The sequence below is a fragment of the Heterocephalus glaber genome, unplaced genomic scaffold (assembly GCF_053883595.1).
Source record: "Heterocephalus glaber isolate CG9 unplaced genomic scaffold, H.glaber_assembly_v1.0 deba00001452, whole genome shotgun sequence".
NCBI lineage: Eukaryota > Metazoa > Chordata > Mammalia > Rodentia > Bathyergidae > Heterocephalus > Heterocephalus glaber.
Genome location: NW_028258302.1, coordinates 4,150,640 through 4,214,440, shown reverse-complemented (window position 1 = coordinate 4,214,440; position 63,801 = coordinate 4,150,640). Strand labels below are relative to the sequence as shown.

Here is a 63,801-nt window from a genome sequence, read left to right as displayed (position 1 = left end):
GTCTCCCAAAACCTTGGCTACTTCTTTGCTGATAATATATTGCCTTTCACCCTTTGAGGTATAAGTGTGTGGACTGTAGTGTAAGATACTCCTGAGAGGGTGTGTGTGTGTGTGTTTCCAGTACTAGGGAATGAACCCAGGGCCTTTGCACTGAGGTTATAACCACAGCCTCTTTTTTTTTTTTTTTTTTTTTTGAGACAAGACCTTCCTAGGCTTGGCCTGGGCTAGAATTTGGAGTCCTCCTGCCTTAGCCTCCCAGTGTTGGGATTACAAGCATGGGCCACCAGGTCTCTTGTTAACATGGTTTAAATAATACTAATAATTTACTGAGCACTAACATTGCTCACAACCATTCAATGAAGCAGGTGCTATCATTTATACCTATTGTATATAGATGAGGAAATTGGAGCTGGATGAGGTTAATAACTTGCCCAAAGACACATAGCTAGAAAAATGCCGAGCCAAGATTTGGAACTACTAAGATCTGTTGGGTATAAGTAACCACTTAACCATACTATTTCCCTCAAGTTAAAAGGCAATCCAATATTTACTGGCCACCTACTGGACCCTGGGCACTGAGCCTAAACGTTTAATGACACACCTGATTAGAGACTTTAAGGACATATTTCCATTTCCTTGCCAAAATAATGGTAACATTAATACAGCTGATCCTGTCCATGGGAGCAGCTCTAAATAAACAGACATTAACAAAAGCCGCTGGGTATCCAGTGGAAGTCTCCACACAGGAAGGATCTTGAGCTGATACATTTAGACGTCTTCCCCCTCCACCCTCCCCAGTCACCCAGTTATCAGGCATCTCCAGCCGGTTACCTTATCCCTAGAAAGGAACACCTGTCACTCACTCCTATCACCTTCCAGATCAATAAAGGCATCCTCATGCCTTTTCCCTTTTGAAGTGCATATCCTGGAATATCCTGACCTCAGGAGAGCTTTAGACAAATTCACCGCATCTGAGATGGCTCAGCCTGTCTCTGTTTCCTCAGAATAACTGTCATGAGGGGCAGGAGTCAAGCATGTGCCTCAAGCCTTTTATTTTTTTAGCAGAGGCTGACCTTCTCCTACATCAAGTATGGTTTTTTTCTGCCACTCCTTACTGTCCACATGCTGAGTTGGGCGTGTAGTCCCCGGAGGTATACCATTCAGCACAAACCTATTTTGTAGAAATTGTTCTCTGAAATCCAGGAATAAACTCCTGGCTATTTTCAGACAAAGATAGAGGTAGGAGTCTGTAGAAAAGAGCTAGGAAGGAGCTTAAAATACTTCACATTCCAGAAACACCCTCCCTTCCCCCCAGGAGATGGCTTTTCTCAGCAGAGTTGCACTGGAAGGAGTTGTACTAGGCAGCTGGTACCAGCTTTGCGGGCTTGAACAAATGGTTCAATGTCTGGGCTTTAGTTTGTTTATCTGTGAAATGGAGCTGATATCCAGGTCTCCCAAATTATTGTAAGGTTTAGGATATGTAAAACAATTAGCATTAGTGCCTGCACTGATGGGCCCCTACAGATTTATCGATTGCCCATGAATTCTTTTTTTTTTTTTTTTGGTACCGAGGATCGAACTCAGGACCTTAAGCTTGTGAGGCAGGCAGTGGAACCACTGAGCTAAATCCCAGGCCCGATTGCCCATGAATTCTTTCAAGGTCCAGTAAAGGGAGAAAGGTCTTACAGATTTAGTCTCTTGAAAAATGGGCTCAAAGGATAGGAGCCAGTCATGGTGGCATATGCCTATAATCCTAGCACTCTGGGAGGCCAAGTCAAGAGGACTGCAGGTTTAAGCCCAGCCTGGGCAACTTAATGACTTAGTGAGATCTCAAAATTAGAAAAATTATCTCAAAATTAGAAAAATAAATAAATAAGGACTGGGGATGCAGCTCAATGCAAAGTCCTTAGGTTCAACCCTTAGCACACACACACAAAAGGAAAGGTTTAGAAGTCTTTTTTGTTGTTGTTTTGTTTTCGTACCTGGGATCAAACTCGGGAACTTGCGCTTTCGAGGCAGGCCAGCAAGATAGGTTTAGGATGCAGCTCCCCTTAGATCCTTTGCCTAGGATGCCCAAGGCATGCCCTGGGTTCTATCTCCAGCGTCCCACGTGCTCATACACACAAAGGAAGGCAGACAGATTGAGAGTTTAAGAAAAGTGTTCTACTAACCCAAGTCTGTTTTATCAAATACTTACTAGGTTCTGGGTTTCTGACCTAAAAGGTATCAAGTGGTAAGTTTACCTAACAAGAGACTGAGCTTGGGATCCCCATTTTACCATATGATTTTGAGAAAGAGAAAGAGAAAGGGAGAAAAGAAGAGAGAGCACGGGAAACCACTTTTCTGGACCCACAATTACCATATGGCAGATATATGGCTAACTTACCAGTTTGTGGTGCGAGTCACCTTGTAAATGTGGGAAATTTAAGAGTAGCTTCGTGACACTACACTGGCTTCGTAGTTCAGGCAGGCAATACCAACCCAGGTCCCAGCTGTAAGGCAGGATTAGTAGTGGCCAACCGGCTTTCTCTCACAGTGTGCATGGGCTTTCTGAACAGCAACTGTTTTCTTTTCCCAGTCCCAGACAGGGCCTCTGTGGAGCAACTCTCCAGCCTAGCACGAAAATGGCAGTGACTGGCAACATGTGCTGTACTTCATCCCAATAGGTGGCAGGCACCATGGCCCGGAAGAGACAGTTTCAACAAGCAGCTTAAGTGATGGAATTACGTGTTTACTTCTACACATCCTATGCTAACCAAGCGATCTGGTCATTATAATGTACTAGTTAAGATCTCTGGAAATAGGGTTGGTTCCAAATTTCTTTTTTTTTTGTTGGAACCGGGGATCAAACTTGGGTCCTTGCGCTTGCGCAGCAGGCGGCAAAACCACTGAGCTAAATCCCCGGCCCCCAAATTTCTACTTACTCACTAGTTGTGTGACCTTGGGTAGTTCTGTTTACTCATTTTCCTCATCTGTAGCCCTGGCATGTGATTGGTGTGCAGTAATGTGAAGAAGTGAGCAGAATGCTTAGACAGAGAGTGTCTCATGAGGAAGGGCCAGTAGGAAATTCTCCCATTTTGGCCGGGGATTTAGCTCAGTGGTTCCAGTGCCTGCCGTGCATGCGCAAGGTCCAGAGTTTGATCCCTGGTACCAACAAAAAAAGGAAATTCTCCCATTTTGTATTTCAACTAAGTTTATGGGAGAACTACGGGTAGAAAAGAGAAGCTTAATTTTCCTTTCGTTAATGAGGGGAGAAAAGAAAAAAAAGTCCCATCCAAAATTCTCAGAGAATTTTAAAAAGATTCTGCAAAACGTCACCATAACACTAAAATAAGAACAGTTTCATCCTAAAGAGTATGAGACTTCATGGTTTGAAAGCAATTTAAAGTCTACTAGCAGAGTTAATATCTGAAAATTCCTGTGAAAGAGCATTTGTCCCCATTTTACAGATAAAGAAACTAAGAGTCACAAAGCCAAAAGGCCACAGAAGCAGTCAAGCTGGGATTTCAAGCCTTTAAAAGTACAAATTCAGCACTCTTCACAAGAGAATTTCATTTCCATTGAGTACTGAGCCTACATTGTTTAGACATGCCTGAAATGGCATTTCAAGAACCCAGAGTGGAATGACCAGGTTTGCAACATGCTTAGAGAAATGCAGCCGTCTGGATCACTATGCTACCCTAAAATAGTTTTCTTTGGTTCAGGAGGACTCAGATAGCATAAGCTGCCCCCACTCTGACATATTTGAGAAATCTTTTATTAGATGTCCCAGAAGGCAACATTTTAAAATCAGGCAATCAGTAATCACAACTAAATACAAAATTTCAGGTAAACTTGCCTTTCAAAATAAATCAGACCCTTGCAACAGACTTGCCCAAGTTTTTTTTTTTCCTTGTACAAAAACAATTAACACCACTTTGCAAAAGGCATACAAAAATACAGTATAAAAAAAAAAAAAAAAAAAAAAGATTCCTCCCAGCATATTACCCAGCAGCAGCTTATAAAACACAAGCTATTCAGGTGGGACATCAGTAACCTATTTCCCACCTGTCCTTCCAAGACAGTTCCAGAAGTCAGTTTGCTCCTGAAAACCCTGCTCCAGAAGGTAGAGCATCTATACATCCAAAAGTTCCCCTGGGGTTCTATGAGGTTAGGAAACCACCTCAGCAAGAGAACATTACGGACAGTAGGTCGGAAGCAGCACTTGGTTTTTCAGAGCCACAGAGTGTTTACCATCCATTCCCTCCTCCCCCACTTCCAAGCCCAGAGCCAGCAGGCTCCTGCTGTCCTGGGCAGTTTTGGAGGGGCTGATCTTTCTTCCAGGCCAAGCTGAGGGGTTGCTCACATACCACCTACTGGGTTAGCTGGCTTTCCCATATTGGAGGCTACACCTTCATTCTACTTGGAGCTGCAGAGTTCAGCTAGAGCAGAATCCATCATAGTTGGCTAAGCAGAGCTCCTGGAAGTGCCTTTGCAACCCACCAGGAAGCAAGTCCACTTTATGGAGCCCTGTATGAGTCCCAAGGGCTCTCCCCAGAACCTCAGTAAGGCCTAGATTCTGGGAAAGGCATCTGACTCATGTCAAGCTGGCAGAGAACCAGGCTGGTGCTACAGAGCCAGCAAGCTCCCTGGACAGGTTTGTATGGTTCCAGTAGAACTTCAAACGGAATCAAGGACTGAGATGAGAGGCAGGTGGGAAAGAGGAAGTATTACAGTGCTTCCTTGTGGGTGCCTTATACCTGCTTGAGAAGTCCAAGATGAATCCCAAAGGGCCCTTGGAAAACACCTGGGCAAGGGATCAAGTTCATGAGCCAGGACTCCAGGCCTTCCTCAGGCCCCAGGCTAGGACCCATTTCCCTGGGTTTTGAGGAACTATTTCAGACCTGTGGGTAAAGGGTGCTATAGAGCCCATTGCATAACAAAGGCAGAATGAAACAAAAAAAGTCCCTCGTGAGGGCAGAATGCTCTTTCCCTCAGAGAAGAGGGCCCAAAGGGCACTGAGACAAAGATCTAGAGGCCAAGCTCTTTAAATGTTCTCAAAGTCGCAGCATTAAGAGTAGAGGGAGGGCCAGGGATTTAGCTCAGTGGTTCTGCTGCCTTCCTCACCGGCTCAAGGTCCTGAGTTTGATCCCCAGCACCAAAAAAAAAAAAAAAAAAAAAAAGAGCAGAGGGAGGGGTGTGGCCTAACATAATAATATATTAAAGGTTTGCACTCCTCAGCTACTGTAAAGTGTCTGACAGTGAGGTAATGGTCCATGTTGATCAAGTCTACGAGCTTGTCTTCACTCAAGACAGCTCGTGTGTCTCCTGGAAAAAGGAGCCTCAGAGAGAGTGTTCAGGCCCAGCTGTCCTTGCATCACCCCCAGAGACATCAGTGGGAGCATCCTTTCCTAGCCTAAAGCTCCAGCGGAGTGTGAGATTTCATGCAGGCTGGAGCCCCTGACAACGTCCACCACCTGTTGCATAGCATCTGTCAGCCTTTTCTTCGGAGCTAGCTAGTGAGCTAGGCAGACCCCCAGGCTCCTCAGTCAGCTGCCTGCTGAGAAGCCAAAGGCGCCAGAGAGGACGAAGCACTGATAAGTCAGGGAAGAGGGAGAGCTGGGTTTCAAGGTTTCCAAGAATGCAAGCCCTTATTGTGTGTGCACCGGCTGCAATGCATTCTGGGATCTACTGTTCAGACTGTCCCACCCTAACCAAAATGTGCAAATTACTAAAGGGGAAAGGGAGGTTAAAATATAAACATATGTCTTTGTAAGAGAGAAGAGTCAGGCTTTTTGGTCAGTTAGTAGCCACTGAGGTACGCAATTCTTTTCTGCAGTTGCTGCTGCCGGCACCGGAGCTGCCTTTTCTCTGTAGCCATCCTTTTCTCAGCCCCTACAAGGGCTTGCAGATATTCCAAGGCCTTGCTGAGGATCACTACTTTGGGGGCCTTAGAGCAGCTGGCCAAGGTGGGTACCTGGTCCCTCAGGGCCAAGAACCGTGAGCGGAGGTCATTTCGCCTTTTGCGCTCCAAGAAGTTATGGTTCTTCCTCTTGCTCACGTCCTCAGTATCAGAACTGACAGGTCTGGGGTGGCAGGATGGAGGAGCCTCACTTTCTACAGGTGGGGAGCTCACAAGCTCTTCATCCTTCTCATCTTGCTTCTCCTTGTGTACTTCTCTTTCCATAGTCTCTTCCTGGGGACTCCTTTCTGGGGCTTCTTCTTGGGAGCAACTTTCTGGAGGAAAACGGGCAGCATAGTTGTGCTGTTGCTGATGGATTGAGATATGGAAGTGTTTCATGCAGGGATCCAGAGGGTCTGCCCGCACTGTGATCGTGACCGGCTTCCGTATACCTAAAGACTGTCTTTTTTCCACTGTTACGACGTCGATTTCTTCACCCTCTATCCAAGAAGAGAAGAAACACACCACATGAGAAACACATGCATAGACCTTGCAGCTTTAGGTCTCCCTGCCAGGGCTTGGGAAGGTAAGTGACATTTTCTCAATTTAGATATCAACAAATTGAAGTGAGGAGAAAGACAGCTAATTCATTTGTGCTGGGCTAAAGGCAGAGTGAAGGAAGAAGGGAAATAAGTAAGAAGGAAAATATTCTCCAATTTCCTTTTGCACAGCAAGGCTTAGATAAGAACAAAAGGCAGACCCAAGCCAACAGCCCCCAGTCTGCACAGCCTCTCCCCGCCCCCACTGAGGACATGGAGAGAAAGAGCTACTGGCCTGGGACAAAGTTTAGCTATAAAGATCTTCCCCAGTCGGGCTCTTTCATGCCCCATCAGAATTGTAAATGAGGGGTCTGTGGGCAGAGCTGCCCTTTGTTCCTGCCCAGCACAGCCTGCACTTGGGAATTGTTACTTTTCACAAGTTATAAATCCTATTATTCCCCCACCTCTCTATTCTGCCATCCTTTCAGTTGAAGATTCAGAGAAGGGAGGGCTACAACCATCCCTCCTCACCCACAGAAGGGAGGGGAGTTTCCCTTAGGACTATTTTGCTCCTGGGTTCAACGGGTTTCTAAAGTCATCCATCATTTTATAGGTTGCCCACCCCACCCCCTTTCCTGGTCCAGAAGAGGGTTGGATTTATAATCATAGGTCTCTGAAAGCTGCAGGAACTTCATAAAGGTACAAGCAATCATTTCCAAGCTACCTACATCAGAGGCAGAGAATGAGCAGCACAATGACCCAGTTACAAGAGCCAAAATGCAAGGGACCTGGAGACTCCAGGACGCATCCCCGCCATTCCCAAGCTCAAAGGTCTGTTAGATTAACTCAACCAGAGAAGCAACTGGGGGTGGGGGACCCCTCTTGTTCCCCATATTTTGCAGCTCCCACACAGAAGGCCACCTTAATGGATTCTGGTCTGACAACAGAAGAGCTCGGTTCTCAGCCTCTTTTCCATATCAGGAAGCTTGAATCCCTTTGTCAGGAAGGCTTCCATTGTGTGGACAATCGCATTATTTCTCCATTAATAAAACCTGACCATTCAGCCCTCCTGGCTCCAAAGCCTGTGATTGGCTGGCTAAGCTGTGTTTGGAATGCTATTTTACCCAGCCCCTGGCCTCCATTGGTTGAACTGTCCTGTCACTCACACTCCCCACCCCCCCCATTGTTTGCAATCTGTTGCATTTTGTCCTAGACCATGTGGCCTGAGAGTGAACCAGGGGCCCACAAACAGGTTCAGGTTAAAGGGCAGGTCAGAAAATGATTCAGGAGGCTTCCCTACATCCTAGATTTTTAAAATTTTCACTGTTAAACCTCATGATTGGTCTCTAAGAAAAGAAATACTTTAAAACACTATTTTCCTTTTGCACAAAGTAGTGTCTGACTCTACCCAGATAAGGAAATGTCCCCAGCAGGACAATCAAGTTCAACCCCCTCATTTGCAAAGAGGGAAACTGAGGCCCAGATCAGTCAAGCCCACATATCACCTTTGTAAAGTTCTGATTCTCAAACTAAGACCTTCAAACTTCCAAAACAATTCTCTTTCCACCCTATCACTCTACCAGTGTTCTTTATTGGTTTCTTGATCTCAAGACTCCTAAGTCCACCCATTAAATAAACACAAGCTCTTGGTGTAGAGAAAGCAGGTTAAAAATGACAGTCCATCAAAAAAAGTAACTTTTAATTTTTGTTATCCTCATTTTTTTCCCTAAAGTATATGACAACTTCCCCAGTTCCCTCTTTTTTTCTTGATTTTTTTTTTTTTTGAGACAGGGTCTCACTATGTAGTTCTTCAGGCTGGCCTTGAACTTATGGCAACCCTCCTGCCTCAGCCTCCTAAGTGCTAGGATTACAGGTGTGTGCCACCACGACTGGCCCCAGTTCACTCTTGAATGCCCATCTGTTATTCCTAAAAACTTAAGTGAGTTTTCCCTGTCCTGGTTTGTGTGCTGCTAGCTTCAGTCTGCACCCTTCAAGAGGATTCTCTCCAGTCCCTCTCACAGGGACAGAGGTCTAACAGGTTGGAGTAAGAACACAGTAGTCCATTGGCACAGGATGCTCATCTGGCTTAGTGTTGTTTGCTCTTGCATCAAGGATGGGGGAGTAGGGCCTGGCATTCTATGGCAATGACCCTAGTACCTAGCTCACAAGTTGGCACAAAGTAGGGGTTAGTGAACATTTGCCAAATGCAAGACAACAAATGAAGATGTATTGGGAGAGAGCCAAGACACCTTTCAAGCTTAGTTGAAAGCAGGTTAGCCTTTCTCAGACCATGAAGACCCTCAAACACCAAGGAAGAGGTACTTGCCTGGAATGGAGCATTGGGAAAAGAAGCTGGCTAAATGGTAGGATGCTAGGGCTCCCTTTGGGGATTTCCTATGTCTGAGCCTCAGTTGTTCCATCTGTTAGTGGGGAGCATTTATTCCTTCCCTAGCTACCTTGTGAGTGATGATGAGCAGGTCTAAGTGGTAAAAAGTGGGAGGGGCAAGGGGGGGTTTTAAAGTAAAGCAGGCAGGAGATCTAGGTTCTTTTAAAGGATGGAGGCTTTGGCTTTGCACAAAAGGCTCCTCTGCTTCTCTCCCTAGGGGAGTGTGAGTATCCCAGAAAAAAGGCACCAACAAAAAAGTTTCAAGTTTGAAGTGACTTATAAGGGCCCCCTTCCAAGCTACCAATGACAAAAATTCCCTACAGTCCAATGTAAGTATTGTTCTTTCTAAGCACCAACCCTCACCCTGTCTCCCTGGTCCCTGGGGGCTCCAGTCTTCATCAGAGGGACTCTGGGTCCCTCCCCACTTCTCCAAACTGTTTACCAACATACCCACGTGCCAGACAGACACTGCTGGGGGCTACACCGGCAGCTCCAACCAGAAAAAAAGGGGAGGTGACAGAAAGGCTAGAGAAGACGCAGTGCCAGACCTCAGGCAGCAGTAGAGGTCTGGCCACCCATGAGGTGGCCCCCTCCTTAGATGGCCCGAGGTGGTCCTTACCCGAGTCGCTTGGGCTCTCGGACCCCGAACAGGCCTGGGTCTTGGGCTCACCCAGCTGACAGGGGGTGGCGGGCGTCGGGTTGCCGGCTTCGAGGCTGGGAGTGCAGTCCGGGGCTGCAGGCGTCTTGGGCGGGTTCCCCCGGGGCGCGCCAGGGGCCAGCCGGTCGCTCACCGCTCTCTCCAGCCGTTCCCGGGCGGAGAAACCGCTCCACATGCAATCTCGACGGATGATGGAAGCGTAGTTCCTGCCCCAAGCTTTCGAGTGGCCCCGAGATTCCGCCTCGTCCCCGGCGCCCCCACCGGGCCACGGCTCCGGGGGACCAATCCCGGGGGCTAAGTCCCCGGCGCCAGGACCAGAGCCCCAGGGCGGCGACGTGGGGGGCGACGGCACCAGCTCGAATTTCTTCCAGATGTCCTCGCTGGGCGCCGTGGAGCGGTAGAAATCCTCCCCGCAGTCGTAGTCGTAGAAATAGTGCTGGTACGAGTCGAAGTCCATGTCCGCTCCCTGCAGGAGGGAAGGGGGGACGTGCTAACTGGGCTGGGGACAGAGGGAGGAGGGGATCCTGGGTCCCTGGGCACGGTCGGCTGCTGGGCTCTCTTTTCTCCCCACACCCACCGGCTCACCGGCTCACAGCCTGCGCCCTGCCCTCCAGTCCCGGGAAGCCTGGCCGTGGGTCAGAGCTCCCAGGGAAGAGGCTCACCGCGCGCGGACCAGGTTTTGGGGAGCGAGTTCAAAGCAAACTTTGCCAGCGCCGCCCGGAGCGCAGCTCCCAGGGCCCGGCAGGGCCGAGCGGGGGCGCGCTGTGCCCAATAGGCAGCCCGCCGCCTGCAGGCTGCTCGCCCCCCGCGCCCGGGCCACCCGCAGCCTCACCTCGCTCCCGCCGCCCGCCACCTGGAGCAGACAGGCTCCCCGCCGGCTCGCGGCAGCCCGGCAGCCTGCACACACACATGCGCGCGACGAAGCGCGCGGCCCGCACTCACGAGCGCGCCCCCGCGCCTCGCTCGCGCACCGCAGCCAGGACGCTCCCGAGATCCGCGCGGGAGCGCGAGCTGCAGGCGCATTGTTTCCTGGCCGCCTTATATCTCGTCGTGCGCCCAGGGCTCTGGGACCATGGGGGTGGGTCCTATGGGATAAGCCCCGCCCCTCCCCGCCCCTTCCCGGGCAGTCGACAGGTGGGGCCGGCCCCACCTCCTGGCCGAGCTCGCCCTCTATTCTATCCCTGTGGCCCCCCAAATAAATTGCACGCCCGGGAGCGCGGAGCAGGAGGCGAGGTGATGCAGCCGCGCGGTCGCAGGGTGGAGGCGTGACTCTAGCGAGCCACCAGCGGCGCCGGGCGACAGAACTAACGCCGCGCTCCTGGCCCACTCTGGGCGGGAGAGTAGGGCTACTCTCGCCCCACCCAGATCCCACTTCCCGGGGCGCGCCCCGCTGGGTTCAGGTGCGTCCGACCCAGTGGTGCGGAGGAGGGCGGAGGGGGGCGGAGGGGGGCGGAGGGGGGCGGAGGGGGCAACTGCACCTCCAACGCGCCACCTGGCGGCCTTCGGCCCAGAACTGGAACTCGTCCCAACGTCCGCTTAGTCACCTTAGCTCATTTCTTTAATTTAGCCGCCCAAATCTGGACGGTAGTGAAGCGAAATGACCCGGGCTTTGAAGTCAGCAACGTAACCTATCTTAAGCTTCGCTGTCATCTGTAAGATGAGGGCACCGTAACAGTACTCGTCTCATTGGGCTGTTGGGATGATTTAAGGTTAAAAAAGCACTCCGGGAAGGGGACCAGGCCAGTGAGGGAGGCAAGCAACGCTGGCTTAGCCCTGGGGCAGGTGGTGAGGAGGACACCCTTGTCCCCCACCGGTGCTTGCCCACCGTTAAATCATTACTCCCTCCCCACGCAACACTCACTAGGAGGTTTTCTAGTAGAGGAAAGAGAATGGGGTCCAGGAGTCCGGAACTTCGTTCAGACCCTTTTGCTGCTAGCTTTGGGAGTAGTTGGTTAAAACCTTGCCCTGCATCTCTGGCCAAGATGATGGACATATGATTCCTGTGTGTCACCTTTTACGCCGACTGAAGAGAAAGAACTAAACTATACAGCCTGTCTGAAATTTAGACCCAAGGAAAGTAACTTGGGATAGCAGCCAATACATGTAGGATCCACCTGGCATCAAGGTCTGCTGTCTGTCTGCCCCTGCCTGATTGCCTGCTGTCTCTTTCCCTCCCACTCTGTGGTTTAAGAACACCAAACTGCTATCCCGCAGGCAAAAGTGAGAGGTGGAAGCAGTTGGATGTGGTTAGACCAGAAGGTCAGAGGTGTGAGTTGATGTATGGGGCGTGGGAGAGAAGGTGGGGAAGATGATTTCCTCAGTCTTGGATCCATTGGGTCTAAAGCGCATATGGGGGCTGGGGATTTAGCTGTGGTTTCATCGCCTGCTGCGCAAGCGCAAGGACCCAAGTTTGATCCCCCCCAAAAAACAAAAAAAAAACCCCATAAATTTCTTTTAGGGCCGGGGATTTAGCTCAGTGGTTTCGCCGCCTGCTGCGCAAGCACAAGGACCCGAGTTCGATTCCCAGTACCAAAAAAAAAAAAAAAAGAATTCAATAAAGTGCATATGGGACATCCCTGAAGGCAGGAGCCAGCTCCTGCTTTGTAATAATCTCTGCACCTAAAAGACCTTCTGGCAGATAATAGGGTTTTTAATTTTTATTTTTACCAGTATGTGTTTGAAATACATAATGAATACATTCATCACAGGGAGCTGGTACATGTATGTAACACATCTTAATTCTTTTTATATCCCCTTCCCCTGCTCTCCCTCCTCCTCCCTCCATCTCTCGGTTTTTTTGTGAACTCATTTACTGGGTGACCCACTCAACCAGATTTCACAGAGGCAGCCTGTATTGCCCTGCTCTGTACCAAACAGAAGGCCCAGTAAAAATTCCAAGTTTAGTTGCAACCACGAGGCAGAGGGAGGGTTGGACTGCCTTTGGGTGACTTGTTCTCTGCTCCACCGTTGTCTGGGATGGTTTCGGTGCCACTCAGAGTTCTTGGTGACAAATGACAGAAATTGACCTCAGGTAAATTTAAACAGAAAATAACTACTGGGAGAATTTGGGGTATAGAATTCATGGAAGGGAATCTATGCTTTATCTATTATTATTATTTTTTGGTGCTGGGGATGGAACTCGGGTCCTTGTGCTTTCTGGGCAGGCGGCAGAACCACTGAGTGCTCTATGGTTTATCTAGACAGGATCCCCTACTCAGAAGCCCTTCCCCATGGTTTCATTGTTGTAGATGATATCTGGGGACAACCACGAAGTGCCCCCATCTAGAAGTAGGGAAAAAAGCAACTAAGTTGTCTTCTGAGAATTATGCTGCTCTTTGACTTTGGACACTTTTGTTTGATGTCCATCTTCCTCAGCAGATGGGAAGCTCAATGAGAACTCAATGAGGGACAAATGTCAGTCTTGTTCACTGCTGTAACCCCAGGGCTTAGACCAGAGCCTGGCATATCACAGAGTAGCCAGTAACTGTGTTGCCTAAACACCAATCTCTAAAGCGTGAATACAGAAATGTGCCAGTTTGCCTGAGGGAGTGAGGATAACTCTGGCTCAGTCTAGACTACAGCCTGATTAAAGGTACTAATGCAGTGCTGGGTAGGCTGCAAACATTTATAATCCCACCTATTCAGGAGGCTGAGGCAGGAATTTCACTTGATCCTAGCCCAGGATTTGGAGGCCAGCCTGAGGAACATAGTAAGACCCCCCATATTCAAAATAAAAATATTGGTCTGGGGATTTAGCTCAGTGGTTCAGCGCCTTCCGCACAAGCTCAAGGTCCTGAGTTCGATCCCCAGTACCAAAAACAAACAAAAAATAAAAATATTAATGTGCCTAAGAAAAAGTGCCAGTCAGTAGGGTCTGCACAGCTAAAGAAGCCAGAGATCAAGGAGGGTTGCCAAAGTAATCTCCAGCAGTGTCCATCAAAACACTCTCTGAGGACAAAAATGTTGATCTAGGAACAGGGGAGATGAAGGCAACATTCTATGAAGCCACCAAATTCATCCCCCACCTCACCCATGCTCTGTATCACTAAGCAACTCTCTGAAAACCATTCTATCCCCCATATAGTTCTGCCCACAGGGAGAGAATGCACTCAGCAGTGAACAGAAAGATCCAGTCTGCTTCAAAGCCCTGCTTCCCCTTATAAATTAATGAATTGGCATCTGATTTGAAATACCAGTCTCATGAGCCTGGTTAATGCGTGTGTGTTCCGTAGAGAGGCTGCTGCTTTTAGGACTAACAACTGTGGTTTCAAAGCTAATGTCTGGACCCAGAACGGTGATAAATTCACCAAGGTAACAAATGCTACCCTGGGGACATCCAATTTATCTGCAGTTTTGTATTTCCTTTTTCTTCAAACATTTTTTGTCCACGAAGGCATTTATTTATATGTATGTATGTATGTATTACAACCCTAGAAAAAGGACCCCAGGATTTCTCCTTCTGTATGCTTTTATCTTGCTTCTTCGAGGTCCGTGATGCCTGCTGAGCTTGTCAGTATGATGCCATCAAATTGGTGTGAGGGAGCAGACTCTTCTGCCATTTTGGCAGGTCTTTGAGTTGCTTATCAAATCCGGGAATAAGTACTCCGTATTTGTGAGGTTCACAGCCATATCATCAATGTATGATCAACAATGTATCTATGTTTCATCATCACAATAAGAAACCAGACAGGGCCAGGGATTTAGTTCAGTGGTTCTGGCACCTGCCTTGTTGCAAGCGCAAGGTCCCAAGTTCGATCCCCAGTACCAAAAAAAAAAAAAAAAAAAAAAAAAAAAGGAAGCCAGACAATGACTTTGGAGCACAGCCCAATAAGAACCTGGTGGTCCCCACCTGCCTCGCAAGCACAAGGACCAGAGTTTGATCCCTGGTACAAAAAAAAAAAAAAAAAAGAACCTGGTGCTCCATCTCAGAGTTACATCTCCAGCCTTTTTGATTTATTTTGAGACATGGTCTTGCTAAATTCCCCAAACTAGCCTAGGACGTGGGATCTCTGTCTCAGCTTCCCAATTAGGTGGGATTACAGGCATGTGGCACCATGCCAGGTCTTCTTGATTCTGTTTGTTTAATTGTTTGTTTAGAGGTAGGATCTCACAATGCAGTCCAGGCATAACTTGAACTTGCTATGTAGCCCAGGCTGGCTTTGAACACATGGTCTTTCTACCTTAGCCTCCCAAGCCTGGTGCTGATTGCAGATGTGAGCTATCACTCCTGGCTCTTAAAGCACTTTGAATGCTCTTGAGAACATCAACCAGGGCATTCATGTGCACAATTGTAACAGCATGGAAAGGTGGCAGAAAGAACTAAAACATATTTTCATTTCAATCTAATCTTTTTCTTTTTTTCAGTGTCGGGGCTTGAATCCAGGGCCTTGTGCCTAATAGGCAAGCACTCTACCATGGAGCTACTCCCAGCCCCAAAACATTTTTAATTACAATAAAACACATACAAAGGTTTTTAAGCATATGACAGGGTTAAAAAGATGTCCTCTGCTGGGTGTGGTGGTACATACCTGTAATCTTAGCACTCTGGAGGCTGAGGCAGGAGGATGGAAGCTAGTTTGAGGCCAGCCTGGGCTACACAGTGAGTTCAAGGCCAGTATCTATCTCAAAAAAAAAAACAACAAAGTTGTCCTCTACCCTGATTTTTTCACCTGATTCCCCCTTCTGAAAGGCAAGCATTCTTTTTTTTTTTGGTACCGGGGATCGAACTCAGGTCCTTGCAGTTGCACAGCAGGCACAAAACCACTGAGCTAAATCCCTGGCCCCGGCAACCATTCTTTTAGTTTTTTAAAAGTTTATTTATTTTTTTCACTTTTATTAGTACATGTTTGGTGTACATAGTGATTACATTCATCAAAGGGAGTTGGTACACATATATAATATCGATACCTCAATCTTTTTACTTCCATTTTGACTGTGTCTTGACCCTAATCTTTCTTTCCATATTTTGAGCAATACAGATTATCTATTTTTTCTTGACTTTTAAATTTCTGTTGACATAAGAAGGTAGCTTTTGTATTTCCCTTCCTTTTCCTTGTACTTGCTCTTTATTTATTCTCCCAGTTGAATTATAGTTCAATTTTAATTTATTATATTTATTTATTTAGGTAGGGTTTTGCTATGTGGTTCAGGCTGGCCTTAAAGTTGCTATGTCACCCAAACTGGCCTTGAACTCACAATCCTATTGCCTTAGCTTCCCAATTCTATAGTTTAGTTTTTTGCGTGCATGTGTATGTTATGGAGGACTGAACTCAAGGCCTTTGCACTGAATTCCATCCCCAGCACTCCCAACCCTCTTTTTTATCTGGTACCAGGGATGGAACTCAGGACCTTGTGTGGTGCCACTGAGCTAAATCCCTGGCCCATCCCCAGACCTCTTTTTTTTTTTGGTACCAGGGATTGAACTTGGGAACTTGCGCTTTTGAGTCAGGAGCCAGAACCACTGAGCTAAATCCCCAGCCCCTTTTTTTTTTTTTTTTGGTTCCAGGGATCAAACTCGGGTCCTTGCGCTTGCAAGGCAAGTGACGGAACCACTGAGCTAAATCCCTGGCCCTCCCCGGCCCTTTTTAAAATTTATTTTTAAATTTTTGAGACAGGTTCTTGCTAAGTTGTTCAGGCTGCTCTCAAACTTGGAATTCTCTTGCTTCAGCCTTCTAGAATGCTGGATTGCAGGCATGTACCACCTGCACAGTTTATAGTTCAATGTTTAAATAGCGATATTTAATATCCAAAATATTTTGGCTATGGAAGTATAGTATGACTACATTTTTCCTTCTTTTCTTTTTTTTTTTTTTTTGAGACAAAGTTTCACTTTATAGTTCAGGCTGGCCTTGAACTCACTGTGTAACCCATGCTGATCTTGAACTCGAATGATCCTCTCCTGAGTGCTGGGATTACAGGCATGTACCACCACATCTGACAACATTTTCTTTCTTTTATAGTTTTCAGACTTAAATTGTCTCATTTTAGTTTTACTTCGATTTCTATTTATCTATTATGAATTTAGTCCTACCCTATCCCATCAGAGCTACAATATTCATTCCATATGGCCAAACACACCAGCTAATCAGTCTCTCAGTTATTTTTTTCCCCCCTTAGAATCATTCCTTTTGGAACGCTTTGTTTTCCTCTTCAGATCTAAACTTATTGGGCCAGGTTTTAGCTCAGTAGTTCCGCCGCCTGCCTTGAAAGCATTATATAGGACCCGAGTTTGATCCCCGGTACCAAAAAAAAAAAAAAAAATCTAAATGTATTGGTGTCTTGACTCCTTCACAATTGTCACCTTGCAACTTCCCTTCTCATGGTCCTAGAAATTCCCTCTGCTTTTCTCCTGTGTTAGTGCCCCTGCTTTCTGAAGCTCATTTTTTCCCCTTCCTTGATTTACTTCCTCACTTTGGTGGAACACATTCTCCAGTATCTGCCTGAAAAGGAGTACTTAAAAAGTAAAGTTTTTGTGACCTTACATGTTTGAAATTGTCTTTATTATAGCCTCACTTTGGTTGATAGTTTGGCTAGGTATAGAATACTAGATCAGAAATAATTTCCCTTCACTGTGCCTGCCTCCCAAGCGCAAGGTCCTGAGTTTCATCCCCAGTACTGGAAAAAAAAAGAAAGAATGAAAGAAAGAAAAAGAAATAATTTCCCTTCAGAATTTTAAAGGTATTGTTTTCTTGTTTCCTAGCAATCAGTGTTGTTTGAAAAGACTGATATCATGTGATCTACAAACCTTTTTTGTGTGTGGCCTGTTTCTCTTTCTGAAAGCTTTTTAATTTTTTGATTTTTATCTTGTTTTGAGATAGGATCTTGCCATGTAGTTCAGGCTGGCCTTGAAGTCACTATGTAGCCCAGGCTGACCTCAGACTCACAGCAATCCTCCTGCTTCAGCCTCTTGAGTACTGGGACAGTTTGCCACCACTCTGGAAGGTTTTAAAATGTACTTGTCTCCCTGGCATTCTGAATTTTTTCAATGATGTGCTTTTCCAGAGTCTGTTGTAATAAAGAATGTGACTGTTCTCTGTCCCCACTTCCTGGGAGATAACCTCTAAATACTTGGAATTCCCCAAGCATTACCTGTCTTTGTTATTTATAATTTATGCTAATAAAGTCACTCCTCCTAGTAGGTCCTACATAGTTTAAGATAACTCAGGATAGGGGAGGCCCTGCCAGGGAGATTGATATGTGATTAGGAGATTGAAGCTTTGAGCCACATGATGTTGGTAGGCTCTCTGGGTGGGGGGGGGGGGCTAGAGACTGAGTTCAATGGTGTGGACAGTGATTGATCAATCATGCCTATGCAATGAGCTCCTAATAAAAATTGCACACTGAGCTGGGTGAGGTGGTGTACACCTATAATCCCAGCACTGAGGAGGCTGAGGCAGGGGGATCACCATGAGTTCAAGGCCAGCCTGGGCTACATAGTGAGTTCAAGACCAGCCTGAACTACATAGTGAGACCCTGTCTCAAAAAACCAAAAACCAAAACCAAACGACCCAACCAAACAAAAAACTGCACACTGAAGCTCAGGTGAGTGTTCCTGGTTGATGATGTGTTATTACACATTCATGTACCAGGAGGATGATGCATCCTGACTTCACAGGCACTGGGAGCTTTGCAGTGGGGACCCTCCAAGACGTTGCCCTGTGTGTCTCTTCCTTTGGTTGGTCCTGATTTGTACTAGTATTGCTGTAATAAAACAGTAACCATAAATCTAGCACTTTCCTTACTTTGTGAAGTGTTCTAGTGAATTATTGAAACTGAGAGTGTAGTGAGAATATTACCAGGTTCTGGGGTTCTGTAGATTCTTTCCAGGCCCTGCATGTCCTAAACAAAGCATTGTATAAGACACATGAAAAATGTAGTGAGGTTTTACATTTATTAAAAGAAGGAAAAGAAGTATACCCTGCAGAGTGAGAGAGGGCCACTGAGAGAGTTCAAAGTGGCCAGAAGGTTAATGGTGTCATTTGTAACCCTCATTCTTCAGGCTGACATCAGATAGAGGCCATTTTATCAAAAACTTGTTTGATTTTGTGCCAGCACTTTCTGATTGGTCCCAGGTGCAGGGCCTGGGAACTGAATCTTCATAATTGACAGGTCATGCCCACTTACCCAGCCAGTTTGCCATACCCTAATCTCCTGCCTCAAGAACCCCAAATTGGTCAGAAGTGTGTGTGGCCTGGGGAACTCTGAGTTTGTAGCTAGTATGTGAAATGAGAGGTCAGTCTTGTGAAGAACTATGATATTAACCTATGAAGTTTGGCCTAACTCCAGATAGAATTGTCAGAACTGCGTTGCTGTATCCTTTTGCATTCTTTACCCTACACCTTGTAATCTACAAACCCATTCACTATATAACTATTTCTTTGAAAAATCCCCTTTCCTTGCCTCCCCCGCTTTCTCTCTTGCTGAAACTCTTGCTAGTTTTTTCTTCATTTTCATCTCCACCTCTGTGTCTTCTGTTTAATTTTCTGGAAGGGTTTATCAACTTCCAATCACTCTATTGACTTAAATTTTTTTTTGACTATTTTCTTTTCTTTTTTTTTTTTTAATATTGAGAGAAGTTCTCCCTAAATTACCCAGGCTGGCCTTGAACTTGCAGTGCTTCTGCCTCAGCTTCCTTAATGGGGATTACAAGCATGAACCACCACTCCTGACTTATTCTTTTAATTTCTAAGACCTTTTTGTTTTTTCTTGTTCCCTAAATGTTCCACCTTTGTAGCTTTCTGTTCTTTTTCCATGGACAGAAATTATTTCCCTCTTTTTGCTCTGAGGCTTTAATAGTTTTTGAATTAATTATAAATTTTGGAAAGTTTTTCTTGCTCCTTGTTTTCTCTATTTCTTCTGAATTCTTTCCCTTTAACCTTGCACTGTTTTTTTGTTGAAGGCTTCCATCAAACATATGATGATCCTTGCTGCTTTTGTTTACATTAGAAAGTGAGACAGTAATCATTGTATTTGAGGAGGAGGATGTTGATTACTGAGCTTCATTAAGGGGCTCCCTGGCAGGTACCTGGCAGTTTTACTAGGGGAGTCCTTGGCTGTAGGTACCAATGCATCTTTCATTTTCCTGTAGACAATTCCTCCGCTCTTCCAGGACAAGGTTAAAGTCTGCATGCCAGTCTCCAGGGATCTAGAGCCAAAGCAGATGGGGGTGTGTGTGTTACAGTTCAGCAAATCCCATCTGATTTCAGTGCAGAGGGTTGCTCCTATTCTCAGCTGTGCCTCGTATTCCTGAATTCAGAGCCTCTCAACTCAGCCTATCTCCTGCCTGGTGGGAAGAGGGCAGGGACTTGGCCGTGAAGGTGGAGGGAGGAGATTTAGGGCTCTAATTCCTTACACTGTCACCCAGTTCTGTTCTTTACAGCCCCATCCTACAGCGCTACCTTCAGAGATATCTAGTGTTTCCAATTTAGAGCTGTTCTTGTGTTCAGGTGCACTAATGGACTTTCTTGTCCTTCCCCTCCTCCTCCTTCTTCCTCTTCTCTTTCTCTTCCACTTCCTCTTCCTTCATCTCTCCTCTTCCTCCTTTTTCTCCTCCCTCTCCTCCCTTCTTCCCCCTCTGCCTTCTTTTCTTCAGCACTGGGGGTTGAACCTAGGATCTTCATATTGAGCTTACATTCTCAGCCCTTTAAAAATATATATTTTTTGGAGTCAGGCTCTTGCTATGTAGTTCAGGCTGGCCTTGATCTCACTATGTAGCCCAGGCTGGCCTTGAACTCATGGCAGTTCTCTTGCCTCAGCCTCCCAAGTGATGAGATTACAGAAGTGTGCCACCGCACCCAGCTAAACTTTAAAAAAACTTTTTAATTTTTTTTTTTTAAACAGGGTCTCACTAACTCACTAAATTACTCAGGCTGGGCTTGAACTCTGATCCACCTCCCTCACCCTTCCTGAGGGCTGGGATTATAGGCATATACCTCCACACTTGGCTCACACACTCTTTTTTTTAGTTCTTTCTTTCTTTCTTTCTTTCTGAGTTTAATTTTTTTTCTAATCTATTTGTTGTCATTTTAGTGGAATTTCAGAAGTGAATGGAGATAAACACATGTGATCAACCCTCATCTTTAACCAGAAATCTGCTCTTCCTTTCCAACTACAGTTCTTACTTTCATTAGGCAGATTCCTGAGAGGGGTTTCTGGAGGAGAGAGATTTGATCTAAGCCTTAAAAATGTCTAGGATTCCAGTAGCAGTAAAGGGATGAAGGCGGGAGAGGCTGACAACGGGTGGGGGAGGGAGAAAGGGAAGGAGAGGAAAGGCTCTGGGGCCAGCACCAGGAGAATTTAACCAGATTAAAGTCTGGTTTCTCATCCCATATCAGTTGCCCAGTTATCCCTGCTTGGGTTTCACTGCAAAGCATTTCTTTCCTTAGAACCCTAAGGAATGTGGCCTTGCCTTAAGTGCTGTGAGAAAGGGCTTCTGCAGCCAACCTGGGGAAGGGGCCAGACTCAAAGAGACAAGAGCAGCTTCCAACAACAAAGAAGTGGGTTGAACAGTGGGTGTCACACTCAGCTGGCTTGCACTGACCCTCTGTTTCTCTCATCTGTAAAACGGTTATCCTTATTTAGCAGTATTATTGGGCAGTTAAATCAAACTGTTTGCAGCATGTTTAGCACACTGCCCAACCCAGAGAATAGTTCCCAAAATGTAAGTTTTGTTCTCTTTCTTTCTTTGGAGCTTTAAGGTACACAATCTGGTAGAGTCCCAGCCGAGGCTTGGATGCCTGGTGGAGCACCTAGGACTGATCCTGGAAGTACGGAAGCTCATGGGAGAGACACAAATGCATCTGTCCTTTGGAAAGATCACTTCCAGAAGAAGAGAGTCCAGTGTAAAGCAGAAGGTGTCCTGCACCCCTGCTCTGTATCTGAATGACTCTATTTTCTCCTCTGTGCCCAACACATGAATGGTGTTCATCAAGGTTTCCATGGTGGCTTATGAGTTGTGTGAGGGCTTAATTCCTAACACAAACTGGGTCTTCTTAGAGAAAGACCTAACTGCAGGGTGGTTTGGAGAGGGTGTTCCCCAAATGTGAAGGTCTGATACAGCTGCATGGGGGATGAGTTGTTTTTTTTTTTTTAATGTCTTTGAGACAGAGTCTTGCTATGTATTCCAGGCTGACCTTGAACTCACTATGTAGCCCATGCTGGTAATCCTTCTGCCTCAGCTTCTGAAATGCTGGGATTATAGGCATGCACCACCACACCTGACAAGATGATTTTATTTATTTAATACCGGGAATTGAACTCAGGGCCTCAAGCTTGCCAGGCAGGCACTGTGCCACTGAGCTACATCCCCATCCCCAAGATGGGTTTTTTTTTTGAGATGCTCTAGAGCAGTGGTGTTGAACCTGTGGTACGTATGCTGCAGCAGGCTGTTTGTATCATTGAAAGCTCTAAAAGCTTCACCATCACTGCTCTAGAGATTGTGCTAATGACTGACACCCAGGGGCCCCTCCTGACACTGCCTGTCACAAGGATATAATACAGTGGACCCTTAACTTAGGAAATCAATTTCTTCCCAAGGGCTGGTTGTAACTGAAGTTGGTCAGTTGCCTTCAAAGTCTCTCTCCGGTATAATTTTAGGCCACTCTTTCTTCCAGGCAGGTCTCAGGGTCTGTAGAGAGACACTGCCCTAGGATTTCTCAATTAACCACACACAAGAAAGGATGTTGTAACATTCCTTCCAAAACTCTTTAAGGGTTAAGTCTGTATCTGAGACCATCTGGAAACACAAGCAGCTGCCATTTGGGTCGTAACTCAAGACTTTGGTTGTAAGCTAAAACTAAAATTTTGGTTGTAACCCAAGTTGTTCATATGTAAGGCCAGTTGCAACACGAGGGTCCATTGTACCAGGTACCTGAGGACAATTGTGAAACAGTAAGGGTCTTCCTTAAGAAACTTGCCATGAAGGCCTGGGGATTTAGCTCAGTGGTTCTGCTGCCTACCTCGCAAGAGCAAGCACAAGGTTCTGAGTTTGATCCCCTGTACCAAAAAAAAAAACTTGCCATGAATGCTGACAAAGGTAATCTCCACTGCTCTGGGCACAGGTGGAGCAAGAAAATCACCTGGAAATGACTCTTGTGTCCACTAGAGGGAAACCCAGGCTAGAGAGACGAGGAATCCTGTGCAGGAGAAGCCGGAGGTTGGCGGCCAGAGTGACCCCGGCTCAGTTCTGCCCTGGAGCTGGTCTGTATCAGGAATTGTGGGAGGTGGTTGTTAAACATGGTTGTTATACTTGAGTTATATAAGCTTACATTTAAAATCAACTATATTAAGGGCTGGGGATTTAGCTCAGTGGTGTCACTGCCTGCTTTGGAAGCGCAAGTTCCCGAGTTCAATCCCCAGTACGGAAAAAAAAAAAAAATCAACTATACTAAAAACAAAGACTCCAATCTCATTGTTCCCTGGTTGTTTAATTGTATTTCAGTATTATCTATCTATCTATCTATCTATCTATCTATTGCATGTGTTAAGGTAGAAGTACTATTTAGTGGTGTGCTACTGTCCTTCCTCAATTTGGGTAGCTTGAAATGGACCATGGTAGAATTTTTACTCTATAGAAACCACAAATTCCACAAGTCAGAGTTCCCCACCTCCCACCCCTAGGTTGTGAAACATTTACAAGGACATCACTGACTCGTCCTTTCCTATAGCAGGTGTTGTAAGAGGGCATGGATTTTTCCCCAGAGGTCTGGCTGGAAATATGCAGAGCTGTCCCCGTGGGGGAAGCGCCTTGTTTCAGCAGGCAGAGGCTGTTGAGGGTCCTTGGCAGAGCAGAGCATTGCAGTGTTCATTGCAGGAGTTTGGCCTGGAGATGCTGGCCTCATCTCAAGCTACCAGAATGGAATCTGGGCTGAAGTGCTCAGGCATGCCTTTCTGCTTGCCTGGCAATGAGGTGAGTTTCTAGATATTCCAGCACTAGATCAGTTCCTATTTCAGAAAAGGAGCTTCCTGAGGGCCAGGGAATCTCCCACCTGAGTCTGTATCTCCAGGCCTGGCTCAAGTCCCTGGGATTAAATACTGGAGCAGCTTCACAGATCATTGCAAAAAAGAAGACACAAATTGAATCTGGGCTGTGCCATCCCCTAGCTCTGTGACCTGATAAAGGTACTTAACCAATCTGATCATCAGTCCCCTAACTTGGAAAATGATGAGGATCCTGCTCATCACACCTGGCTGCTGTGAGGATTAAAGGGAAGGTCTATGCAAAGATCTCAGCTGGCTGTTTCCATCACCTAGAAGGTGTTCTATGATGTAGAAGCTATCCTTGGTATTGTGTTGGTGGGGGAAGAGCAGGTGCTGAATTAAATCGCCTCCAAGTGCCTGATTACCCTGACGCTGCGTCAAGGAGGGAGACAGGGAATCTGTTGGGGTGGGGGAGGACAAGGAGGTAACAAATCCATGATGGCACATATGGAAGATGTGCCCCCATCAACAGCCAGGAAGTGGACTCTGGAACTGGACACCAGCCTTCCAGATAGGATTCTGCCAAATGCTCCTGTCTCCCTTCAGTCCCAGGCTCCACCTTGGAAGGTGGAAGGGCGAGCAGCCAGGCATTTCGGTTCAGGGACAGCTCACAGGAAGCAGGCAGTGGGGGCTGTCCTGGAGCCTCAAAGCAGCGGAAGGGAGGGAGCACCCGGCACCTGCATTGTGAGAGCCTGACTCCCTGCTGAGCTGCCAAGGACACCCCCCACCCCCAAGCATGTTCTTGGCACCCAGTGCTTGGGCGATGCTCAGGTGGGGCGGTGGCTCTCAGGCAGGTATGAACAGGACAAGAGAAGATCTGTGCTTTCTTTCAATGATTTATAAATTCACTCGTTCATCCACCCGCCACTCACTAAACTGTAGGATGAAAACGTAGTCCCTAACCCCATGGCTCTTTACAATTCATGGCTGAGTCTGGCAGGACTAGAATTGTGGCCCCTCCACTGCCTTGCTATGTAACTTGGGCAAATTCCTTAACCTTTCTCAGATGGTGAATGTTGGATTAAATGAGTAAAGGCAACTCCACTATTTTGTGGAGTGCTGAATCAAATCAATTTTATAGAAAGCACTTGGAACCATGGCAACAACTAGTGAGTATTTATTAAAGGCAGGCTTTAAAAAAATTATTACTTGTAGTACTGGGGATTGACACCAAGGCTTTTGTGCTAAACTACATTCCCAGCCCTGTTATATTTTGAGATGGGGGTCTTGCTAAGTCACTAAATTGTTCAGGCTGGGCTCAAATTTGCCTTCTCCTGCCTCAGCCTCCTAGAGTTCTGTGATTATAGGCACACATCACCACATGTAGCTATTATCTCTATTTTAATTATTACAAAAGACCATGTCAGGAGTGGAAGGTGGACTATATGGCCGGAGATGCAAACTGGAGGCCTGAACAAGTGGGTTAACAGATTTTTCAAACTGACTCTCAACATTTAAAAGTTGTGAAATTTCATCTAAAACTCAGATTATAGCTTCTTTTGAAAAGACTGAAAATCTGGAAGGTTTGTGTTTTATAAGCTGCTACTAGGTATTATGGTGGTGGCGGTCTCTCTCTCTTTTTTTTTTTTTTTGGTACCAGGGATTGAACTCAGGTCCTTGCACTTGCGGAGCAGGAGGCGAAGCCACTGAGCTAAATCCCTAGCCCAAAAGTTAGATTTCTTTTTATTTTTTTGGTACTGGGGATTGAATTTGGGTCCTTCCACTTGGGCAGCAGGCGGCAAAACCACTGAGCTAAATCCCTGGCCCTGCATTCTCTTTTTTTAATAGTGCATTTTTATATGCCTTTTGCAAAGTGCTGTTAATTGTTGTACAAGAAAAAACCTTTTGGGCAATTCTGCTGTTGCAAGGGTCTAAAAGGCAAATTTATTTTGAAAGGCAGATTTTAAAAAATTTGGTTGGGGGTTCTTGATTGGCTGACTTAAAAAATGTTGCCTTCTGGGACATCTTCTACTAACAGATTTCTTAAACATGTCAGAACAGAGCTGCATAAGCCATTGGAGTCCCTTGAACCACGGAAAAGAGCTGCAGGCCTTTGAGTTAACATAGCTGGGCTATAAGCCAGAGGAGTTAGTGACTTCGTGAACAAGTAGCAGTCTCTTACAGAAGTGGAGAGGAGCAGTTGGTGATAGGTGTTTAGAAAGTAGGATGGACAAGACATGAGGCTGAGAGAAGGGCCAAGACTGATTTGGGGGTTTCTGGCCTGGGAGAACAGGTGGGAGGCCGGCCCAATGGCCCATTCTGTGGGTTCAGAGGAGGGTCTGCTTTTTGCCATGTAGGGTCTGAGAGTCTGGGTCAGCCAAGAGGAGATGGGTAGGATATTGGGTCTCTGGTGCTCAGGAGAGGCAGCAGGGCTTTAGATTTGTCACTGGTAAGATAGGGAAGGTTGATGTGTGAACCAGTATGTGCAAAGAGCAGCTCTTAGGACACACTGCAAGGATCTGTTTATGCTTAAGGGATTATGTTTAAAGAAGTTAGAAGGGTGTTGAAAGAGGAGAGGGGCCTGAAAGACTGCTGTGGGTTTAGCCCGTTCTGCTGGGCTGAGCCCTTCTCTCCTTGCTGCAGAGGTAGACTGAGGGACAAGGGGGAAGGAAGGATTCTGGCTGGTCCCTGCTGCAGCCAGAAAAAGTGTGGAGTGAGCCGAGAGCTCAGACAAGTTGAAGACCTGTGAGTGCCCCTCGGGGGCTCCTTCTTACCCTCCAGGGCCACTTTGTGGGGTCCTTGGGATGCTGCTGGGAAGGACACCTCAGAGGAAGGGCACCTCAGAGGAAGGGCCCACTGGTCCCACCGCCAGATACCCAATATATTCGCAGTTGTGGGGAAGCCGGGAGGCCAGAGGTGCTCAGGGCTGTCACACCAGCTTCTCCTTAGAGCGCTGCAGGGGCACACCAGGATGCTGCAGGCCAGGCTAGAGGGCCCCTCCCCGTGTGTCAAGAGATATTCAGACCATCATTGAGGGAGGCCAGCACCTTATTTGGGATCTACAGATTTGGTGCATTGACTCTCACCATGAGCCAGACACTGGTACATGTTTTGTCTAATCTTGATGAAAATCTTATGGAGGAAATACAATTTCCTCTGTGTAACAGAAAAGGAAACTGAAACTCAGAGACCAGAAGGTATGGACCAAGGCACATAGCTGGCAAGAACCAGAGTTGGGGGGACAGGCCTGGAGCTCAGGCTCTGAGCCTCTGGTTTCTCCTGAGACAACACCACTTCTGCAATGGGCTCCCAGCCTCCTTGACCCTGGGGCTCTACACTTGGTGTCTTGCTAGCCTTTACCCTCTCCCTTGCACCCTACATCCAAACAGTCATAAAATCTTGTCTGTCCTAGCCTCTGCAGAGCTTGTATCTGTCCCCTTTCTGCTGCTCCTGGGTCACTTTCCCTTTGGGCTTCCTGCCCTGCCTGTGATATCAGCCTCCTTTCTGGTTTCCCTGCCTTCCAGTTCTCCATCCCCACCCCCTGTCTGTCCTCCACATCAGCAGCCAGAGGGTTCTACAATACAAGTCTGACCACGTCACTGTCCTTAGCTCCTGTCATTAATCTTGTGTTGCCCTCTGGATAAAGTTCAAATTCCTGGGCAAGTTACCACATCCTATGGGATCTTGTTGCCAACCTCAGCAGCTCATGCCAACTTCCCACTGTCCTGTTGTACATTCTAGCCTGAAAAAATCTTGTCCACCCTCCTTTGAACAGGCTCTGGCCTGGACTTTCTTGCCTCTGAGCCTTTGTTCCCACCACCAACTCTGCCTACCATAATCTCCTACCCTTCTCTGCCAACTGACACTTGGCCATCCTTCAAGCCTACCCCCATGAAGGGCCCTCTGGCCAGAGCCACGTGTGCCTCTGTCTCCCTTGCTGAACCGTATGAGCCCTTGTGTCCCTCCCTCCATGGCCGGCATTGCACCTGACATAGTGGGGAGGTTCTGCATGCATGGTAGGAGGTCTTAGCCTTCCTCCCTCCCTCCCTCCTGGCTCAGGCTCCAGGTTCAGCCCCCTGGCCTGGCCTGGATATGCTCTAGCAGAGTGGGCTGCTGGAGCTCTGGCTCCTAGCTCCTGGGTCTCTGATTCTAGCTCTGATCCACCTCAAGCTTTTGCTCTGATTCCTGGCTTGCTGCAGGCTTTGACTCAATATCCCAGTAACATCAATAACAATATCCCAGTTATCCCAATAACATGGATTTAGCCTATGCCGTTGAGACCAAATTAACAGCCCACCAAAGTTTCCTTCTCTCTGGATCCATAGCTCCACTTTTTTTTTTTTTTTTTGGTACTGGGGATTGAACTCAGGACCTTGCATTTGCCAGGCAGGCACGGTGCCACTACTCCACTTTTCTTGACAAAAGTCTCCTCCCTCAGTGCTCCCAGTCAGAGGCAGGAAAGGAGAGAGAAGTCCAAGACAGAGCCTCATGAAGCCTGGAATCATCGTCCCTGTCTGGGGTCAGTTTGCTGCAGCATTTCAGCCCAGTCTCAGGGTGCCAGTCAGTGCTACAGAAACAAATAGCTGAGTTCAAAGCAAGACCATATTGTTTACTGGCTGTGGGGCTCTGAGCACCTTTAGGCTCCAGTTCTCTCTCTCTCTTTTTTTAACTTTATATATCCTTTTATTGGTACATTTTAGGTATACAATATAATGACATTCATCATTGGAAATTTGCACCTTTACATAATCTCTTGGTTCTTATTTTTTCTCCCTTCCCCTGCCCTCCCTTCAACCCCTTCATCCCTTCCTATTTACAGAGACTTTGTTTCCTTTTTTTCATTTTCTCATATTAATTCCATTCCCTTCTTTCCTTTTCCCTACGCCTCCCACTTCCCCTTCCCCTTTGCCCCTTTTCTTCCTATTTTTTTTTTCTTTTTTTTGGTACTGGGGATTGAACTTGGGGCCTTGTGCTTGCGCAGCAGGTGGCAAAAACACTGAGCTAAATCCCTGGCCCATCTTCCTATTTCACATTGTCCCTTATACCTTTTAGTCCTTATTTACACTTTCAGTTTCTCACACTAGAGAAACTATTCGGTATTTACACATGTGTGTCCTGTTTATTTCACTTAAGAGTATCGCCTTAATGTGCACCCATTTAGCAATAAGTGTCTCTAATTTCTCGTTTTTTATGGCTGAGTAGTACCCCATTTTATAAAAAAAACACACATTTTCTTTATCCAGTCTCCAGCTGATGGGCATCTGGGCTGCTTCCAAGCTTTAGCTATTACAAACTGTGCCGCTATAAACATGGGTGCACATATCACTGTGGTATGTTTTTTTAATTCTTTGGGGAGGATACCCAGCAAGGGAATAGCTGGGTCAAATGGGACCTCTACTCCTAGCTCTTTGAGGTATCTCCATACTGGTTTCCACAGTGGTTGCAAGGCTCCAGTTCTCTTAATGAGACCCTGTCTCAAAATAAAAAAATAAAAAGGAGCCGGGGATTTAGGTCAGTGGTTCTGCTACCTGCCTCAAAAGTATATGGTCCTGAGTTTGATCCCCAATACCAAAAAATAAAAAAAATAAAAAAGTACAAAGAGCAGGGGATGTAGCTCAGCATGAAGGCCATGGGGTTGAGCCCCGGTACCACAAAAATAAACACAAAAAATGGGGATAATAGTTGATGTGAGGATGACAGGAAAGCCAGGCTGTGGAGCTCCAGGTACAGGGCCTGGCACAGAGTAGATGTCAACAAGCTGGAGGACCTTTCCCTTTTGCTCTTTCTCAGGTCTACTGGGTCAGCTCCTGTGTGTGCCCTGCACACTCCACAGTGTCTGTTGCATCATGGCTTCTCCTGACACCAGGACATCAGTTGGGCTGGCACCACTTTGCTTCCAGTCTGCTAGCTGGGGCTGCTGTTCCCAGGGCATTGGGGCAGTGGGGACAGAGCCGAGGTGCTACACTGGATCCCCTGCCCAGAACTTCATGTCCTTGATGTCAGAACAAACATTGGTTCATAGGGTAGTGGGGGAAAGGCCAGCCTCCCTTCTTACCTGTGAATTGAGGAAATGTGTTGGGTGGAGCCAGGCACGGTAGCCATGCCTGTAATACCAGCAGTTGGGAGGCTGAAGCAGGAGGATCACCACAAGTTAGAGACCAGCCTGGGCTACATAGTGAGTTCAAGGCCAGCCTGGATTACGTAGTGAGACCCTGTCATAAAAAAAAAGAAAAGAAAAGTGTTGGATGGGGGAGGTAGGATGTGGTCTTCTCCCCTCCAGCTGCCTCCATGAGCCTCTCTGTCCCACCACAGCCCAGAAGGCAAGGATTCTTATGGATACAAGGACTCGGGGGCTTTGCCTCCCAAACAGGAGTCAACAACGATGGGGATCTGGATGATGTGTGGGTGAGCGGGTGAGTGGGTGGCTATGGATGCAAGTATGGGATGTGTACATATGGTATGGTGTAAGTACAGGCATGTTAGAATACCATGTGTATACCAGGAAGCCACTGCCTCTAAGTAACATGTGTGTGATATTTATAGCTCTGTGTGAGAATAACTGTCTATGTGGTGACAGATGAAGACCTGGGTATGTGTGTGCTGTGAGTCTGTGTGTTATATGTGTGTCTCCTGGAAGGGGTCACCGTGAGCTGCAGAATTCTGTTAGGCAGTGGACAGGTGTTGGGACATTTGGGATTCCCTGCTGACCTGAGGTGACCTGGGCCAAGGTCCATTTGCTGTGGGGACAAAGAAGGGCAGGCAGTGTAGGGGGATAGCTGAGAGAACCAAGTTCATTCCTCCAGAGAGCCAGATGCCCCACGCCCAGCTGGCTGCCCTACCCTAATGTCTGTGACCACGTCATAGAAGTAAACACAACCTTTGGAAGTCCTGTAATGTGTCTGGGGAGGAAGCCCCAGGTGGCAGCTCATATGGGCCCAGCAACCTCCAGACTGCCTGGCATTGAGTAGTGCTGCTGAGGCTGATGGCCTTGCTGCCATCGACACGTCCTGGGTTCTGACTTTAGCGCTTTTGTCCCACGTCAGAGCTCCTGGAGCCTCCTTGCCAAGCCTACTTGGCTCAGTTACAATTGCTTGGATCTCCAGGTCTGTGAGCAGCAGAGAGAGCTTGGGGACTTCCAGGCCCAAGCCGCACCCAGACTACTGATCTCTGGAGGAACCTGATTTGAACAGGGGTGGCCCCTCCCTGCTCCACTTCTAGGTGTGCCTCTTTCCCCGGGAGGCAATGCCTTCCCCCTCAGAGCTACTCCTTAAAACAGTGCCATCTGTCCCTGTCTCAGGTCACACCCCAATTTGCACTGTATTCCAGAGAAACTGAACCACTTGCATTTCCAAGAGAGCCCTCTGTAGCCCCACAGCCCCAAACACTCTTCTCTACCTGGCTAACTTGGATTCCTCTCTCCAAATTCAGATTGTCAGCCCATTAGGATGCTTTCTGAGGCTGCAACTACTAGTATCCATTATGTAGCTTGTTCTTCATTACAGACACCTATTTTTATCTACTCCTATGATTGGCCTGGGATAAAAGTCATATTTTACAGAAAACTTTGCAGTTAGGTGTGGTTATATGACTACATACTGGCCAACAAATTGTAGGCAGAAGCGTTTGGTGTAATTTCCAGGAAGTGTTTTTAAAGGGAAAGTGTGCCATTTTTTACCCCAACCTTCTGTAAACTGGCTAGAAAGCAGACATGATGACGAGCTCTTGAGCAACCATACTGATCAATTGCATTACTAGGTAAAAATATTGTATTATGGAGGGCAGAGAATGGGAGAACAACAGTGATAACATGGAAAGCATGGAGGCTCTTTTTTGTTTGTTTATTTTGTTTGTTTTATTTTGTTTTACCAGAGATTGAACTTGGGACCTTGCACTTGTGAAGCAGGTGGCAGAACCACTGAGCTAAATCCCTGGCCCCTGGAGGCTCTTTTTCTTTCCTACTGATGCTGGGGATTGAACCCAGGGCCTTCACACTGAGCTACATCCCTAGCCCTTTTTATTTATTTTTTGTGGTACTGGGAATCGAACTCAGGACCTTGCACTTGCAAGGCAGGCATGGTGCCACTGAGCTCAAGCCCTTTTTATTTTTAATTTTATTTATTTGTTGTTTGTTTGTTTATTACAACACTGGTGATTGAGCCAGGGCCTTCACATTAAGCTATGTCCCCAGCCCATTTAATTTTTTATTTTGAGACAGTGCCTCACTAAATTGCTAAGTTGCCCAGGCTGGGCTGGAACTTTCCATCCTCCTGCCTCAGCCTCCTAGAGTATTGGGATTGCAGGCAAGTGCCGACAGGGGAGCTGTTATAGTCGGGGTTTTGGCAAGGGAATATGTTTAATACAGAACACATAGTTTATGGGATTATTTTATGATATTTACCCAAAAAGTCAAATACAGAGGAGTACAAGAGATTAACCGCATATTAGAGGCCCAAAGAATCCAGCCAAGGCCTGGATCCTACAACAATGTCCCACACAAATCTAGCTAAAGACTTAGAGTCCAAGGCAGTGTCCTCCACGAGTCCAGCCAGTGGCCTAGAGCTCATGGCAATGTCTCATGCTTGTCCATATTGAGGATCTGCACCCGGAAGGGCCAAAGGCCAGTGGTGGAAGCCAGAAAACCTGCACCAGTGGGATGAAGGATTTGTGCCACCAGGCTGAGGGATCTACTTTGGAGCCTGGAAGTGATCCTCATGGTGAAGGTCAGAGCTCCCCTGATGAGAACAGCAGCCATTTCCAGCAACAGGGAGGCCCTGAGCTCCTCCTCCGACCAGAACAGCCAAGTTCACTTCAGGAAAACCATCCGAGGCAAGCTTCTCCTAGAAAATCAATAGCCCACGATCTTCTCTTCCAGCTCTCTTTTTATGGCTATTGGCAACAATCCTCAAGCGGATCTTCCAGACCACACTGATTCAGTTCAGCTGGGTGGTACCAGTTGACCATTAGTTAATCCACCACAGGAGATCAGCAGGGAGCTCTGACAATCATCATACAAGCTATGGACTAATTATTTCCAGACTTCTAGCTGGTTGTAATGACTGTGATTTAGGATTTTCTGCCAGCCATGGCCAAATCTGAGTCTAATGCATAGACTTTACTTGGATTAGCTGTCAATTTACTCTGTGAATAGACTCTACTCTGATTGCTTGATGTATCTGCTCCCTAGACCATGAGCTCACAAAGGCAGGGTCCATATCTTCTTCCATAAGCAGTGTGTAATGAATCGAAGGATGTTACTTTTATTTTATTTTTTTTTGGTACTGGGGATTGAACTCGGGTCCTTGTGCTTGCAAGGCAGGCAGTGGAACCACTGAGCTAAATCCCCAGCCCTGGATGTTACTTTTATAAATGAAGCACCCAGATATGGATGGAATACAGATTTGGAGTTATTGGTATAAGGGTGGTCATTGAAGTGGTGGGAAAGGGTGAGGTGAAGAGGGGATTAAAGGAGGAGGTTCCCTTTGTGCTATCATTTAAGCTCATACAGAGGAGAAAAAGCTCTAGAACGACACTGAAGAAAGGCCAGGGCGCTGCAGAGACCCTTCCTGCAGCTCTTGTGGCTTGGAACAGGAGCAGAGTAGGAATCATTCAGGTCTGACCCAGGAGGAGCGCTGGGGAAGGTGTTGGCAAGAGACGCGCCAGCCCTGGAGCAAGAAGTGCTGCTGCGCTGGGAGAAGATAGGGGGCGGAAGTCCTGATGGGGTTGGAAAACAGGTGACAGAGAGGGACTGTAGATGTGAGAGAACTGAAGAGAATGTGACATTTTTAGAGTACAAAAAGGCCACACCATACATAGGATGAGAAGTTCACCAAACAGTGTCTTTGTGGCTCAGATTCCTCCTAGAGAGCTCTGTAAGTCCCAGAGGTTTCTCACGGATGCTCTGAGAATGAGTTCTCAAGGCTCCCTCCCCATTTCCCTCTCCAGCTCAGAATCTCAGTGAAGGACCCTTGTGGATGCCAATGCCCCCTGAGGGTACAGCCGCTGACAAAGCTCAAAGGGGGCCTGGTGTGAATGTTGATGTCCCTCAGGGCCTGCCCTGAGGCCACCGTTTCCCAAAGTTAAGGGCACTGTTGTTGAGGGAAGCAGCAGTCCAGGGCTCAGGATTCTAGAGTCAGGAATTCTGGGTTTTCATCCTGGGTAGCTCTAAGACCTTAAGCAATTTGATGAACTTCTCTGAGCCTGAGTTGCCAGGTCTGCAGAGAGGAGGATAATAAAGAACTTAACCTCCCTGGGCATGCTGAAATGCACCTGTAATCCCAGCTCCTTGGGAGGTCAAGGCAGGAGAATTGCAAGTTTGAAGCCAGCCTGGGCAACTTAACAAGACCCTGTTTCAAAATAAAAAATGTTTAGGGGCTGGGGATTTGGCTCAGTGGTGCTGCATCTGCCTCACAAGCGCAAGGTCCTGAGTTCAATCCCTGGTACCGCAAAATAAATAAATTAAAAAAACTTTTAAAAGGCTAGGGATGTAGCTTCGTGAGAAACCCTGGGTTCAATCTCCAGTACTGCAAAAGCAAAACAAAACAAAACAGCAACAAAAAATCTACCTCCTTGTGGGGCTGGAGTTATTCTGAAGTTAAAAATGAGAAGATGCATGTAAGCTACTTAGTACAAACCTGGCCAGAGTCACTGGTTAACAAGTGTTAGTCGTTATGACTTGTTATTATAGCCTTTCCATCCATTAACTCACTTAACATATAAGCTCTAGGCACTCACCTTGGGGGATGCAGTGTGTCAAACAAAATGTATTTTCTGGCATTTCCCAATACTTTACATGTTTCCTCACCCCCCTGGGGCTTTGCATAGGCAGTTGCTCTGCCTGGATCGTCCTTCACTCCTTGGCTCCCTGATGAACTTGCCTTGGAGCTTCAGGTAACATCTGACCTCCTCAAGACACTTGCCTGGACTTTCCAGGCTGGGTCAGATGCCTCCCCTGGATCCCGTGTGCCTAGCATTGTCTGATTGCACAATTTGCTAGGGGTGGGGAGCAGTCATATGGACCCTCAGCATTGTGCAACATGACAACTTTGCCCATATCTCTCCTGTTCCCTTGTATCACAATTTTTTATCACACTCTTACTGTAATGATTTATTTACCTGTTTACCCTCCCGCAGACTCTGAACTCCTCAAGGACTCTGGCTTATACACAGTCAGGGCTCAGTGAATGTGCCCTGAAGAGATCCTGGCCTAGTTCCTGTATCCTGAGTCTCCCAGGCTTGCTGAGGAGACAGAGTAATCCAATACGAACAGGTCAAAAAGTGAGCATGATCAGGGGTTCCCAGCCCTGAGACTTTTCAAGGACAGATAAGCTGAGCTATCAGAACAATCCAGTGGTCAGTGGGAGACTGGTTTTCATCTAGTCTAACGTGAAGGAAGCAATGGGTTCAAAGCTCTTACAGGGACGTTATGTGATCAAGGAGGACCGTCATGGGCTGATGCTCTTCGCCAGGCCTGTTTTTCGTACATAGTAGGTAGAAAGAGGCCCAACCTGGAAGAAGGAGGATATCCAGAGGCTCTGACTTTGCTCTAAAAAATAATTTGGGGCCCAGAGTGGAGGTGCGCACATACAATCTTAGCACTCTGGGAGGCTAAGGCAGGATTACAAATTTAAGCCCAGCTGGGGCAACTTAGCAATTTAGAGAGACCCTGTCTCAAAATAAAAAAGGGCTAGGATGCAGCTCAATAGTAGAGCACCCCTGGGTTTCGTCCCCAGTGCCTATAATTAATTAATAAGTGTAGCTCAGTGGCAGAGCACTTGCCTAGCATGTGCAAGGCCCTGAGTAATACCTTTAGCCCTGAAAACACCAAAAACAGTGTGTTTGTTCAATATGCATTTAACCATCTCACTGTCATTCCTCTTGCTCCAAAAGGCCACGTCTGAACAAGGAGGAGATATAGCTTGAAGCTTCTCACCAGTAGACTTAAAAGGGGCAGGACACTAAAGATCAAAATTGCCACTCCTACCCCAGGCTGTTGGCCCAAGCTTATTTCCTGCACCTCTCCATCCTCCCGCTGTGATACTATACTAGACGGACAACTGAGACTTTGGGAAGTATTCTACTGTTTCTTATCCTGTTGATCTTGTCTCATGTAGCTTGAGGGGTGAGGTTTCCTGCAAGGAGCAGCATGGAGGTTTTGCGGGTGGGGAAATGTAATAGTGGTCTTTTTCTGAGTGTAGGGAAGGAGGATCTGAGCCAGGAGAATAAAGTTCGGAACTGAATGTACCCGAGGGGACATCCTGTGAAAGAGTTTAATAGCTTTTGATTGTTTTTCCCCTTGGGTAGTTAGGCGACATGTGGACTCCGAGATTCTTTTTTTTTTGTACCGGGGATTGAACTCGGGTCCTTGCGCTGGCGCAGCAGGCGGCGAAACCACCGAGCTAAATCCCCGGCCCAACTCTGAGATTCTTTTACTTGCACACCCGCCTCCCCAGCCCCCCCATCCGGGAATCGCTTCTCTTAGGTGAGGTCCGCGGCACTGGTGGGATCCTGGCGCTGGAGGGGCCGTTGTGTGTGTGTGTGGGGGGGGGGTCTCAAGAAATCGTTCGTGGTCTCGAAGCGTCGGTGACCAGCAGCGAAGCTGCCAAGCATTCTGGGCAGGAGCAGATGTGGGAGGCAGGAAGGGGACCTTGAAGGGACGGAACTGTGGAGCGGCCCTTAGAAGGGAAGAGGTGGTCAGGGTCAGCAGCGTGGCTCCAGTAGAGGTGCGCGTGAGCCCCGGCATCCTGGAGACTGAGCTTCAAGCTCCACTCGCTGTGGAAACGCAGAGCCCCCGGCACGGAGGAGGACAGGAGGAGTGGGCGCTCCCTGGGACAGACACAGTCCTGCACCCTGCCTCCTTCCCAGGCCACTCCCCCCCGGAAGCCGGACTGCAGGCTGTGCCTGGGCTTCCTAGCTCCCCTCTGCGTAGTGGAAAGGCCCTGATAACAAACAGGATGGCTTCCGGCCACCTGAGGACACTTCTGCAGGCCAGCTGCCCACCACCTCCAGTCCTGGGGATTGAATCCAGGGCCTTCACACTGAGTTACATCTCCAGCCCTTTTTTATTTTGACACAGCGTTTTACTAAGTGGCTAAGTTTCCCAGGTTGAGGGTGAACTTGCAATCTCCTTGCCTCAGCCCCCCAGAATGCGGGAATTACAAGGTGTGCACTACCACACTGGGCTCACTTTTCTCTTCTTCGGGGTAGCCAGGGAAGTCCTCAGCAGCTCAGGCAACCCACTGCCACCTTCCCTTGGGCCCCACTCTCCTAGCAGGGAGCAATGCTGAGTCTCTAGAAAGAAGGGGGGCTGCAGGAGCTGAGACACCCTCACATACTCCCATTCTACCTAGCCCGGAGTCCTGAATTTAGAGGACAGAGATCATGGTTCACACCTAATATTTAGAATCCAGCCCAACCCAAAAGTACATCCCAGAGCCTAGAGCTCAAAGCCACTCCCAGGCTTATAACACACCCTGGTGCCTAGAACCCAGAGCCTAAGGTAGCCCAACCCTAATCTGAAGTCCAGAGTCCAGAGCCCAGAACCCAGAGTCCAGACCACAGAACTCAGTCCTGGCCCAAAGTCCAGCTTGAACCAAAGACCAGGGCTCAGAACACAGAGACAAGCCCAGGACCTATAACTCAGTTCACAGACCCGTCTGAGCTCAGAGCCCAAAGGGCTCAAAGCTCAGGACCCAGAATTCAAATCCAGACTAAACTGAAAGTCTGGAGCTTAGGTCAGCCCAGAGTCCAGCTCAAAGAACACCTGAAAACCTAGAACCAAACCAAGTGTTTTGGTACATGCCTGTAATCCTAGCACTCTGGAGGCTGAGGCAGGAAGAGTGCAAGTTTGAGCCCAGGCTGGGCAATTTAGTGGCTTGGAAGAGCCTGTATGAAAATAAGGTGGGTGGAGGCACAGCTGGGGAGCTTAATGTGAAGGCCTTAGGTTTCAGTTCCAGTTCTGGGGGGAAGAAAGCCTAGAATTTAGCACAGATCCCACCTTAGCTTGAGAACTCAAGAGTTCTGATTAATCAGTGTGGCCGACAACTCTACGCCCAGCCCAAAGCCTAGCAGTCCCTTGATGCTCTTGCTACAGATAGTCCCAAAGAGGCCAAGGCTGCAAGTGGAAGAGGGAATTTTAGATTCCAGCCCTACTCCTGGCAGGAGACAAAGAGCTGGTGTCTGGAGTGGGGAGAGGAAAAGGGGTAAGGTTCTGTGGTCCTCTTAGTCCTAGTCTGGAGCATCTATTGTAGGGTTCAGAGACCAGGGAAAGCAGCCTAGGGCTTTCTTTGCTCAGAACCTGAAAAGGATGCAGAGAAAGCAAAGTCCTGCTGCTGCTGACTTGCTTCGTGGCCTCAGGCAAGTCCCTTCTCCTCTCTCTTTTCATTGCCCCCAGAAGAAAATCAGGATGTGTTTTACTTAGATCCACAGAGTCAGAAACATTCTTTTATCCATGGAACATTTATTTTTTTATTTTTTATTTTTTTTTGGTACCGGGGATCGAACTCCGGTCCTTGCTCTTGCGAGGCAGGCGGCAGAACCACTGAGCTAAATCCCCGGCCCCATGGAACATTTATTAAATGCATGTATTAGGTGATTTTAATCAGGGGGTAAAATGGCCAGGTTTTTTTCTTCTTTTTTAATTCATCTGATTGTTGATGGAGATTGGATCAGAGGGGACTAGTGAGGCATGGCTGCCACAGTCCAGGAGGATGGTGTGAGGGTCTGAAGGTGACAATAACTGTGCCCATGTTTAATTCTTTTTCTTTTTGAGACAAGGTTTCACTATTTTTTTTTGGTACCGGGGATTGAACTCGGGTCCTTGCTCTTGTGCACCAGGTGGTGAAACCACTGAGCTAAATCCCCGGCCCTCCCTGTTTTTATTGTTGTTGTTTTTGAGACAGTGTCTCGCCATATAGTCTAGGCTGGCCTCAAACTCACTATGTAGCCCAGGCTGGCCTCTAACTTGCAATGATCCTCCTGCCTCAGCCTCCTGATTGCTGGGATTATAGATGTATACCACCACACCTGACAGCAGTGTCTTCTTCATTTTTTTTTTTTTTTTTTTTTAGCAGTATCTTCTTTTCAAAACAGACAGGGTTATTTCACCCCTTTTCAGGCTCCCCGCTATCTTCAGGATGAGGGTATCACTGCTTGGCCTTTTGGCTAAGATCAAGTGTAGGACAAGGGTGTAAGGCCTTGCATCTCAGGCTCATAGCCTATTGATTTTTCATCCAGCAAAAGCCCAGCCAGCCCATGCTCCTCACTGATTCTGCACTGTGCCCCATCCCACCTTCCTGTCGGGATGTTCCCTTTGCTTCACTAGTCCCTCGTCTCAGGAACACCTACTCATCCTAAAGGGGTTGGCGCCGTCTTCACCTCTGTGAAACCCTCAGTCAGAATCTAGGTACTCAAACCTCCTCTAGGCCTTCCCTGCATCATATTTCGTTTTGTTTTTTGGTGGTACTGGGGATCGAACTCAGGATCTTGTGCTTTTGAGGCAGGCGCAGTGCCACTGAGCTAAGTCCCTGGCCTGATGGATCATTTTGTAACATTCTGCCAAGATCATTAATGCCTTCTCATCTCTGTGCTGCTAGGTAAGCCCACAGCAGGCTCAATGAATGCACCGGGGTGCAAGGGCCACCTTGACACCTCCAAATATCTTCTATTGTTTATCTGTCTTTTTTTTGGTACAAGGTCTTGCTATGTAGTTTAGATTGGCCTTGAACTATGTATGTAGCCCAGGTTGGCCTCAGATTCCTGGTTATCCTCCTGCCTCAGCCTCCTGAGTGCTGAGATTACAGGCATGTGCCCCACCACACCGGGGTTCCAAATATCTTTTGAGTCCTCTAACACTTCATCATCCCAGGTAAAGCCCCTGTAATTTAAGTTTTAAACTTCAGAGCATGACAAAAAAACTTGTTTTCCCAGGATATATTAATTAAAGACTTGCATCCTACCAATCAAGGAAAAGATAAAGGAAAGAATCATTTGGTGAGAGTCACCTGTAAGGTTTGTTTCATCCTTGTAGTCTCACTAGATCCTCAGGATAACACTCTGAGGCATTACTACAGATTAGATAAATGAGGTTCAGAAGAGTTGAGACCTGCCCAAGTCACACAGGTAGCTAGAGCCAGAATTGGATTCAAACCTGAGGAATCTGACTTAAGTTCCCAGCTATGCTGTTATTGCTTGTTCCTAATCATTATGAGATCACAGGATGATCCTGAGGAATCTGGAGCTGGTCTCAGCCATCACAGAGCACTGGGTTCCCAAAGATGCTTTTTGTACAGCTGCATACAAAGGAAGCCTAAGGAAGGAGCAGGCCTCCAGCGGGTACCCAGGGCAGGTTCTCTTCCTGTTCAGCTGACCCAGATTCTTTCCACTCAGAGACGGTCAAGATAGGAATTCTTGCAGGAATGTGGCGTGAGTATGAAGAGGGCAGAGTTCTGGCCAGCCAGAAAGGAAGAGGGCATCAGTCCCCACCCTCTCCTCTGAGGCCAGACTCCGGGTTCTTGCCCAAGGAACACTCACCTGATCTGGAAGCCCCAAGGCTACCAGTAGCCTGCTCGAACCACTAGGGCTTCCTTGGTGCTTCGCTATGGCCTCAAACAGCTCTTTGCGCCAAGGCTGACGTCATCTGGCCTCTCCACTCTGTCATTCTCACAACTCCTCTGCAGTCAGAGTAGTGCTCTGTCTCTTCTGGGAAAAGAGACCTTGAGCTTGGGAGAGTCTAGGATGAGAAGTCTCTGGGCCATTGGTTGGTCGTGGACTGGCAGGGGCAGGACCAGCTGCCCCAAGGACAGTGCACTCTGTATGCCACCCAGTGCCTTGGGAACTGAGGCTCAGAAGTCAGATGCATCCTTCAGCCCCGCAGTGGAGGCCTCCCTTTGGAGTGGTCCACAGCCTCGTGAGATCAGATGGGTTAGTCTTTGGGCCTCTCCTGCCCAACAGTTGCCCAACCAATATCCAGATAGGAACTGGCAGCCTCAAGTGACTTCAAGCACCCTCAGGTACTTCCTCCACAAAGAGCCTCTCTTGGGAAGCTCAAGGGTCCTTCCTTCATATTTTCTCCTCTTCTCTGCCCCACAGGGCAAACAAAGGAACAAAATTGGGAACAGGCATCCCCATCACATCAGCTCTTCCAAGAAACCCTTTCTCCAGGGCCTCCCCAACCCTTACTTCTTCAGCCCGCCCATTCAATATGGTCCTCACCCAGGATGTAAACTTGCCAGTGGTTGTTGGCTCAAGGCCTGGGCTCAGCCCCTTTTTTTCCAGAAGTCAGGCTGATAGGTGGTAAAACAGGAGATCTGGATGACCAACTGCAAGCAACCTCACCTGGCAACAATAGCATCCCACAACATTCACTCAGCAACAACATCCTAGCACCATCTCCCCAACAGTGACACCTGGTAACTGCCCCGTGGCAGCAGCTCATTGTGCTAGAAATAACATGTTGAGTCACCAAACATTAATCTGGCTCCTAACTACTTACAAGCAAATCTCCCTTCTGGCTCCAGGGGGCTCACTACCTGAGGTTTTGCCCAGGGCACAAATAAATGATAATAATGAAGAAACTTTTTTTTTTTTGATTTGAGACAGGGTCTACAGGGTCTCCCCATGTAGTCCAGGCTGGCCTTGAACTTGAGGTGATCTTCCTGCCTCTGCCTCCTGAGTGCTGGGATTACAGGTGTGCACCACCGCTCCTGGGTAAACAACCTCTTAAAATGCTCATGATGTGCCAAGTATCCTGTCCTGAGTGCCTCACTGAATCCTCATGCCAACTTTGTGAGATAGGCTCAGTTACCATTCCCATTTGTCAGGTGGGGAAACAGGCTCAAGGAGAGATTCAGTATTTTCCCAAGAGAGGATTGGTAGAGATGGGTAATCCATTTCAGGGATCTTGAACGTAACTCCTCTGCCTTCCAGAAAGCTCAAGGACCTTCCCCAGCCCCTGGAGTCCTCTGGGGAGGATGTGAGGGCAGATAAGGGAGCCCACTGGGCTGGAATTGGTGCCTTGTGGGGCCAGAAGGTGAAGGACACCAAGAGGACCTCTCAGCACATTTGTCCCCAGCAACGAGGCTGGGCCAGACCCAGAAAGGATAAGGAAGGCTGGGAGGGCAGTTCAACCACAGGCTGGGGTGCTGCCAGCCCCCCAGGGAGAAGCCCTTGTTCTCACTGCTGTCCTAGATGGAAAGAATGTTGTGAAGAGTGGGCCCAGATTTCTGAGGCTAGCAGAGCGGGTGCTGGTGGTATGGGGGTAAGGAGGTGGGAAAGAGAATGTCCAGAGGGACATGTGCAGTCACATGGGCAGGACTGTAGACACCTAGAGGACAACAACCAAGGACATCTTAGAAAATAGAGCCTTAGCCGGCCTGGTGGTGAATACCTGTAATTCCAGCACTTGGGAGGCTGAGGCAGAAAGATCACAAATGTGAGCCCACTCAGGGCAAACCTGGGAGGCTGAAGCAGGAGGATCAAAAAGTTGAGTCCTACTTGGGCAAAGACTTTGTCTTCACATTAAAAAAAGGCTGAGGATGTAGATTAATCCCCAGTACCACCTCTCAAAAAAGAAAAAAGAGCCTGACTTTTTTGGGGTTTTTTTCAGTACTGGGATTGAACCCAGGGCCTTTACACTGATCTGCATCCCTAGCACAAGGATGTCATGTTTGTATTTTTATTTATTTATTTATTTAGAGACAGGGTCTCTCTATGTAATTCAAGCTGGTCTTGAACTCACTGTGTAGCCCAGGCTGTCTTTGAACTCAGGCACTCCTCCTGCTTCAGCCTCCTGAGTGCTGGGATTACAGGTGTGTGACACCCTGCCTGGCTTCATGTTTTTATTTTGAGGCAAGGTTTCCATAAGTCACTAAATTTCCCAGGCTGGGCTCAAGTCTGTGACCCTTCTGCTTTAGCCTCTCAAAGTGCTGGGATTATGAGCACGTGCCCCACCACAGCCTGACCCTAGGTTTATAAACTCTTAATTGGCTGAGTGTGGCAGTGGACACCTATAATCCCAGCACTCTGGGAGACTGAACCAGGAGGACTAAAAGTTCAAGCCCAGCCTGGGCAACTTGGTGATTTAGTGAGAACTTGTCTCAAAATAAAAAGTAAGACAAGGGCTAGGGATATACTTCAGGCCCTAGGCACAGTCCGTAGCACTTCAAAAAAGAAAAAAGAAAATCTGGGCATGGTGGCAAATGTCTATAATCCCAGCATTTGGGAGGCTGAGGCAGGAGGATTGCTGAGAGTTCGAGGCCAGCCTGGGCTACATAGTGAGTTCAAGGCCAGCCTGAACTACATAGGAAGACCCTGTATCAAAAAAAAAAAAAAAGTAATCCCTTCTCCTGTTTTAGTCTCAGGTTTACGACAATAATAATACCCCCTCCCCCCTTTTTGTAAGACTAGGGATTTAGCACAAGGCTTTCACACTTACCTGTACCCCGAGTCCTGTTTTTAAATTATTATTTTTTAAGAAAGGGTCTTGCTAAGTCTCTGAACTGTCCAGGATGGGCTTGAGCTTGTGATCCTCCTGCCTCAGCCTGCCAGACTGCTGGAATTACAGGTGAGGACTGAACATTCACCAGCCCAGCTCCCCAGTGGTGTTGAAAGGGGTAAATGAGATAGTATACAGAAAGCAAAAGCAGGGCCAGGGATTTAGCTCAGTGGATCCGCTGCTTGCCTCGCAAGCCCAAAGACCCAAGTTCGATCCCCATACCAACCAACCAACCAACCAACCAACAAACAGAAAGCAAAAGCAGCTGGCATAGCATGGTGCCCATCTAGCATACAGTGAGTGCTTGATAACTGGGAGCTGTTGTATCGTCAGTGCCCTGAGTCACTTAGTGATGAGTGAATGTCTCTAGTGGTCTGTTACAGGCTCTGTCTTAACAAGCAATGTAGATGGTGGAGCTGAAGTTGCAAGGGGCAAGACTGGATCTAAATTAGAGAGAAAACACTGGGCAATACAGCCAGGATTCTAAACAATTTCAACGGGATGGAATAAGCAAAATGACATTGTTCTGCTGTGAGGATGAAGACATTACACAAACCAGAGGATGGGGGCGAGACCTGACTTGACCTCAGCTCCGGTGAAAAGGCTCTGAATGATTTAGTTGACCACAACCTGATGGGAACTAATCATGAGAGAGAAAGGCTCTGAAGCCCAGCAGTCTTAGGCTGCATTAACAATGTGTCGTGTCCAGACTGGGGGAAATAATGGGCCTATTGTGCTGGCTTGATCAGGCCATATCTGGAATCTTGCATTGCTACACTGACAGACTGGAATCAGGCCAGGATGGGGACCAGCTCAGTCTCTGCTCCTGGGCACTTGTGCTAAATGCTTCCTGTCCGTAGTCTCATTTCACCCCCAAACAACTCTTTAAGGTAGATCCTGTGAATGTCCCCACCTTAAACTTGGAGAGGGTAACTGAGTTGTCCATGATCAACCACTGGGGCTTTGTTGAGTGGGGTCCTCTTGTGATTGTACTTGAGGAGGACTGAACATTCATTTGCTGCACACATGTTTATTAAGTGCCTACAACGCGTCAGGCCCCAAGCTGGTTAGTGAGGAAGATGTAGTTCCTAACCTCAAGGAGCTCATCATGGTGAGGGGGATCCATGTCACTTGTGAAACTGTGATTCTATAAAGGAGATTTTAGGGCTGTGAGGGGCCATAGAGTCTTCCTTAGCCAACTCGAGCCTGCAGAAGGGAAGCAACAGAGAACAGTATCACAGTGGAGACATAGAGGCCATCTGTGTCCTTTTCACAGTATTCAGCTGCTTCACTTTGGCCCATTTCTGCTCACCAGTGGCCAAGAGCCCTGTGCTGAGACAGGGTCTACTAGAACACAGAAAAGAGCCAGACCTCAACTCTCCTCCCTGAATCAGCCATTTTTATTTATTTACTTATTGGGTTTGTTTTTCTTGGAGACAGGGTCTTGCTATGCAGTTCACTTTGGCCTTGAACCCATTATGTAGCCCAGGGTTGCCTCAAACTTCTGGCCATCTCCTGCCTCAGCCTCTGGAGTGCTGGGATCACAGGTGGGCATCACCATGCCCGGCAAATCAGCAATTTTAAAGAAAGAGAAAAAGAAGCCTGACACCGAGAACCACAGTGGCCTCTGAGAGTCCCAGTAGCTCCTTCTTTAACTAGTCAGACAGAATCGGCCTCCACTCTGTCTTCTCCTGAGTCTCTGCAAAGACTGCTGTAAGGCTGGCAGAGGTGGAAGAAAAGATTCTTCTTTCCTGGCATCTTCTCCTGCCCTCTACTCTAGATTACTGTCCTCCCATTTTCTTTCAAGCACCTCATTCCTCTGTACATTTTCTCAGACCTTGCTTTGATTGTTTCAACCCAGAGAGCCTCCTTGCTTTGTGTCTCCCAGAACTTCCTGTTGGGGAGGCACATGGACACCCCTCAGCCTTCTGTAATTTATGCTAAGTGGGACAGAGCAGAGCTGCTAAGAGCAAAACTTAAAAATGGGAAAACAAACAAAGACAAAAGACTTTGGAATCGGACAAAACTTTCGAAGCCTCGCTGTGAGCCACGTAACAGCTGCTCCACTTCACAGAGTTGCCTTTTCCGGGCTGTAAAATGGGGATGGTAATAGTAGTACAATCCTCATATGGTGATTGCGAGCGCCGTTGCCGAGCGAGGTCAGGGTGAGCATGGAGGGAACTATTTATAAAAGGCCGCTGTTACCCTACGAGGACCTGTGGTCTTGGCTTCACTGGGTCAGCCACTGCGCTTCTCATTTTTCTGTTCATCGCGAAGAGCCTCATAGACGCCGATAACAGGAAGAGGGAATGGTTGGTCTCCAGGGGAAAGAGGGGGACATCGGTACGTAAAGTGCCACCCTGCATCTCCTGGTTAAGGGGAGAAGGTGACTGGACTCCAGATTTTGAAGGGGACAGTGAGTCTCCGAGTCCCCACCTTTCCTAGGTCTGGGGTCAGAAGTCCTGAGCTGCAGCTCAACTCACGGAGAACTCACTCAGAGACCTCAGGAGGGTTACTTTCAGCCTCCGGCCTCAGTTTCCTCGGGCGTATCAGGTAGATCTCGCTGCCTTCCCTAAGTAGCGTGGAGCGAGCGCAGCCAGAAGCCGGTTCCGGGGCTTTTGAGAACGTGGCTCAGCGGCGAGGCGCTGCAGGGAGGGCGGGGCCCGCGGGAGGGCCGGCGGGCGCGGGGATTGGCTCAAAGCGGGACAGCAAGGCTCGGGGATTGGTCCGACCCGAGAGGGCGGGCCGAACCTTTAAGAGGCTCGGAGGGGGCGTGCAGGAGAGTGAGTGCCTTGCCGGCCTCCGGATTTTGCTAGTGCTCTGCGACAGTGGCGGTGGTGGCTACGACCGGAGCCCAGGGAGAGTAGGAGCCCTCAGAGCAGAGGAGCATCCCGGCGTCCTGCCCCAGACGGCGTGGCCCCGGGTTATGGCCAAAGGAGAGGGTTCCGAGAGCGGCTCTGCGGCGGGGCTGCTGTCCCCCAGCATCCTCCAAGCCGGCGAACGCCCGGCCCAGGTGAAGGTGAGGGCCCAGTACACCGAGAGGAGGGAAGGGGCGGCGAGTGGGCCAAGATGGGGGTATGCGGGTCTTGGACGTGGAGCCTGGCCGTGGGGCACTTGGGATGGCCGGGGACCCGGAGGCCTAGGAGCTGGGGTGCCCGGGGACCAGGGAGGGATGAGAAGGTCTGGGGTGTGCACACACACCCCATTTCTCTTCCCGCACTCCATCTCGGCAGAGGGCCCAGCTCGTAGCTCCACTTGGTGCCCCGCTCTGGTTACGGTTCTTCTGGGGTGAGCAGCCCGGATTAGCCACCCTAGAAGCTGGAGAGACCCCAGAGATCTGGGAACCCCCTTTGTCCCCATGCCTGACCCCCTACTCCCCACCCTCACCCTCCTACTCTCGTCTCAACTCCTCTGTGAGGGTTGCTCAAGTTCATTCATAAGAACAAGGGCTCTGCTCTTAAAGGAGCCGCATTCCGCAGACGCTTGAGTGTGAGCGTTCGAGTGCTGTATGTCTCCACCATCCCTTGAGCCCCAGCCAAAGCCCTATGAACCTATTTAACGACCAAATGAAACCAGGCAGGCCTAGGAAGGGATCTCAAGCAATAAATATCTCCTTGGGAGGTAACTATCGTTTCCTTTTAGTTTTATTAACTGATCCTTGGAAGGAGATCGACAAGTAATTGTGCTGTTACCATGTATGAGTAATCTCTACTTTCCCTGGGCAACCTCAGCCTCCCTAGTGCCCCACCCAGACAGAGCCCAATCCTGCACCTGGAGCCCTTTCCTCCCCTCTCCAAGGTCCCCTAGGAACTGGAGGTGGAGTGTAGGACAGCTCCTGAGTTTGCTTGAAGCTCCGGCTGCCTATGGGGACCAGGGACGCTATGGGACAGATGGGAGGAAGAGCTGTGCCTCAGCCAGCTGGGCTGGGCTGCTACAGCTCTCTAGAGTTCTCACCAGTAGGCAGGTGGGTTCTGGCCTCGTAGCCAGGGCTAGAGTCCAGGCTGAGCTCAGGCTGAGCTCAGGCAGCTCTCGGCAGCAAGAGGATTTTCAGGTTGTGGCAGCTGGTGCCGGGTGGGGACAGGTCTGCTGCTGGAGCATGCTCCCCTCTGTAACTTGGAAAGGAACAGTGGCTGAAGCCTTGGGGAGAGTTCTTTAGAGATGGTAGCAGGTAACTTTCCTCAGAATCTAGCAAGGGGGCTGGGTGGTTTAGGAGCAACTTCATTAGGAGTATGGGTTTCCTTTTTTCCAGGATCCCAAGAATAAGGAATTATCTTTTGTTGTGGGAAGTGGAATCTCCCTGGGCAGAGTTGGCTAGAGGGATGGTCCTGCCTTTGGACCTTCTAGGATGGAAGCCATGATCTTGGGCCTGTATTCATCCTTTCTTCTTTTTCCCAGAAGGAACCAAAGAAGAAACAGCAGTTGTCCATTTGCAACAAGCTTTGCTATGCAGTTGGAGGGGCCCCCTACCAGGTGACAGGCTGTGCCCTGGGCTTCTTCCTACAGATCTACCTGTTGGATGTAGCTCTGGTGAGTGACCTGAGCCTTCCAGGGATCCTCTGGTATCCCAAAGTGGGAAAGACTAGGTATCCTCGGTTATGTTCACCCACTTTTTCCTATTTTTAAAATGGGACAGAAAAATCTATTTTGCTGCCTCTCAGAGTCATAGTAGAGGAGGAATAAGACTTTAGGAAATATCCAATCTTAGATGGCAACTCCTCCGTGCCTGGCAGGAGCAACAGAGCCAGGAGGGGTAGGCAGTAGTGTGAAGGAAAATGGGACCTATTGGTGACGCTGTTCTTGGAAGAGACTGGCACAGCATGTCCCTGGGTGGAAGACAGCTGGCTTGGCTCAGGGGTTAGCAGACATTGTCAGGCTTGTGGAGGAAGTGTACCCTACCTTCATGTGAGGAGCAGAGGCATGTGGGGAGGGAGAGGGGCCTTCAAATGTTAGGCATAGTTAGAGCACCCCAGGATGTATGATCTTGAACTGGGAGGAACACTTAGGGTGAAGCAGTGCTACACTGCGCTTTAAGAAACCTTGGCCAGCAGCCTGGCATCCAGAGAATTTGCCCTGTCCGGATAGGCGAGTAGGAGGCTGAATAGCCATGGCTACTGGGTCTCCTGCACTGGCTGACTTTTCTGTGTAGCATCTGACTTGGCAAACAGGGCTCATTGGTTGTATCCATTTACAGGTGGGAAACACTGAGCCCCAAAAAGGACAAATGACCTCATTCAGCAGCTGGATTTTGAGTAATTCCCATGGGTTAGTCCCTGAGCAGCAAATACGAGAAACCTATGGTTGAAGTATAAAGCTACTGTATGTAATGAGTGTTAGAGCTGGGGTGCAGGGAGGTCAGCATGGGGAGATGATGGCATAGGAAAGGCTGTGAGTTTCCCAGAGCAACAGCAATAGCAGGCCTTTGCTGGATGAGGAGGCACCCAGAGCATCTGGATTTAGAGCCTAGAGTATTTGAGAGGAGAGGGATAGTTTGAGCAGGTAGTCACAGGCCATTTCTACAGTTGGGCTGGTGGTTCATACCTGTAATTCCAGCATTTGGGAGGCCAAGTCAGGAGAATTGAAAGTTCAAGCCCTGCCTGAGCTACATAATAAGACTTTGTCTAAAAAAAAAACAAAACTGTAGATTCCCACATCTAAGAATCCAAGATAGAGCTAAACCCTGTAAGATAGCCATCACAACTCCCATTATACAAATGAGGAAACTGAGGCCCACTGTGGCTACTCAGTTCTAATGTCAGATGGCCAGGGGCTCAGGGCTGTGAGAGGGAGGAAATAATTTTATATATATATATATATTTTTTTTTTGAGACCACGGCCCGCAGTTCAGGCTGGCCTTGAGCTCACTATGTGGCCCAGGCTGGCCTTGAACTTGCAGTGATCCTCTTGCCTCAGCCTCCTGAGTGCTGGGATTACAGGTGTGCACCGCCACACCCAGCTGGGAAGGGAATGATTCTAGATTCATTCTATCTCATGGAGAGTTTTCAAAGGTAGAAAAGAGGGTAGGAAACAGATCTGGGAAAGCCCATAAGGAGGCACACAGTGCTGGTATTATCAAAGAAACACCACTGTCAAGCCAGGTGTGGTGGCCCATGTCTGTAATCCTAGCACTTTGGGAAGCTAAGGCAGGAGGATTACAAGTTTTGAGCCCAGCCTGGGCAACTTAGCAAGACCCTGTCAAAATAAAAATTAAATATAAAGGGGCTGGAGATGTAGCTCAGTATGAAGGCCCTGGGTTCAATCCCCAGTATACATACACACAAAACCTATTGTCTTATTGTGGTCCTAGGCATTGACCTCAGGGCCTCACACATATTAGGCCAGCATTGAGCTACATCCCCAGCCCTGCTGTTATCACTATCAACAAGGCAAGTGAGGATGTGCAGGGCCCAGGTAGGAGCAGCACTGGGTCTCAGGGGCCTGGCTGAACCCCTGCTCTTGCCTACCAGTGAGGACTGAGGTCGAGGGATGAAGAAACTGTCTTCTGTCTCCTCCCCATTCCAGGTGGACCCTTTCTCTGCCTCTATCATCCTGTTTGTGGGCCGAGCCTGGGATGCCTTCACGGACCCTCTGGTGGGCTTCTGCATAAGCAAATCCTCCTGGACCCGCCTGGGTCGCCTCATGCCCTGGTGAGTAGAAGACTCCTTCCAGGTGGCAGAAGCTTCTAGCACATTTGCCCCGTCCATCTCTTGTCCCAGGCCGGGGGGTGAGAAGAAGGAATAATGTCAAAGCCCAAGGATGTTGAGACTTCATCTGAAGCCTCAGCTGCTGGCTTGCACCCACACTGGGACACCTAGCCAAGTCATTACCAAGCTGGTTGAAGTGCTAGGCTGGTCAGCAGGTTCCCTCAGCCCAGGTCCACTGCTCCCCAACCAGTTGTGTCTTCTCCCACTCTGTCACTTGCATAGTGGCAGAGGAGCAGTTCAAAGCAATTGAGTAGCTGCACTCTGCAGCCAGCCTGCCTGGGTTTGAATCCCAGCCTCACTGTCTACAGCTGTGCAACCTTGAGCAAGTTACTTAACATCTCTGAGCCTCAAGTTTCTCCCTCTGTAAATTGAAAATAAGGAACTTCTCACAGGGTTGTGTTGAGGATTAAATGGTTGTGAGTATATATAGTATTCAGGACTGTGCCTGGCATCTTTTTTTTGAGACAGAATCTTCCTATATAGCCCAGAGTGGCCTTGAACTCACTATGTAGCCCAGGCTGGCCTTGAACTCATGGTGATCTCCTGCTTCAGCCTTCCAAGTGCTGGGATTATGGGCATGTGCCACTATGCCTGGCAGTGCCTGGCACATTATTATTATTATTGTTATTATTATTCAAACAGTGTCTCACTGTATATTTCAGGCTGGTGTTGAACTCATTATGTAGTTCAGGCTGGCCTTAAACTTGTGGCGATCCTCTTGCCATAGCCTCCTGAGTGCTGGGATTATAAACATGCCCTACCATGCCTGGCATGGTACCTATTAAGTGATACATAATTACACTCCTTCTGTGTGGCTCCTGGTGGGGCAGGGGTTGGAGACAATACCAGGAATGGTATAGCAGACCTGTAAGCTCTGGGCCTTGGATGATGTGAACTTTTTCCCTCCGTACAAAGCCTCCCCCATTCAGCTTCAGGCTGCAGGGCCAGATGGGGGCAGGCAGTTCCCGTAGATCAGACAGCAAGGGAGACACAGACCAGCCAGGCCGGGCTTGGTTCCCTCCAGGACATCCTGCTTCAAGGGTGGGGGGGATGCCCCTTTCATCTCCAGCCCATCCAAGCTCAAGTGGGCGCCTTCCTGCCCCAGGGGCGCCCATACCTGGTCTCCGGCCTTCAAAGCTCTTCCAGCAGCCCCCACGCCCCCACAGCTTCCTTTCCCACGAGGCCCCCCACCCACTACAATTCTGCCAGGCCCTGGCAAAAGCCCAGGTTGGAGCCTTTGATCCCGGCTTCAGGGCCAAGGGTAGGATAGCCTACCTCACCTGGGCAGGCTGCTCAGGGCTCCCAGTGTGCCAGCTCGTGAGCCTTGGCCCTGTGCCCGCATCCCTGGCAGCCGGTGGAAGGCGGGGCCCTGCTGCCACATCTCCTCATGAGGCCCAGCCAATGGGAGCTGCTGCTGTGCCAGCCCGATGCAGCAGTCACATTGGGCTCCTGGGCAGCACTGCTCAGCTGCCTAGAGCAGAGGATGGAGTGTTTGAGAAAGGCTGACGAGCCCTTGTCTCTGAGGAGACACGTGGTTTTGGGAGGGTGGAGGAGCCAGAAAGGCCAACAGGAAGGATCTGGGGCCTCCTGGGCAGGTGTGGTAGCCAGTTTGGGGAAGGTGCTGGGGGCCTCCGGGCTGCTTTCCGGCCTAGCAGGTATCTTTGTACATGTCTGAGCGCACTCCCAATGCTCACAGGCTGTGAGATGCTGTGCACATGGCTTCCCTCTCTGCACCATAGCGAGGACCTGGGCCGCTCTTCACATACCTCTTCCTTTCAGTATAGGAAGAGCCTGGGGCCTCTTCTTCAGGTTTCAGGACAGCCCCTTCAGCACAAAGACTTTGACATCATGTGCTTTCCCCAGTGTCCCCAAGTCCACCCTGCGAGGCAGGTGATCAGCAAGGTCACATGGGGAGGCTGAGAAGCAGGCTGGACCTGAGGTCTGATTCCGAGTCCCAGGCCCTCTGCAGCCCCAGGCCACGGCCTGTACTACTCTCTGCAGGCTGGCTCTCCCGCCAAACTTTCTTGATAGAGTCACAGCAAACAGGGTCCCAAGCACTGGTCTACATTTTCACATCGACTTATTTAAGTCTTAAGACTACTTCAGCCCTATGAGTAGAGCCAAGGTCCTCGTGGGAGCCTGTGAGGTACCCTACTTCCTCTCCAAGCTCATCTCCTAATTCCAATTCCTTTGCACAGGACACTGCAGCTCCACGGGCCTTCTTGCTGATCTTCAGCCCTACCAGGCTGAGGTCCTTTGCCCTAGGTGCTCCCCTTCCTGCCCACACTTGCCTCAGGTATCTATGAGGCTGCCTTCCTCCTGCCTCTCAGGTCTTCCCAGCCAGGCCTTTTCAGGCTCCGCTTTTCACTTCTTTTTTTACGGTATGGGAGCTGAACTCAGGACCTTGAGCTTGCCAGGCAGGAGTGGTGCCACTGAACTACATCCCTGGCCCACTGCTTCTCACTTCTAATTCTCTGGAACCTGCTTTATTTCTTTTCTCCACAGCACTTATTACTTTCTAACATGTATATAACCTTTTTAAAACTGGCACAAAAGGTGTGCTGTTCCCATTTAAGATTTAGAGCCATTTTAAGAGTATTGTTCACTGACATTAAATACAGTCCCATCTTTATGTGACCAGTACTGCTTCTACCTTCAGTACTTTTTCATCTTCCCAAATTGCAACGGTGTATCCATTTACAGTAATCCTCATTTCCCCTCCTCCAGCCCCTCATAGCTACCTTCCTACCTTCCATCTCTCTGAAGTCAACTACTCAGATTCACTCACTTAATCCAAGTCCAATTGTACGATATTTGTTATTTTGTGACTGACTTATCCCTCTTAGCATAATGTCTTCAAGGTTCATCCCTGTTGTAGCATGTGTCAGAAGTTCATTCCTTCTTAAGGCTGAATATATATCATCTTGAACTATGTTTATTTTTTCTATTCACCAAGTAGAATGTAAATTCTGCAAGGACAGTGTTTTTGTTCTTTTTTTCCGCTCTTGCTTTTGTCTTTGTGTTCACTGATATATCCTAAGTAATTAGAATAGCACCTAGCACACAATGGGGATGTAATAAATATTTGAGCAAATGTTGAATGTAAGGCATGTGCTATTTTTTATTTGTATTTTATGCAGGAGGAAATGAGTCAGAGAAGTTAAATAACTTGTCCAAGCCTAAGTTTTTATATAGTTAGTTGGGAGAATCGGACTTGGATCTCTTAACCTTCACCCTCTGCTGCTTTCTCTGCTGATCCTGAGGAGTCGGTCCAGTCTGAGATCTGGCCCATGTGACGAGCAGGACTCAGGTGCATGTGGCAGACCTTTGCCCCCTCAGATACATCACTAGGCCCAGTCCTCCCACCTGACACCTCTATCTCCCTTTGCTTCGAGTTGGCCTTCCCCACTCCTCCCCACTGTGCGTGTGCATGTGTGGAAACACACAGGTGCCAGGTTGCCCCTCCTCCCTGCCTGCCTGCCCTGAAGTCTTGTCCTCAACTCTCAGGTCCCCTAGCCCAGAAGAAGCCCCCGCTCGTGGGGACATGTGGATGAGACTCCAGGTCTGACCTTCTCACACTCCACACTCAACATTTTAGTCCAGGGTCTGGTCCCAGTGTGTCCTTCCGGGCTTGGAATCATCCTCTTCCCAGAGGCTCTGGGGTGGGTGAATTTGGCAGGAGGAACTGCCTTCCTGTGGGAACCCCAGAGAGCAGAGCTGGATCTCTGGCTTGGCTGGGCTCTGGGGGTTCTGGCCTCCACTCAGACCTCCCCTTCCTCAGGATCATCTTCTCCACACCCCTGGCCGTTGTCGCCTACTTCCTCATCTGGTTCGTGCCCGACTTCTCATGGGGCCAGGCCCTTTGGTACCTGATTTTCTATTGCCTCTTTGAGACACTGGTCACGGTGAGTGTGGGACCCTCTTCTTGGTATCCTTGGGCCAGGGTAGGGGCAGGGGCGGTCCCTGGGGTTTGCCTGTCCACTGTCTAACTGGCCAAGGGCCTCTCTTCCATGCCAGTGCTTCCACGTTCCCTACTCAGCTCTCACCATGTTCATCAGCACTGAGCAGAGTGAGCGAGACTCCGCCACTGCCTATCGTAAGTCTCCCCACCCACTGCTCCCACACCCGCCTGCCACATTCCATCCCTTGCTGGCCCAGCTCTTTGCTCTGCTCTTAGCTGTGGGTGGGTATAAAACCTTTGTGTGTGTTTGTGGGTTTGAACCCAAGGCCTCATGTGTACTAAGCAGGTGCTCTTTCACTGAGCTCTAGTTCATGAAACTCTCTTAAAAATAACCGGGTCCTGGGGCCAGGGATTTAGCTCAGTGGCAAGTGCAAGGTCCTGAGTTTGATTCCTGGTACAAAAAACTCCCCCCCAAAAACCTGGTCCCCTTGTTGCTCAGGTGAGACCTAGGGTGATGCAAGGACTAACCTGAGGTCACATAGAGAGAGGCCATGAGTATTGGGCAAGGTGACACCTGCCTCTTCCACCCACCAAACCTGGAGCTAGAGTGCTATCTGGACTTCCTCCTGGGCCCATAAGCCATGGGCTCCCCTAAAAGGCCTCCTATTCACGACCCAGGGATGACCGTGGAGGTGCTGGGCACAGTGCTGGGCACAGCAATCCAGGGACAAATCGTAGGCCAAGCAAATTCACCCTGTGTCCAGGAACCCAGTGACTCCACAATGGCCTCAGAAAGCGGCAATCACACGCACAGCATCTCTTCACTCAGACAAACGGTGAGGTCCCTCCCTGGCAGGGGATGGGTTTGGGGAGACAAGGGCAGTGGAGTGCTTTAGAGTCATCCTGAAAACGGTAACGAGAGCTCATGTTTCTTAATTGCTGGGCATTTGATATACATAGCTACTAATATGCCTGCTGTGCCCACTTTGCTGACAAGGAAGCTGAAGCCTAGAGAAACTGAGTGATTGGCCAGGGCCACATACCTGGTAAATTGCAACGATTTGGGGAGATTTGAACTATGGAGTCTCAGGCTCCTGATTTTTAACATTTTGTACATCTGAACTTCACCCAGCCTTGGGAAGCAACAGCAGGGCCAGGATGATTCTCAGTTTCCCAGGTGGAGACAGTGAGTCCTCCAGAGGAGAGATTGGCTGGAGAGGGTTGAGTAGGGCTGCTGGGACGAGGCCAGACTGACTCTCTGTCACCTTCACCTGCTTTATAGCAAAACGCATACCTGCTGGCAGCGGGGGTCATCTCCTCCATCTACGTCATCTGTGCCGTCATCCTGACCCTGGGTGTGCGGGAGCAGAGAGGTGAGAGGGCCCCAGCACAAAGTGGCTGTGTCGGGGCTGGGGATTTAGCTCAGTGGTTCTGCCGCCTGCCTCGCAAGCGCAAGGACCCGAGTTTGATCCCTGGTACCGAAAAAACCCCACAAAAACAAAATATGGTGATCACAAAGTGGCTGTGTCTCTATGCCTACCCTTCCACTCCCTCCTTCTCACTGTCACCTCCTTTTCCCAGAGCCCTATGAGTCCCAGCAGGCTGAGTCAGTGCCCTTCTTCCGGGGCCTTCGGCTGGTCATGAGCCACGGCCCGTACATCAAGCTCATCGCTGCCTTCCTCTTTACCTCCCTGGCGTTCATGGTGAGTGGGGCCTGGTGTGCCCAGCCCAAGAGGGATGGGGCTGGAGAGGACTCGGGGTGAAACGGAGCCGAGGGACAGGTGGCCTGGTGTGGGTGGGCGGAAGTCTCTGGAGCATGGCGGGGAGTGTCTTGGGGAGGCACTGCCTCAATGTCACCTCCTTCCTTCCCCTACCTGCTACATCCCCCAGCTGGTGGAAGGGAACTTTGCCCTGTTTTGCACCTACACCTTGGGCTTCCGCAACGAGTTCCAGAATCTACTCCTGGCCATCATGGTGAGTGTGGGTAGGCTGATGTGGCATAGGCTGTGAGATGGATCTTTGGACACTTAGAGGATGTTCCCAGAGTAGATGTGGAGGGATGGAGGAGGCTTCCCAGAACATTTGGTTGGACCCAACCTATAGTTGATAAGTAGGATTGTAAAAAAAGGAGTTTGGAAGCTGGGTATGGCACCACACACCCAGCACTCTGAGAGGCTGAGGCAGGAGGATCACAAGTTTAAGCCCACCATGGGCAACTTAGCAACTTAGTGAGAACTTGTCTCAAAATTAAAAATAACAAAGGGCTGGGGATGTAGCCAGTGCAAAGGCCCTTGATCCAATCCCTGGTACTACACATACTCAAAAGGAAAGAAGATGAAGAAGGAGGAGTTTGGGTGTGGATGTTAGCACAGCAAAAGCAAAGGTGTGGATGCCAAGTACTTTGTGGCCTTGTGCTCAGAGTTATGAGAAGGTAGAGGGGCCACAAATGTGCCTGCTAACTTCTCCCTGCCAGATGATGCCAATTGGCTGCCCTCAGGAAGGGCTGGGAACACCCTTGGGGTCCTGGGAAGGTCAGGAAGAGTTCGGTGGCTCCAGCTCACTTCTCGTGCCTTTCTCCATCCACAGCTCTCAGCCACATTCACCATTCCCATATGGCAGTGGTTCCTGACCCGCTTTGGCAAGAAGACAGCTGTGTACATTGGGATCTCAGTGAGTAGGCTCAGGCTGGCTCCTGGGTTGAGGTGGGGGTTTCTAGTGGGAACCTCCCAGCTGATTCATGCTTCCACACCCTCTTCTCTAGTCAGCAGTGCCGTTTCTCATGTTGGTGGCCCTCATGGAGAGTAACCTAATCGTCACATACATGGTGGCCATAGCAGCTGGCATCAGTGTGGCAGCAGCTTTCTTACTACCCTGGTAGGTACATCCAGGCTCACCTGAACATAGTTCCCAGCCTTCTGCCTTCCAGCTCCAAAGCTCACTGGGAGAGTTCTTTGGGGACTTCTGTGGACCATTCTATGGGCCCAGGTTGAGGGCAGAGGGGATCTGCCTGGAGAGTTGTACAGATTGTGAACTGAGCAAGAATACCTTGTCCTCGCTGTGAGAAGTGGGGCTAAAATCTGGCCTATGTGATGCTTGCTGAGCTGAGCTGAGCACCTGGACTGGGACCCCTTCGTCTTACAGGAATGGGCCTTCTTTTTTAATTTACTGTATGGTGCTGCTGACTCCCGGAGAGCTGCCCCTTCTCACTGGCACCAAGGTGCCCAGTGGCCTGGGGGTGCTGGGGAGTCCTCATGACACCACCACCCACTCTGCACAGGTCCATGCTGCCCGACGTCATCGATGACTTCCACCTGAAGCAGCCCCACTCCCATGGCACTGAGCCCATCTTCTTCTCCTTCTACGTCTTCTTCACCAAGTTTGCTTCAGGAGTCTCGCTGGGTATCTCCACCCTCAGTCTTGAGTGAGTGGGGGAGGGTCTGGGGCAGCGCAGTACAGGGCAGGGCTAGGCCCTCGGTGCCCTGTCCTCACCTCTTCCTTCCTGGCTGGGTCCCCACAGCTTTGCCGGGTACCGGTCACGGGGCTGCTCCCAGCCAACACGTGTCAAGTTTACACTGAAGATGCTGGTGACCATGACTCCCATTGTCCTCATCCTGCTGGGCCTGCTGCTCTTCAAGCTGTACCCTATTGACGAGGTGAAGCGGCGGCAGAACAAGAAGGCCCTGCAGGCTCTGCGGTGAGCTCGGGAGGGCTGGTGCCCAGGCTCAGCAGCCCTTGGTGCCTCCCAGGGCCAAGTCTGGTCTTTTACCTCCTGCACACCTTCCCGGCTGCACCCTGAGCTTGGTGCTGGGTCTGGCTCCAAAGAGCTCTCCATTCATTCACCTAACAGATGCTTCCTGGTCCCCACTACTGCCTCCCTTGCACTAGTGAACAAAACAATTCCTGCCCTCAAGGTGCTTGTATCTTGGGAGTAGGTGTTTATGATTTCCCACATGTGGCCCTTCAGCAACCCAGCATTTCTCAGATTCTTATGATTCCCATTCTGCTAGTGAAGAAACGGGGGGTTTATCTCAGAACAGTGACCAGCCCTGTGGATAAGGGGCAGAACTGGGCTTTGAGCCCTGCCTGGTACTCTGACTGCAGCCTGTGCCCTTCACCACAGCCCTGCTGGCTTTGGGGAGCTTGGGTGTGGCCCACGACCTTAGGGCAGGGTGGGGTGAGCCAGGCCAACCTATCAGTCAGCTTGTGCCAGAGTGTAGCTGTAGGGTTTGTGGTGTCCTGTGTGTAGCATGAACAACCAACAGAAACTGGCAGATTCTGAACCAAAAATGGAAGTGAGCCAGTGGTCCTGGGAATTTAGCTCAGTGGAGCTGAGCCTGCCTTGCCAAGCGCAAGGTCCTGAGAGTTCAATCCCTGGTACCAGAAAAAAAAAACACCCAATGATCCTGTAGTTCAGCAGAGTCCGACAGGGCCCAGATCCCCAAGGAAGGAGGTGGGTGGCAGGGGAGCTGGGATAAATGTGCTTCCTCTGGCCTTTTTTCCAACTCATTCTTTCTGGCTCTTGCAGGGATGAAGCCAGCAGCTCAGGCTGCTCTGACACAGACTCCACAGAGCTGGCCAGTATCCTCTAGGGGCCCCTGCGTCTCCTGCAGCCACATGGAAGGCCCGTGTCACCAGCCCACACAGGGACCAGCACCTCTTTGCCCACTTGCAGAACAGCTGCTCTCTAGGTGCCAAGACAGGGACCAAAGACTGGAGAGTGGGTGGCCCAGGACACTCCTGTGCTCATGGGGGGCTGCCCGTCCTGCAGCCCCCCTCCGCCTCCCCTCTGCCCACCCACAGGGCCAAGCCCTGGACTGCTACTGTGAATATGCCAAGGACCCATTGGGCCCAGCCGGAACACTAATGTAGACACTTTTTATACAGAGACTAATTAATAACTTAATGACTGTGTACATAGCGATGTGTGTATGTATATGTCTGTGAGCTATTAATGTTATTAATTTTCATAAAAGCTGGAAAATGCCTGTTTCTGCCTGTGTCCTCAGCCCCTCACCAAGCGCTTTGGTGCCAAGACTCAGACAGTGAGAGGGCACACTCTGCCACAGGTGCCACTGGGTGGGGAGATGGTGGTGATAACAACCTTAGCTAACATTTACCGAGCACCCGCTCTGTACCAGGCACTGTGCAGAAGCTGTGTGTGCTCTTCATATAAATACTCATTTAGTTCTTGAAACCACTGTGCCAGGTCAGTCTGCCCTTCTTTTAAAAATAAGAAGGGCCGGGGATTTAGCTCAGTGATTTTGCCGCCTGGTGCGCAAGTGCAAGGACCTGAGTTTGATCCCCAGTACCAAAAAAATAAAAATAGGAAAACTGAGCTCTAATCAGAGAGGGACATGGCTAAAGTCACACAGCCAAGAGTGATCTAACTCAATCTGGCACAGTGGTACATGCCTATAATCTCAGCACTTAGGAGGCTGAGGCAAGAGGATCACCAAGAGTTTAAGGCCAGTCTGGGTGCATAGTGAGACCCTGTCTTAAAGGGCTGGGGATTTAGCTCAGTGATTCCGCCACCTGCCTCGCAAGTGCAAGGTCCCGAGTTTGATCCCCGGTATGAAAAAAAAAAAAAAAGACAAAAGTGATCTGATTGGAGCTCCAACCCAGCTCTGTGAGACTCCTGCTCCCTAAGCCACTGACCGGCAGACACTTGCTCTGCCTGAGCCTGCGAGGCATGACTGTGTCCGGGAACCTGGAGTCTCCCTGGAGACCTGGCATTCTTTCCCACAACTGGTGCCACCAGTGTTAAAGTGGGACTATGTACCTGGCTGGGTGTCAGGAACAAGCCCACCTCTGTGGGAACCAGGCGGCTGGGAAAGGACTAGTGGCACTCATTCCATCTTTGCAGTATAAATACTCCCACTGTAGTCCAATTGAAGTCACTTACAGTTGTACCATCTTGCCAAATTCCTGAATATTTAACAGTGGGCTCTCGTAAGCTGGTAGGATCACTCCCCATACCACTGGGTCTCTTGGCCAGCCTCCAAAGTCACAGGAAAGTAGAGCTGGGAGGATCAGGAGCAACTAGCTGAACTTCGTTTTTTATAGACAATGAAATCCATAGAGGAAGTGTTAAGAATATTCAGGTTTTTTTCTTTTTTTTGGTAGTTCAGGCTGGCCTTGAACTCAATATGTAACCCAAGCTGACATTGAATTCATGGCAATCCTCCTGCCTCAGCCTTCCTAGTGCTGGAATTACAGGTATGCACCACCACACCTGGCTTCAGGCTTGAGTTTTACCTTGGATGTGGGGCTTCATTTTAGGTGGGAGGGGGCGCTACTGTTACTGATGAAGTTCTTCCAGGTCACTTCTTTTTTTGGGGGGGTACTGGGGATCGAACTCGGTCCTTGCGCTTGTGTAGCAGGCGGCAAAACCACTGAGCTAAATCTCCGGCCCATCCAGGTCACTTCTATTGATGTCATGAAGTCTTACCAACAGGCACTGTTGCCTGTGTCTGTAATTGCTAACCCTCTTAGCCTCCAGAACTTTCCTGTGTGGCAGGTACTGTTGTCCTCATTTTACAGAAGAGGGAACCCAGACACAGGGAAATGAAGCAACCTGCCCAAGGTTACCAGGCAAAGGAGAACTGGACACATGAATCCAAGCTGTTTGGCTCTAGGGCCTGAGCTCTTTACCAGGACTCTTGGGCTGCTAAGGGAACCAATAGTTTGGTTCCGAACAAACCAGTTTCTCTGCCTTTGTAGCTACCACCTCTGGTCAGAAGGGAGCAGAGGAGCCTGGGGCTGGGCTGGCCTGGGTAGCTAGAGAGCTGAGGCACTCTGAGCACTCCCTCCAGCCTGACCCATAACCACTAAGTCCTGTCCTTTTAAAAAATATTTTAGGGGGCCGGGCATTTAGCCTAGTGGTTCCACCGCCTGCCTCGCAAGTGCAAGTTCCCAAGTTTGATCCCCAGTACCAAAAAAAATAAATTTTTAGGGCTGAGGGTATAGCTCTGTGGTAGAATGCTTGCCTAGGATGCATGAAATCCTGGGTCCAATCCTTAATAACTGAAAAAATATATATAATATATAAAAATATATATTATATATATATTTTTCTAAACCACACAAACTTGCTTTTTTCCCATTCCTATAATTACTTCTCAGGTTTTCTCTCCTCTCAGATGAAGAGAGGATTGCACCAGCATCCTGACTGATATCTTTGTCTTCGATTGGATCTCCTCACATTGCCTCTGCAAACCATCCAAGATATCTGAGTAGCTCTCCTAGGCAGAAACCCTTCTGAGAGTCTTCCTTGCTTTTAGGAAGGAGTCCAAGGCTCCTGCTGACCTCCCCAGCCCCAGATGCAGACCTAGCCCTTCTTTTTTTTTTTTGTACCAAGGATTGAACTCAGGACCTTGTGGTTGCAAAACAGGCATGGTGCCACTGAGCCAAATTTCCAGCCTGAGATGCAGCCCTTCTTGCAGGCCACCTGCCTAGCCTTGGAATACCTACCTGGCTCGGCTGTACCTGTGGGCACTCATCCTACATGTCTGGGCTCCAGCAAGACTCTGAGTGGTTCCTGCACCTCTCCTCCTTGGAGAGTCCATACCCCCTTGTCAGTGTCCCACACAGAGCCCAGGGCCAGCATGACAGGGTGAGGCTGGCACGCAGGGCTGAATGAATGTGAGTGAAGACTAGAAAGGGCTTCAGTTAAAAAGCAAACCCCATTTCTCCTGACACAGTAGGATGCTTCTGTCTGTGTCTGTTTCTCCCAAATATTCTATGAGGATTAAGATGGGAAACCCTGGCCTTGTTGGGCCCACACCTATAAATCCTGGTACAGTACTCAGGAGGCCGAGGCAGAAGGATCAAAAATTTGAGGCTGGGCTGGGCTTAGATCTCTCTCTCCTTTTTTTTTTTTAAAGGAGCTTTTTCTTCCCCTTTGTACTGGAGTCCCTTTCACCTTTTGCCCTTGAGTCCCTTTTTTTCCCCTTCACCCTTCTCCCTTTCCCTGTTCCTGCTACTATCCCATGATCTTCAATAAATGTGGCTACTTATAACATACCAAAAAAAAAAAAAAAGGGGCTGGGGATTTAGCTCAGTGGTTCCTGCACCTGCCTTACAAGTGCAAGGTCCTGAGTTCGATCCCAGTACCAAAAAAAAAGGAAAGAGACAAAGATGGAGAGTGAAAGCAAAAGAAAGCCCTTCCCTCTCTCCAGTTTCATTGCTCTCCTGTCAGAGGCCCCGCCGAGTTTTGAGGGGGACAATTTGAGGATAGATGGGGGAGGGGGAAAGCAACCTGGGATCCCAGAAATGCCTTGGGTCACTGGCTATTCCAGGCCCTCATCCTCTGAGAGAAATGCCGTCTTGAATTCCCCTGTGCTTGGACCCAGCATTACCACAGCAGACCCTGTCTGTCCGGTCTTCTTCACTATGTCCTGGCTCTCAGTCAAGCAACCGCGCACATACCACCTCTTAGAACCAGGTGTGGCTTTGGCGCCACCTGCTGGAAGAAAGGGACAAGACCTCAACATTACTTCAGTCATTGATCTGGGATATTATTTCACTGATGTGAACAAGTACTTACAGTAAGTCTCCTAGGGCCGGGGATTTAGCTCAGTGGTTCTGGCGCCTGCCTCGCAAGCGCAAGGTCCCGAGTTCAATCCCCGGTAGTCTCCTATATGTCATGCACCTGCTAGACTCTGAAGATAAAGTGAACGACACGGGTTACACTCTTGGTGGAGAACAATGACAAGGAAGAATTTAAAATTGTAATAAGCATCGTGAAACACTAAGTGAGGTGATGTGAAAGAAAGAGGGAACTGGTACAAAGCTACTTTATGTCAATCGCTCAGGAAAGAATGTTCTGAGAAAGTGATATTTGGCTCAAAGCATGGAGGAGGAGAATTGGCCAGATGTTCAAAGAGCTCTGGGAACGCACTGCAAAGGAGACAGCTAGTACAGCCCCCGAGCTGCAAAAGAGCTTGGTGTATTGGGAGAACCTAAAGCCGCATCCAGAGGGCTATGGGACAAGCTGGGATGGGAGGTGCAGAGCAGTCAGACACTCCAGGTCTCTGTAGCACACATGAGAATGTGAATTTTATCTGACAGCAGCCAAAAAGCCATTGAGGACATTTAAGTAGAAAAGTGATTTACTTTTTAAAAATGTTTTCCTGACTGCATGGAGAACTGATTACAGTTGCATAGAAAAGAATACTCAGAGGGTCTTACTTACAACAGTTCCTGGGATTACTGGTGGCTTGGGGTGGGCTGGCACAATGTGAGCTTCCCATCTACAAAACGTGGTCTTAACAATCCTGCTTCATTCATGTCAGATGAAGTGGGTGCTCAAGCCGCTTATGCATTAGCTCTCCACAGGCAGAAAATTAGTTTATTCAACAAAATATTGAGTTCTCCCTATGTGCCTGGCCTTGTTCTAAAGGTGGGGGATACAGCAGAAGCCACCTTTTTTGGGTTTCTCCCCTGTCTAGAAAAGCTGATATTAACTGAGTGAACATGCGTATCATGAATGCAACAAGGAAGAGGAAGGAGCTACGGAAGTACATCTCAGAAAGTAGGAGTTAGCAGGGTGGAGAAGAAGGAAGCGAGACAGTAGTCAGGGAGGAGGGGCAGCATGGGCTAAAGCTCAGGGTGAAGATGGCAGTTAAGGATAGAAAGAAGGCCAGTGTGGCTGGGGTACCAAGTCTGAAGGAGGAGATGCGAGACAAAGCTGAGGATGAAGGCAGAGGAGCATGGTGCACACAGAGCTTTTGGGTGAGATAGTCATTTTGGCCCTTATCCTAAGGGCAGAGGGAAGCTACTGATAGTGGCTTTCCAAAAACGTATTGGCTGCTCTGTGGGGCGTAGAGTTGAAAGAGGTGAGAGTGGAATCAGAGAGATTTCTGCAATGGCCCAAGAATAATGGCCGTGAAAATACTGCCTGGGTTGGTGACAGTGAGATGAGAAAAGGACTGACTTTCCTGGTGGTTGGGCTGGACAAGATGGAGTGAGAGAAGGACAGAGGTGGGAGAGTGGTGCCTAGTTTCTAACTCAGGAAGCAGAGAGTGGTATCTCACTTTAGGAACACAGGAAGCCCTGGGAAAGTAGGCAGGGCAGCCAGAACAATTCATTGGCCACTCGTTTGTAGCATTTTCATACAAGTAAGGAAGAAATCACACTTTGGAATTCCACTGTAGGAACAAGGGCAAACAGCATCACCACCATCACCCTAGACCATTTCATTGCCCAACAAATATGAAATATAAACTGCATTTGCCAGAGCGGTTAGGTCACAAAAAAGTGAAAATTGGAAAGGAATAGGTAAAATTACTTAATTTCTTGGCCGCAGATTTAGCTCAGTGGTTCGGGTGC

General features: G+C 48.8%; 2 protein-coding genes across 6 annotated transcripts; one reads left to right on the top strand and one right to left on the bottom strand.

Annotated features, from left to right (window-relative positions):
- Positions 1-3,741: 3,741 nt before the first annotated feature.
- Mycl (MYCL proto-oncogene, bHLH transcription factor) lies at positions 3,742-10,513 on the bottom strand. Of its 2 annotated transcripts, none has more exons than XM_004851037.4 (3): positions 10,297-10,513; positions 9,426-9,930; positions 3,742-6,381 (listed from the first exon to the last, which is right to left on the bottom strand). In XM_004851037.4, the coding sequence occupies exons 2-3, from the start codon at positions 9,919-9,921 to the stop codon at positions 5,783-5,785; spliced, it is 1,095 nt and encodes a 364-aa protein (XP_004851094.1). In that variant the 5' UTR covers positions 9,922-9,930; positions 10,297-10,513; the 3' UTR covers positions 3,742-5,782. The 2 variants fall into 2 exon arrangements, with proteins under 2 accessions (XP_004851094.1, XP_087071359.1); XM_087215233.1 differs by lacking the exon at positions 10,297-10,513 and adding an exon at positions 10,050-10,285.
- Positions 10,514-45,645: 35,132 nt separating this feature from the next.
- Positions 45,646-58,457, top strand: Mfsd2a (MFSD2 lysolipid transporter A, lysophospholipid). 4 transcript variants are annotated; one of them, XM_004851038.3, is made up of 14 exons: positions 45,646-45,889; positions 47,266-47,397; positions 49,390-49,514; positions 53,353-53,476; positions 53,589-53,667; positions 54,151-54,308; positions 54,755-54,845; positions 55,054-55,175; positions 55,363-55,446; positions 56,059-56,142; positions 56,234-56,346; positions 56,750-56,893; positions 56,990-57,166; positions 57,998-58,457. In XM_004851038.3, exons 1-14 carry the CDS (start codon positions 45,797-45,799, stop codon positions 58,059-58,061), a joined length of 1,590 nt encoding a protein of 529 aa, XP_004851095.1. In that variant the 5' UTR covers positions 45,646-45,796; the 3' UTR covers positions 58,062-58,457. The 4 variants fall into 4 exon arrangements, with proteins under 4 accessions (XP_004851095.1, XP_087071355.1, XP_087071354.1 ...); XM_087215229.1 differs by having other exon boundaries at positions 45,656-45,883; positions 47,269-47,397; XM_087215228.1 differs by having other exon boundaries at positions 45,656-45,883.
- Positions 58,458-63,801: the final 5,344 nt, after the last annotated feature.

Coding starts and splice junctions, on each gene's coding strand:
- Mycl (XM_004851037.4), bottom strand. CDS start 9,921: ATGGACTTCGACTCGTACCAGCACTATTTCTACGACTACGACTGCGGG. Junction 6,382..9,425: donor CGAGAGCCCAAGCGACTCGG/GTAAGGACCACC, acceptor CTTCTTGGATAG/AGGGTGAAGAAATCGACGTC.
- Mfsd2a (XM_004851038.3), top strand. CDS start 45,797: ATGGCCAAAGGAGAGGGTTCCGAGAGCGGCTCTGCGGCGGGGCTGCTG. Junction 53,477..53,588: donor TCTTTGAGACACTGGTCACG/GTGAGTGTGGGA, acceptor CTTCCATGCCAG/TGCTTCCACGTTCCCTACTC. Junction 54,309..54,754: donor TCTCTTCACTCAGACAAACG/GTGAGGTCCCTC, acceptor CCTGCTTTATAG/CAAAACGCATACCTGCTGGC.